The sequence below is a fragment of the Prosopis cineraria genome, unplaced genomic scaffold (genome assembly GCF_029017545.1).
Source record: "Prosopis cineraria cultivar Desert tree isolate PC_DT_omini unplaced genomic scaffold, ASM2901754v1 PC5, whole genome shotgun sequence".
Classification (NCBI taxonomy): domain Eukaryota; kingdom Viridiplantae; phylum Streptophyta; class Magnoliopsida; order Fabales; family Fabaceae; genus Prosopis; species Prosopis cineraria.
Genome location: NW_026555336.1, coordinates 21514893 through 21586981, shown reverse-complemented (window position 1 = coordinate 21586981; position 72089 = coordinate 21514893). Strand labels below are relative to the sequence as shown.

At 31.8% G+C, this 72089-nt stretch overlaps 3 protein-coding genes across 4 annotated transcripts; 2 read left to right on the top strand and 1 right to left on the bottom strand.

Moving 5' to 3' along the window:
* Positions 1-48206: 48206 nt before the first annotated feature.
* LOC129310776 (protein ALP1-like) lies at positions 48207-49287 on the top strand. The gene is made up of 2 exons (XM_054952693.1): positions 48207-48855; positions 48935-49287. The coding sequence occupies exons 1-2, from the start codon at positions 48267-48269 to the stop codon at positions 49285-49287; spliced, it is 942 nt and encodes a 313-aa protein (XP_054808668.1). The 5' UTR covers positions 48207-48266.
* Positions 49288-49588: 301 nt separating this feature from the next.
* On the top strand, positions 49589-50430 carry LOC129310577 (uncharacterized). The gene is made up of 2 exons (XM_054952464.1): positions 49589-49921; positions 50018-50430. The coding sequence occupies exons 1-2, from the start codon at positions 49598-49600 to the stop codon at positions 50132-50134; spliced, it is 441 nt and encodes a 146-aa protein (XP_054808439.1). The 5' UTR covers positions 49589-49597; the 3' UTR covers positions 50135-50430.
* Positions 50431-56152: 5722 nt separating this feature from the next.
* LOC129312023 (myb-related protein 330-like) lies at positions 56153-58648 on the bottom strand. 2 transcript variants are annotated; one of them, XM_054954567.1, is made up of 3 exons: positions 58390-58648; positions 58133-58262; positions 56153-57366 (listed from the first exon to the last, which is right to left on the bottom strand). In XM_054954567.1, exons 1-3 carry the CDS (start codon positions 58520-58522, stop codon positions 56589-56591), a joined length of 1041 nt encoding a protein of 346 aa, XP_054810542.1. In that variant the 5' UTR covers positions 58523-58648; the 3' UTR covers positions 56153-56588. The 2 variants fall into 2 exon arrangements, with proteins under 2 accessions (XP_054810542.1, XP_054810543.1); XM_054954568.1 differs by having other exon boundaries at positions 58411-58648.
* Between the last annotated feature and the right edge of the window lie 13441 nt (positions 58649-72089).

Genomic DNA, 72089 nt, shown 5'->3' with positions numbered 1-72089 from the left:
ACAATAATTAAGGTTTCAAGCTTCCTTCACATCATAGGACTTGTTTGGCTGATCAATAGAAGATGTAAATGAATTTTTTCTCTTTCTTTTTTAAGAATGGAAATAAAAGAATTGTCCAAGTCATTCCTTTTTCTCTTTATGACCAATATTTAAAAGGGATCTTGCATGTTTTTTAGCTAGAGTTTGATTCCATTTAGACTATTTTCTAATTGAAAAGAGCTTTTGCCAAAATGAATATTAACCAATTGAGAACTATGCCTCAATATGTGTATTAGGTAAGAATATGACCCTAATATAACATCCTAAGCTGCAATCTAAGAAACTAGTTGCTAATTAAGGATGAATTAGTAATTAGTAGATTAAATATAGTTTTGGATAGTAGGTTAATGTCTGGTATTGGTTAGTTGGTGTGGTTACATGATTGGATGGTGTAACATCTGAAAACTTTAAATCTAGAAAAATTAATTAATTAAGGGATAAATTAGTTAAAATATAATTAATTTATTTAATTATATTTTTAGGTTATTAATTAGATTTTTGGGTCATATTTGGCTCTAAATTGAGTTAGTATGAAAGTTGAATCAAGAAGGGAGGCATTAGGGAGAGCAAAATTAACTTGTTGCTTGCTGCGTCATGAGCCGCAGCTTGTGTGGCATGTACTATGGTGCATAGCATAGCAGGCAACTTAAAATTTCAAAAATGATCAGAAAAAGTTAGTTTTTGCGGTGGGAAACCTAGAGCATGAAAGGGGTAATTTTGGGCATTGCTAGGGCATCATTTTGGGAGGATTTTGAAGATAAATTGAACCTTCAAACTCTTAAGTAAGTTTCTTACCTTTCTCCTCTACCTTTTCATCTCATTTTCTATGGGATTTGGAAGAGTGAGAATTTGATTTGATTGGATTAAGCCATGAGTCTATATTTTGAAGGTTTCTATTGACTCTTAAGGTTTGATTTAGGTTTATTAATCTTGAATATGTGATAATATAAAGCTACTTTATTGTTTGGTGAAAGTTAGATCAAGCCCCAACTTGATCATGGAGTTTTGAAGTGTGATAAGTTGAGATATTAAGTGTTATATTGTGAGAGAGTTAGAGAGAGGCTTAAAGGGATTGTGCAAATAAATTATAATCTTAACAAGCCTCTTTGTTGAGAATATGAGTGAGAAGTGGGAGAATTGGGAGGTTATTGATAGCTAATAGTGCTTGTGTTAATTGAAAATTAACATATAATACTTGTTGATGTAGATTGTGGTGTAGGAAGACTTACCTTGACACAAGAAGAGATTTAGTACCACGGGTAACCCTTTTAATAACAAAAGGGTTGAGGTAACTAGATAATTTACATTATTTATTACCTTACATAAGTTATTCTCAATTTTATTTTACATGATTTGTTGTGTATATATGTATAAATTTCATAAAGGTTAACTATTTTAGAAAATGAGTAGTGTATTAGTTTGTGAAATTTCATATTTTTGAAGTAAATGGTAAGATTTGTTATATTTATTTAGAAAAGTGGTTTATGCATGGTCAAATGGAGATATGTAGTGAAATATGGCATATTAAAGGGTGGGAGGTCACCTTAGTAGAGTTAGTGAAGATTAAATCTATATGGCACTACTGGCACCTCAGGATGCCAGGTGCAGTATTTACTCTCCTTAGTACCCGAAATAGGTGTGGTGTTGGAGACTTACTCTCCTTAGTACCCAAAAGGGTGTGGAGTTGGAGAATATGCTTCTTAGCATCCGTAGGATGTGGTATTAGAGTAATGACACCCCAATTACTTGTAATAGGGGGAACTAGTAGTCCAGAAGTAGTTTAGGACACCTTGGCTGGGTAGTCCTATGATGGATGGTGAGCTTAAGGACTATACATGTGGTTTGGTCCTGTGAAATAGCCTACCAGTTCAGTCAGGAGTATTGGAGGACCGAATGGTTAGGGATCATGCATGTAACTTATGGTGATCTTATATGGTGTGTTTATTTTACTTGATTTGAGGCTTGATTATAACTTGGCATGTTAATCAATAATATAGATTATCTCAGTTACTAAGATTTGTATCCCACCTCGTGGTTATCATTTTACAGGTTCCACTATTGAGACTAAGCTAAGGAAGGAATCACGCAAGAGCTAGCATACTAGATACAATCTCATTGTAAAGCTTGATTTTATTTTGAGTCATGTACATAAACTTATATGGATGATATTATATGTTGCCAACTAAGAATGCATATCATATTAATTGGTTGCACTTGTTTTATACTATGTGTTTTGTATTTTAGCCCAATATTGTATATGATGTGAAAGTGTGGCAATTTTTATGGCAATGGGCTAAAATACTATTACAAGTGCAAGGAATATTTTATCTATGTGGTGACAATATATATAGTGAATTATGTGGCAATAGAGGCCAAATAGTGCATGTAATGTTGATTATGTATTTTGGCCATATTAGGTAAAAGGGCTATTGAGTGGCCAAATTTTGTGTTTGATATGTTTTTATGTGTTTGAATGCTCAATCAAGTGTATTTTGGTCCATTGGACTTGGTTCGAGACTCACAATGGGTTAATGATATAAGCTATGAGTTTTGGGTACTTGGATGCTTGAAAATTGCTTTAAAAACTGACTTTTGCATTTGAGCATCTAAAATCCTCATACAGTGTCAGATCGTAATGAAACTTATACCATTAGTTAGTTTATTGAATAAGCTTCATGTGGGTGCTTGAATCACTCCAATCGGACATCGGATGTAAAAATGGTGCGCATTCAAAGTTTGTCTAGAAAAGCTGTCAGGACAGCATTACTGTCGTGGACACGTGCGTCGAGTTATAAATCATTAAGTTTAAGCTCAAACTGTAAATTTGAAGGGTTTTTATGACATCCCAAATATTCCACAATTATTTTTAAAAGATTATTAGTTTTAACCCTTGTGTAGATAATGTGAGCTTAGGAGTAATCTTTGCTCCTAATTATGATTGTTTGTTGTGATTGTGTGGTGAATTTTGGTAATGTCAAGGTGGACATTATAGATGGTAGAACTTTGATCCAAGAAAAAATATGTGAGTATCAATGGGGAATGTCTTACTATTCCATGTGCTACGGCATGTGTTACATGCGCTGTGGCACATAACACATAATTTGGATAAGTCAAATCATGATTCAGCTTGTGGCTTAGATGAAAGAAAAGGGGAAAACATATAAGGGAGGGTATAAGGAGGTTTGCTCTACTAGGGCATTAATTTTCTCAAGTTTGGGAGTTTGCTTCGACTAATGACTTACCGAACAAGTTTCGTACTGCCTTATACTAAGTTTCTACCTAATTTCTCTAAGTTTGATTGATAGAGCAATTGAATTAGGGAGTTTTAAAGGTGTTAAAATTAAAAGGAAAGGTTGTAAGGGGACTCTTAGTTACAAAACTAAAGTTTTGCAATTGGTCTAAGGTTTAATGGTTAAACCTTAAGGATATAGGCTCGAATTGGCTCAAATGATTAGGTTAAAAAGGGTAAAATGGTTGATTAAATGAGAAAGAGGAATGTTTTGGTCATTTGGATGACCTAAGGGGCAAACGACTATAGAAAATAGATTATGTTTACTTAAAAGATGTTATTGAAAATGCTTCATGTGTTAAGGAATTTGGCTCAGCTAAATTAATGCCCTATGTTGAGTATTAGAAAATAATTAAGGGATGTTTCATTGTATATATTGAGCATTTGAGGATTGCTCATGAAAATTGACACAAATTGAGAAGTTCAATGTGTAACATCCTGAATTTCTTAATCCTAAGTTAGAGGTTAATCAAGGGTGAAGTAAAAATTAAAGAGGGATTAGAGATTTGGATGATTAATTGGCATTTTAACTTGTTTGTGTGTTGTATAAATAGATATGGGTGATAGGAGTGTGTTTCAAGTCGAAGTAAGTATGTGTGGTGGGAAGAAGTCTCACTGTGCCATGCACCACGACTCGTGCTTCGTGCGCCACTGCGCATAGACTAAAATTCACTCCATAAGTTGTGAATTTTAGAAAATTTTAGAGGAGAGAAATTGAGAAAAAATGAAAGCAGAGAGAGAGAGAAGGGCTGAGAAGATAGGTTAAGTCATTTTGGAGCGATAGAAGGTAATTCAGTTTGGTAACTTGCCAGGTAAGCTATGTATAACTCTGACCTTCCATTCTACACAAATTTCTCTAAAAATGAGTTATAGGAAAATTGAATCGATAGAATTTGAGGGGTTTGATTCTTGTCTAATAGTAATGGAAAGGTTCTTGGAAGTCATATTAGAGCTTTGTGACTGATTTAGAGCTGAACGGTAGAGCTTTGAACCCGAAGGCTCAATTTTAGCCTTTAGAGAGAGAAAGTTAGGGCAAAATCTGATTTGAGTAAAATAAGACCAATTGAGGTGATGTAAAGTAGTAATTGGGTAGTTATGGACTTAGAATGGATAAATGGAAAAGAGTTTACAGATGAATATAGTCCTAAATAGTAAAAATGAGTTTTTGTTCAAAATGGGCCAAATGACTAAAATGTGCCAAATGTGTTCAGATTGGCATATTGCATGCGTGAGTAGAGAAAGGAATCTTGAGATAAGCTTGTGTGATAGTGAAATCCATGGGTAACCTTTCTAGTGATAGAAGGGTTGAGGTAACCGAATAACTTTCTTTGTTTGATTGTTTATTGTAACTGTATGTTAGTATGCTATGTAATGCATGAACTAGTTTTGAATTGAGCATGTTTTGTGGCATTAAGTGATTGTGTGTGTAAAATGACTGTTGATCGAAATGAGCATTGAAATTATGTTTTGTAATGTAAAGTGATATATACATATATGTTATGTACAAGAAAAAGTAAATTGTGAAAAGGGAATCTTAAATGGTTTGAAAAAGCATGATCTGAGTAGTGGGAGTTCACCAAAGTATAGGGGATAATAAAGACCATATGGCAAGGTTTTCTTAGTACCCTGTTAGGGTGCAGTGTTGGAAACAATTCTCCTTAGTGCCTTGAAAGGTGCTATGTTAGAGAAAATCTCCTAAGTACCTATTAAGGTACTGTATTGGAGATGAAGGATTCCTTAGTATCTTTGTGATACGGGAGGGAGTCAACAACACCCTATTATGTATATTGTGGGAAAACCATAGTCTGTATTGTGCGTTAGAACATATTTGGCCAGGTGATTCTAGCATTACAGGTGAGCTCAAAACTAATGAGAGTAGACATTGGTTTGAGATAAGCTTATGGTTTCATGTCGGGGTGATTTGGAGGTTTGGTTGGTAGAGATCATGCTAGTATTCTATAATATGATGAAATATCTTGAGATAGCATGGAATCCTTTGGGATTGATGAAAAGTGAAATATGAAATGTGATATGATGTAAATACTACTTTATGAGGTTTTAATGGTATATTATGTTTACTTTTATATTGTTGCATGTGATAGTCAATAGGAGTAAGTTATTTTGTTATTGAGATTTTTATCTCACCCCTGTGGTTACATGTTTATAGGATCGGGAAGTGATCAGGCTAAGGAAAGAAAGTCTGGACTGGCTTGAGTTAAGAAGCCGTGTACTTTGAGGTTGTATAATGAACTAAAGTGAAATATTATATATATAAGTGTATATGAGTTGCCATAGGTTACATGCATGTATTGAATTGAGTTTTCGTGAAATCAAGCTCGAATTATATGTATGTGTGTGGTTTGAGAAAAAAGGGGCTTTGATTTGAGTATATTTAGGATGCAATGGTTATGTGTTGGTGAATCTTAAGCCAAAGGACAAATTATGAGGAAATGAGTAATTTAGGGACTAAGATTGTATTTTGATTTTGATAGGTGAATCTTAAGCCAAAAGCCAAAATTATGATGAAATGAGTAATTTAGGGGCTAAGATTGTATTATGAATAGGATTGCATATGTATGAGTTGAGAAGTAGCCACGTAGGCTATGTTATACCAAGAAATGGCATAGTTTGTGAAATTAATAAATTATGGAAATTGGCCGTAGAAGGGGCAAATTTTGATATATGAGTGTGATTGTGATTAATTGAGGTCAATCAGGTGTATTAGATCCTTTTAGACTTGATTCAAGGCCTAGTGTGGTCTAATGAGAGAAAGGGATTGAATTAAGAGCTTGGGTGCGTAAAATTTTTAAAGAAAGTTACTTTTTGCACCTGAGTATCCAAATTTTGATCAGACCGTTAGATCATGTCTAAACCTATCTCATTAGTTAGTATACGAGTTAAGCTTCATGTGGACACTTGAATCACTCCAATTGGATGTCGTATACGAAAATGGTGCGTCCTAAAAGTTTGTCATTTTGCTGTCAAAATGACAGCAGAAAAACGGCCAAGCGTGCCGCGGTGTATGGATGCACATACCATGGCGCACAACACAAATAGACCGTCGAGGCACACGGACTAAAACTTTAGTTTTATTTTGTGTGCTGAAATGCATGCATTTGAGTTAGGAATGCTGGTGGGTTATGTCCACTATGTATTTGGAAAGTGTATGATTTATTTCCACTATGTTTTCTCTAATTGAATTGAGATTTAATTGATTTTATAAAGTAAGTCTTCGGCCGAAGCATTTAAAATGGAATTTGATTATTGTGATATGAGTTGAGGTAGCAGTAACACCATAATCTTCTCTTATATTAAGTAGATATGTGAGAGGAGGTTACACAATGAGAACGATAACCCTGGTAATAAGGGTAAAAGGTAACTGGAGTAACCTTTTGTTTATTAGTTTGTAAAATTATTTATAGGTATTTTATATAAGTTATGTGCATTGTGTTTTATGAAATGATAGAATAGTAGTATTACGAAAGAGTTATGCATGCATGTGTGTGGGTAATACTTGCAATGTATGTGAAGGGGCATGTGTATTTGCAACTGTGAATGTACCCTAGACTAAGGTAGGAGGTCATGACCCTACTCTATGTAAGGCTAAGAAGTCCTGAAAGGTCCTAAGCATTGATGATGATTTGCTAAGGAGGACCTAAGAGTATATGCATCCGCGAGTGTTTCCTAGACTAAGGTAGCAGTAGTGGCCTTCCTTTGTGTAAGGCTAGGAAGTCCTGATGGTAGGGACTTAGGAGACCACCCATATTTGTGATACTTAGACTAAGGCAGTGGCTTGGTGAGCCTTGTTTCATGTAAGGCTAGAAGTCTTGGTTTGAGCATTAAACTTGCTCCATTAGTGGAAACTAGGAGCGCATGAGCATAGTGGATTAATGAGTATGTCATTGTGTGTATATCTATTTATATTGCTTTTATTGAAATTGATACTACTTTATCTCTTGTATTTGATCTTGTTTACTAATCAATAATTGGGATTTATCTAAGTTACTGGGATGTATGTCTCACTCTATTACTGTTTGTATACATGTGAAGAGAGTATAAGAAGGTTTAGAAAAGAAGCGAGGAAAGAATAGTTTCACTTGGTAGTGGTATAATTACCTCCGTATGTAATGAATGTATATTTGTATTTGAGAAATTTTGGTTACCAATTAGGATGCATATGTGTATTTATATGTGTATATATGGTTATATGGTTTGAAAGCTTGCTTGCATAGATTGTATTACATCTCATTGAGTGTATCACAGTGGTGGATACGTGGGTAAGCCTAGATGCTATTCAAGAAAGTATATGCTTTGGTGAATGACTTGTTCCACTGATAATATATGTGATTTTGTTGTATGATATTGTGTGATTATGTGAAACTTGAATAAATGGTGAGGCTTGGTCCCACCTGTGTAAGTCAAATGGATTTGTAATTCCTGACTATATGGTGAGACTTAGCCCTATATGTGGAAGTCAGATGATTGAAAGTGAAACTAGTGTATTTGCATTTATATGGTTATGTATTATGCCTTATATAAGACCATAAGTGTGTAAGGTGACATTGAGAGGTCAAATTGCGATTGTGATGTGATATATGTATTATGATGTGTCAACCAGGTGTATTTGATTTTTGTAAACATAGTTTAAGGCCTAAAGTGGTCTAATGAGGCAAGATGTGAGAATTGAACACTTATGGTGCTCAATTTTGAAAGGAAAGTATCTTTTTCACTCGGTGTCCAATTTATGATCAGATCATTAGATCGTATCCAAAATTATCTCATTAGATAAATTGTTATAAGCTTCATGTAGGTGCTTGAATTACTCCAATCAAATATCATATGTGAAAATGGTGCTTAGCGAAAATTCATATCAGAAATCTATCATGACAATAGAATCTAATATAAGCGCCATAGCACATGGTGTTAATGTTGTGGCTCATGATACAAAACCAGAGCACATTACTCTATACCATATACTGGGGTGCATGTGGTACATACTATGGCATGTTTTTGAGAGAAATAATTGTCTAATTTTTCTTGTTAAGTGAGTGTGTGTCTGTACTTCCGTGAGTCCTTTTTATTGAACATATTTTCTACGAAATTAGGATTTTGCATTTTAAAAACAAATTAAGGCTATACTTTATTATTGTATTATTATTGCAAGTTAAGATGTCGATATGTAAGTAAAGCTTGGGGTGGAAAACAAGATTTTACACCTAGATTTTGGGTAGATTGATGAACATGAGCAATTTCTATACAATTGTAACAAATTCTTCTAACCCCTTCTAAAACAAGTTTAATTTGAATCACACAACCATTAGGCAATTTTTGATAAAAAAAATTGCAATGCACATAAAGAGAACTCTAATTTCTAAACATGCTTTCTTTGTATAAAGGATCTGTCCCCAATACTTAGCTAAGAATGAGGTCATTGTCCATATTGTAGTAATTTAAGGGTAAACCATGAACTTGTATCCAAACTAGAAAGCAAGGAAAACATAAGGAAGATAGAGGCTTGTCTAGCAACTAATGGAAAAATGAGATAAGATATGTTAGCCATGAACCATTATAAATCATAAATATCAAATCCTCTTCTTATTGATAGTAGAGAGAAAGTAATTTCCAAATTGTTGAACCTACAAGATTTATCCCTTTAACTTTCAATGATGATGAGCCAAGTATTCTAGCTTAGGCGCATGCAATTTACGATTATCAATAACTCTTTTAAAAGCAAAATATTGACTATAAAAGACATTCAAATCAAACCCAACACAACTTGATAGGGTACTCGAAAGTAGAATCATACTAGTTTAGGGATAGAGCCCTGAAATACAACAAAAATACAAGAACAAAAAGAAAGGGACAAAATTTATAAAGAAAATAAAGAAAGAAATGAAAAACAAAAGAGATAATGATCAAGAAAAAGATCCTCTAGAGCATCTACCTTTAAGTACCTCAACCTTTGAAGACACCGCAAGAGTTGATTAAGCTCTTGATCACGTTTATTTCTGACACGGGATGCCACCACAAAGTACTAAGGCTTATAAGAGTTATAAACTCTAAAATGAATAATTTCATTTAACTTCTCTTCTTTTTATAAGAGAGAGCACACGTAATATATATAGGCTCATAAAGAAGATTATTTCCTAAAATTAAAACCTTAATTTCCTAACACTAAAAAGGAGAAAAAATAATATAAAATAAAGGAGAAAATATTTAGTCACATAATTTAGGAAATGTGATCCTAAAATTATGGGAGTACAAAACTTAGAAATAATATAATTATTCTTAATCTTTGACTAGACTTAAAATAAGAAATTTTGACTAGTCTTGCTTCTTAAGAAAGAAAGTCAAGTCAAAAGACTAATAAATTAGGAAGTAATTGAGGAGAAAATTAACGATCATAAGGGACTCAAAATCACACCACCCTTAACCTCTTCACCAGGGTTTCATGCTTTTTTGCTTGCAAGAAGCTCCACTTGTAGTCTTCCTTATATTGGGCTAGGGTTTGCATCTCTTGGGCTTGATTCTTCATGGATTTAGATCTTAAACACATTATATACACCTAAATGCTTTCCTTTAGGCTTGAGAGGCATGCCTTAATGCTCTCAAAGCTCATGGACTTCTTACATAAGACTAAAAAAAGGCTTGCTTCATGGATTTAGTTTGGGCTCTTATCATTTGGCATCCAATATGTTGTAAAGGGTCATTAAGCATGTTGGATTGGAAGTATTAGGCTCCTTACCCCTTGTCGTAGGCTTGTTTCATGCCACCATGCTCATGCTTGCCATCCTTAAGCTCTCCATGATTGCTTGCCATGTCATTAATGCCACAAGGTCCATCATAACTAGATTGTATAGATGTGTATTTGGCTATGGAAACTAGAAAAAAAAAATCACAAAAAGGGAAAAAGAATACACATTAAGAGAGGCAATTACAATGATCAAGTGCAGTGATCATGAGGGATGAATAGAATTAGGTGAGGCATTATTTATTGGACAACAAAGGCACAAGTGAGGAAGGAGATGATGATAATAGCATGCATTCATAAAGGCAAGTAAGGAGGGAGATGATGACGATCATGTGTAACAACAATGACAATCTAAACTAAGAGAAACTAGCAACAAGAGAAAGAAGAAGAACAACAGAGGGGGCAGTTACAGGATATTGGGGATAAAAGAGAAGGGATATGGCTAAAATTGTGTGAGGCAACAATAATAGCAATAATAGCTATAAAGGATGGCAACGACAATAGTAGAGGGCAATGACTAAAGGACAGGCAGCAATGGTAATCTTAGGGTTAGGGTTTTAAGAAGCAAAAGAGCAAGAGAGAGAGCCTCTTTGTTTGGTCTCAAATATCTATCTAATACTTTTAGTTGTTCCTATAATGGCATAATAAGATATTAATACACAAGACTTATAAATTAATGTCCTAACATATCCTATGCACAAAAATATTTTAATTGATGTAACTACAAGTTTATCTTGTGATTCCACTTTAATAGCCTAGCTATTAGCACTAACATGTGTAATTTCCCGTAAGCGAATATAGCCAACTTCTTCTCCTGTCTTCTCCTTCTATAGTTGAATAAATAACAACATATTAAATGAATTAAATTTTAACAAAATATATGACTAAACTTTTTATCTCTTCTTTAGCATATCGTTGGGCATTCTTTGATCTATTTTGTTCTTTTATTTGTTGGCTACTCAATTAATTTTATTTTTCTCATTTATGTGCCAAAAATGAAACACGAGACAAACATTTAGTTGTCTCCCATTACAAGATTAAAATAAACCAATACTAATAGCCTTTACCTTCCAAGTAAGAGAATTCCACAAGCTTACAAGATATATCAAATCTTCCTTAGTAACATTAAGTGGTATTCTAATAAGAGCTTCCTCAAGGTTTTTAAAATAGTCATAACACTTCTTTTTTAAAGCATGATAATGGTTCTCGTATAATCTATTCATTTGTGCCCACACAAGTTGTTGATAATCTTTATCTTTGAAATGAACATTGATATTCATAAATCACTAGATTAAGTCAAAATAAGGTATAAATATTTTAAAAATAATTTGAAAATTTTACAGTGTTAAAGTAACAAACAAAACTTGATCAAACATTTTGTTCTTCTTCTCCATAAGAATTGCATCACATTCACTAACATCTAATGATGCATTTTCCACATCCCTAACCAATGACATAAATGGTGATTTAAATAACCTTGCATTTGCATTAATAGGACAATTGTTTTCCATTTCATGTCAAGTCTTTGACAATAGGGTAATCTAAGGAGTTCGAGATTATGTGTGGATCCACAATCTTTTCTTTTATATATACTTACATTAACCACATTTTTTCCACATATTTAACCATTAATTAAGCACTGCCATGATAGTTAAAACCAAACTAATTATGTAAAGAAAATATACCATGGTAGAAAGGGTTAGCCATAGTTAAAGAAGTCAAAGGAGGTGGCTAAGTATAAAATATTCATAAAACTAGGATCCTAAACCATTTAAATTCAAAATGAAGTTTAGAAGGTCAATTAATCCTTTTAAGTTAGAGTATAAAACATTTGAGAAGCATTAAAATCAAATGGGCATGAAAATAAGTCAAAGACACATTAAATATATCTCAACTCAAAGCCAATAATAATATGAAGGATAAATTAAAATATATCAAAATAAAAAAAATCAAAATTCTTGTTTTTTTGAAAATAATTCTACATAATTTATTTTAATAATTTAAATTATGTCCGAATTCAGACAATTAATTTTGTCTGAATTCAAACAACATACAGCAACAAGCTCCATTGAGCCTATCACAAAAAGTATGCCTGAACTCAGACAAACTTAATTTATCTAAATTCGAACAACCTACGGCGACAGGCCTAAGGGCACTGTCGCTGTAGATATGTTTGTGACAGAATAATTAATTTTAAAAAAATATTTGTTAATTAGATATTAAAAATGTTTAATAATTATATTAGAATCAAGACATATTAAATATGTCTCGACTCAGACCCAATAATAATATGAAGGATAAATAAAAATATATAAAAATAATTTTTTTTTGAAATTCTTGAATTTTTTTAAAAAATTATAAATAATTTATTTTAATGATTTAAATTATGTTTGAATTCAAAAAAAATTAATTTTTTTTCTGAATTTAAACAAAAGTAATTTGTCTAAATTCAGACACTTGGCACCTATCGCTATATGTGTGTCTGAATTCAGGCAACATATGGTGACAGGTGCCCTTAGGCCTATCACCGTATGTTTATTTACAGCAATAGATTTCAATAAGTTTGCCACCATTAACACCCTTAAATTACCATTAGCTCTCTCCTTCATTACATATTACTTTTTCACCACTGCCCTTAGCTTTCCTCTATTTCATTTTTCCTTAGCTCACACATCTTACTGCACTTGGCTCGCCATTAGCTTGGTCACCTTGTCACTCGTAGCTCATTCTCCCCTAGCTCATTTTTGCTCACCCTTAGCTCATTCTTAGCTCGCAACTTGTTCTATTCGTGCCCCAAGCTCTCCAACACCTGTAGCCCCATCTAGTGTCGCCTCCCAATCTCGCCATCCTCATCTAGTTTTTTTTTTTTTTTTTGCAATTTTTTGGCTACCTTTTTCTTTTGCTTTCTTTTGTTTTTTTTTTTGTAAAATATGCATTTATTTTTTTAATTAGCTTTTTAGCTTCCAAATTTTTTTTGCTTCAAAAAATTGGCTTTTATTTTCTTAATTAGCCTTTTGGCTTTTATTTTATTTTTTGCTAATTTATGTTCTTTTCTTACTATTTTATGTTGCTTCTTTATTTTGTTTGTTGAGATGATTTTTGAACCTTTATTATCACAAATTATATTATTGTTTGATGGTTATATGTATTAGCCTAAGATGATAGTTTGAATTGATTGGTAATTAGAGTTGATAATTATTGACAATTCAATTAAAATATGCTTAAATTGATCAAATTGAGGGTTTAGTGCTCGAGAATTCTTAATTTATAAGTTGTTATGCTGCTAATTTTTTAAAATTTTCATGATATTGACTTCTTTAAAATTATTATAATTTATTTGTTGGAGTTGAATAATTGAGATTTGTTGGAATTTGTTGAAATTGGTGTTTTAGTGATTAAGATTAAATAGAACAATATATCTTAATTAATTTTCTTTGCAATTTTTTGGCTTCCTTTTTTCTTTTTCTTTTTTGTTTTTTTTTTGTAAAATTGGCTTGTGTTTTCTTAATTAGCCTTTTAGCTTCCAATTTTTTTTTTTGCTCCAAAAAATTGGCTTTTATTTTCTTAATTAGCCTTTTGGATTTTATTTTATTTTTGCTAATTTATGTCCTTTTCTTACTATTTTTTGTTGCTAATTTATTTTGTTTGTTGAGATGATTTTTGAACACTTATTATCATAAATTATATTATTCTTTGATGGTTACATGTATTAGCCTAAGATTATAGTTGAATCATCGAGATTTGTTGGAATTTGTTGAAATTGGTGTTTTATTGATTAAGATTAAATAGAACAATATATCTTAATTATCCTTGTAGCTCCACAAAATCAATTTTTGTACTAATTTTTTTTACTAAATCATTGAGAATTAGCTGTTGATTAGGATTGATAATTACTGACAATTGAATTGAGATGTACTTAAATTGATAAAATTAAGGGATTTAGGGCCAAAATTTCAAATCATAAATTTTTATTAATATTGAAATAGGTAATGATGAATTGTAGTTAAATAGATGCTTTGCGAATAAGTGATAAATATAAGAGGGGCATAGATCAATTTTTGAAATTTGCAAAGAACAATGTTCCTAATAATAAAGGGTTATTCTATTATCTTTATGTTAAGTACTTGAATTGGGCTGCGATGAAGTCCTGTGGACATTAAGGATCACTTAATTTGTTTTGGGTTCTATATAGCATACAAACAATGGATGTTGCATGGTGAATCTAGAAAACTAAGTGTGCCACAAGATGAGGAAGATGATATGGATTTCAGTGATTATATAGAGGATATGTTATGTAATATTGGCATTGAAGCCGTTGAGAAGGTGCACAAGTATGATAGCTTGTGCAATGATTTAGAAACACCTTTGTATCTAGGATATACAAAATATATGACTAACAACAATGTTAAAGTTGTTCAACTTGAAAGCGAGATATAGGTGGAGTAATAAGAGTTTCACAAAGTTGCTCAGACTATTGAAAGAAATGCTTTTGAAGGGAAATACACTTTCAAGTAGTTATGATGAGGCGAAAGAAATAATGTCTAATGGGTTTAGGATACCAAAAGATACATGCTTGCCCCAATGACTGTATATTATATAGAAATGATTATGAAGTGTTGGATACATGTCTGGTCTATAAGGCATCACATTACAAAGTAAAAGAGGTAGATGGTGGTGATGATTCCATTCTTGAGAGGCCTTCTGTAACACTTGCCTCGAGTGTTATCCAAAAATCATACAATTCAAACAAACTAAGTGTGGTTAAGAAGTTGATCATAAAACCAACTTAGGAAACAAATTATTTAAAACACCAAACAATCTACACAATAGTAAAACACACATTTGAATTATTTTTTTAAGAAAAGTCTAAAGAAATATAGTATAGCGCGTGGAAGCAAACTAGGAAAACATAGGCATTTAATTGCTATCATGACAGTATTAATCTGCTGTCATCACAACCCTCCCTGGTAGGGTTCTGGGAAGCACCAATTCACCGTTTGGCCTTCAATTAAAGTGATTTTAAAGCTCAAAAATTACTTCTACTATGTATTAATAGTTTTCTAAATTTTAAAAATATCCAATGGTCAGATTAAAATTTAGACACATTACAAATTTGGACATTTTTACTGTCAGGACAGCTTTATTGCTGTCATGACAGCACCTCTGGACCAACTTTTGAAGTGCACCATTTCATCATTTGACCTCTGATCAAAGTGATTCTAGAGCCCACTTGTCACTTTCAAAGATTACTAGTGGTGTACTAAATTTTGAAAAGATCTAATGGACGGATTAAAATTTATGTGTGTCCTAACATCAACACTGTTGCTGTTAATGCTGTCATGACAGAACCTTCGAACTAAATTCTGGAGTGCACCATTTCTCCATCTGATATCTTATTGATGTGATTCTAAAGCCTACTTGAAGTTTATAAAATTTTTACTTGTGACCCAAATTTTAGAGAAATCCAACGGTTGGATTGAAATTTGGATACCTGAATGCAAAAGTACAATTTTTTGGCAAAACCCATTTTCAAAATTATCCAAATCTCATCTTAAGGGTCATAATCTTGTGGGAACACTTTGGAAACACCAAATAAGACTAAGAGTACCTAATAGAACATTCAAATGATAGAAAATCCCCATACATTAAAATTTAACCACTCGAGTGTCATTTCCCAAAATAGACCCTAAACTCACAAAATGCACAAATCATACAAGAGTGGTTAAAAATCAATCCAAATATCATGTATTTATATAAATGCACGTGCTAAACATTTTCATTTGGCTCAGAGCTCCCCATGAGGTCCACGCACCCACTCTCTTTATCCAAGGTGTATGTTTACCTATAGCACACCATTTGCAATGCAACTACTTTGCATTTGCTTATAGAACCACATATATACCAAAATAAATATTTGCTTACAGTGCAAACTTGGTCTACTAAATAAATCCATCAAAACCACACACCATAACCAAGTTTCCTAGCCATAAGTCTACATGAAAACAAAATTGATACACAAGCCATACAATCCACACATACTGACACACATATATACATAATCATATCCTATTGGCACCCTAATCCTAAATACATTACAATAGATTTGCTCAAAAGAAAGGGGTTTCAATTCATTACAATCCACAAATAACCCCTAGCTTTGCTCTTTTTCTTGTCCACCACTGGTTCCTTCGCCTGGACCTGAAAATATTGAAAAGAAAGGGGTGAGACAATCACAGTCTTAGTAACAGAGAAATCTACATTAATTATTATCAAGTAAGCCATAATCGAATAAAAAAATAGATTCAACAAAGTATATAATTTAACCATTTCAGATGCATGAATGCATGATATAGGCTAGTATGGCCTTTCTTGACCAACAGGATGCCCCCTGGCACTCTTTAGCTCATAGGTAAACCTTATACCTACTTATACCTCCATAGGCACAAAACATATACACTAAGGCATGAATTGATCCACCAAACCGCTTGTGCCTCTATGACATGAACCCTAAGCAGTTAAAGCTAACCCATTCCCAGAGCTAGCCCAACTTGTTCTCCATGTAAGGGCTACCTTGGCCTAGGCACTCAATCTCACACTTCATATGCCGGATTCTCTCTCCCATTGAGAGGTGTCGAACACTCAATCCATTAACCACTTTAGTGTACTGAGCCCACAATAACTGAGTATTGATAGTGAACCACAGAATATCACAAGACCACATCTCCCCATGGGTGAACTCCCATTAAAATCATGCCTCTTACCTTTTTTCTACCTTTCTCGAGTATTGAACATTTCAACATTCAATGTAGTATAACACTCATAATTCATCCCTTAAGCAGTTTCTTAGCCTATCTAAGGTACCAAACCTAGTTGCACTTCCCTAAGTGCAACTCCTCCTTTTTTATGATCATAATGCATGCTAATAATCTTATTTCTATAAGTAACATCATTATTAAATAGATAGTAAACATAGATGCATTATTATTAAAGCAATACCCTGTAAACCTTTCTAAAACACATTTTATTTGATTTTAATTGTTTAAAATATGTAATGCATGCTAGATAATATTATCTACTCAAAATAGCTAAAAAAAGAAATAAGAAATATAAATTTTCCTATTAACTCAATCCTTTACACTAAAGGATTTTCCCTTATATAGAATGAAACTTAACTTGTTCTTTATCCTCCGATTAAGTTCCACTAATAGTTACCTACAACATATAAGTGATCCATATCACTTTTCATGACAAATAGCATTAATGAAGACTATAACTCATACCACACAACTTGGGTCAATGAGCCATAATCCATCCTAATGGTTCATATATTAAACCAACTATTCATATAGTGTCACTTAACCACCAAAACTATTTATTAGCCACCACTAGGCTAATTTCTAGTTCATATAATTTTTAATCAGTTAAAAACCTTCACTTAGTGTTACCAACTTTCATCATTAGCTCTTATAATGAAAACCAAACTTTAATTTAAATCTTATTGGATTCAAATAGCATAATTATAACTAAATCAATAGGCTTAAGCTATTGAGGAGGAAAACCCAACCTCTTAGGGTTTGACTTTTGCCTTAAAACTCTATTTTTCATCCAATTGCCGCTCAAAATATTAGGGCATCATATAGAAACTCAAATTAACCTCCTAAGGACCCAAGGAAATTAAAGCTTACAAGAATAAAGCCTTTGGATCAAAATTTAGAAATTCCCTCTTCTAAAAATTGAAAAAAATCAAGAGGGAAGGAAGAGGATTGAAGTAGGGAGTATACCTACCGCATAGCCGAGCTCACAACAGCTATAAAGCCTTCCAAATCCGAGCCTATGTCCTTCTCTTCCTCCTCTCCTCTTCCCCTCACTCTCTCATCCATGCATTTCTTTTCCTTTTGTTTTCTTGTTTCATTTGTTTCTGCATGCTGTTTTCCCACTTAAAAATTGATTTAAACAATTTAGGAAAAATTACAAGAAAGGGCTCAAATCTTTTTGTTATAATACAAAAGCTCGGGGCAATTTTGGTAATTTTCCCATAGTTAAAAATAAAATAAAACTAAACTTTTGCTGAGTAAAATTTAAACTCTAGACCTCTATCAAATTATTCTTAATTTTAATTTAATTATAGATATTTTATTTTTATAAAATAAATCTAAATCTTAAAATTTTTAGGATGTGACATTCTCCCTTCCTTTAAAAAGGATTTTGTCCCTAAAATCCAAGCTAATTCATGAATCAAAGAGAGAAACATGCCTAGGGAAATAACTGTGGATACTCCTTCCTCATTTGATCCTTAGTCTCCCAAGTTACATCTCTCAGAGCCATCCCTTTCCGAATCACTTTTACCAACTGGATTGCCTTATTTCTAAGCTACTTATCCTTAACATCCACAATACGATTTGGTTCAATTCGATAGGTTAAATTCTCTTAAATTTCAACCTCCTTAGGTTTTATCACATGCGATGGCTCTGGCTGGTACTTCTTCAGCTGTGACATATGAAACACATTGTGTAGACTCACTAACTGAGGTAGCAATGCCAATTGATAAGCCACCAGCCTAACTTTCTTCAAAACCTCAAAAGGACCTATAAATCATGGAGACAACTTCTTAGCCCAAATTGAGCGTCTAACACCCGTCAATAGGGAAACCTTGAGAAATACACAATCCCCAACCTCAAAAGATAGGTCCTTATGGCGATTATCTGTATAACTTTCTTGTCTACTCTACGCCATAAGAAGCTTTTATTAGGTCAATTTGATTTTCTCTGTGGTCTTATCTACCACATTCAGTCCCATTAGTGTCCTCTCACTCAACTCAACAGAGAGGTGATCTGCACCGTCTTCCATACAATACTTCATAAGGAGCTATCTGAATACTGGCATGATAATTATTATTATAAACAAACTCTTCTAGAGGTAAATGCTTATCCCAGCTTCCTTGAAGCTTTAAGGCACATGACCTCAACATATCCTCTAATGTCTGGATCATTCACTTAGTCTGTCCATCCATCTGTGGATGATAGGATGTACTGAACTTCAGATCATGCCTATAGCTCTTTACATAGCCTACCACAAATTTGATGTAAACTGAGGATCACCATCTGAAACAATATCCTTCAGTACCCCGTGTAATCGCACAATCTCCTTAATGTAGATCTCGGCATACTTGTTAACCATATAGGTGGTCTTGACTAGTAAGAAGTGTGTTGACTTAGTCAAATGATCTACAATTACCCCGATAAAGTCAAAACTAGCTTGGGTTCTTGGCAGACTAGATACAAAATCTATTGAAATACTGTCCCATTTCCATTTAAGAATCTCCAGAGGCTGTAACAACCCTAATGGCTTCTGGTGGTCTATCTTGACCTTCTACTAGGTTAAACACTTATTAACACACTCTATGACATCTTTTTTTAGGCCTAGCCACCACCAATGATGCTGCATGTCATGGTACATCTTAGTAGCACCGGGATGAAAGGTGTAACTACGACAACGTGCCTCATCCAATAGTCGCTTCCAAATAGACTTATTATTAGGAACACACACCCTATCCTTGAAAACCACATACCCATTATCACTAAACCAATAGTCCATTGTCTCACCATTCTCGATATCTTAACTTATTTTTAACAAAATCGGATCTTGAAGTTGAGCATCCCATATCTCTTTTCAAAATTCATTAGAAATAATCGTAGTCTTAAGACCATTCAAGGAGAACTGAATCATACCCAAAGAAGTCTCAACCAAAGACTCCATCAATCTATGCTCTCGAACCATTAAATAGGCCACATATAAGGTCTTGCAATTAAGAGCATCTGTTGCCACATTTACTTTCCCCGGATGATGCTTAAATTTAAAATTATAATCTTTAAGAAACTCCATCCAACGTCTCTTTCTCATGTTCAGCTCTTTTGGATCCACCAGGTACTTGAGACTTTTATGGTTGCTCATGACCTTGAACTTTGTTCCACAAAGAAAATGACGCCAGATCTTCAATGCAAAGACCACCTCAGCTAACTCAAGATCGTGTGTCAGATAATTCTCCTCATGTAGCCTAAGTTATCAAGATGCATATGCCACTGCCCTCTCATCTTGCATTAGAACACAACCAAGACCCTTATGAGAGGCATCAATATACATATCATAAGGCTTTTGAGGATCTAGAATTACCAACACCGGAGCTATTGTTAACCTTTCTTTCAACTCAAGGAAAGCTGTCTCGCACCTATCATCCCAGATAAATGGCCTATCTTTCCTTGTGAGCCTAGTCAAAGGCATAGAAATATGAGAGAAACATTTGATAAAACATCAATAGTAACTTGCTAACCCCAAGAAACTATGGATCTCTGTAGTTGATTTTGGTCTCTTCCATTGCAAGACCACTTCAACCTTATGCAGATCAACCACAATACCATTTATCAACATGATATGTCTCAAGAATCTAACCTTTCTCATCCAAAACTCACACTTACTGAGCTTAGCATATAGCTTATGATCTCACAGAAACCTTAGGATAGTCCTCAAGTGTCTGGCATATTGCTCCTCATCTTTGGAGTAGATTAGTATATCACCAATAAAAACCACCACAAACTAATCTAAGAAAGGCTGAAAGATTCAGTTTATATAGTCCATGAAAATCGCAAGAATATTAGTCAGCCCAAATAGCATAACCAAAAACTCATAATGGCCATATCAAGCCCTGAAAGCCATCTTTGCCACATCCTTCTCACTAACCCTCAGCTAATGGTACCCTGAATGTAAATCAATCTTATAAAAAACTGTGGCACCAACCAACTAATCTAAGAGATCGTCGATGTGAAGCAGTAGATACTTGTTCTTCACCATAACCTTATTCAACTGCATGTAATCGATACACAATCTCAAACTACCATCCTTCTTCTTCACAAATAAGATGGGGGACCCTAAGGAGAAATACTAGGTCTAATAAATCCCTTGTCTAATAACTCCTCATGCTGCTTCTTTAACTCAACTAACTCTAAAGGAGCCATTCTATAGGGAGCGTTTGAAACTGGCTGTATCCCTGGTACCAAGTCAATCAGGAATTCAACCTCATGCTTTGGAAGTAATCTTGACACATCCTCTGAAAACACCTCCGGGAACTCCCTAACAACCTCAATTTCATCCACTTTACCTGCCTCAAACCCTTAGGTAGCGAGCACTACCACGTAACCCTCACAACCTGCTCAATCAATCTTTCAGCTTGCAAAGAAGAAAGAAAACAAGAATGACCAGGGTATTCCTCAATCACCTCTAGTACTTCTACTAAAGTCAAGGTCTTAGCCATACAATTTAAGATAGTACCATAAGCTGTCAGCCAATCCATACTGATGATTAAATTAATCCCTTGTATAGGCAATTTGATCACATTCACCCAAGTTAATTGCCCATCAAAAGTCATCTTAGTCTTACACACGCGCTGGATCGATCGAGCAAACCAAAAGTAGAGGAAACTTCTATATCATAGGGTAACTATCAACAGGCATACCCATTCTATCTAAGCACTCGACAAAAATAAAAGAATGCGTCGCACCACAATCAAATAAAGCTTTTAAATCAAGGCCACACATAGAAACCATATTAGTGATCAAATTCGATAACTTCTTGGCCTCCTCCTGAGATACTGTATACACTCTACCAAGAATCATGTTCCTTAGGTCCAGCTCTCATGTACATCAAGGCACTCATGGATCAAATGGCCTAACTTTCCACACTTGTAGCAAGCAAAGTAGTGACTAAAATGAACCCTACCATATCTATCGCAAGGTGACCTTGCTGTGCTCATAATTGGGGCCTGACTGGCTTGTGAAGAACGTGCTAGAGCATTCCTAGAGAAATAAGAACCCCCAAATCTCATATAACTACCCTAATTACCTTGAAATTTTAACCCCTATTTAAATTTTGATTACCAGAAGCAGGAGAAGACTCGGCTCTAAAGGAGATACTAGAAGAAGAACTAGAGCTAAAACCCATTATCTTGGATACACCACTAGTAGGAGCCAACCCAGAAGAAAATTGACCTCATGTATCCCTACTCCATCTACTCTTTGTGTCTCATCCTCGATGAGCGACAATCCTTAAATGATTCCATATCTCATCATATATCGCCTTGCCTAACAAAGATAGCTACTAGCAGCACTCTAGCCTCATCTTTTCCAATAACCTCTTTGCTTTCTACTTGCTATCATTAGAAGCCTTCAGATATGTTAAGAACTTAGACAGATGATTGAATTTTCTCATAAAAGTCTCCTCATCTAAGTCCCCCTGTTGAAACGCATGAAACTTTGCCTTTTTCTCATCTCTAAAAGCCGGTGGAAAGTGAAAATCATAAAATCTTTCCTTAAATTTAGCCTAAGTTATAAATCTTCCATTCGTGGGCTTAACAGAATCCCACCAATGCTTGGCTTCACCAACAAGCTACATCGTAGCCAAGATAACCCTTTACTTATATGTACACCTCACTATAGTAAATAACTGCTCCATCTGATCCACCTACTCCTTAGCTTTCCTATCAATCATACTACCATCATATGTGGTCAAATTAGAGTGAGAGAATTCCTTTTAAGGTTTGGATATGTTATCCTCTTGGTTATTAGCAACTGATCCATGAGCTCCCATAATACTAGAAGCTCCCTGCCCAATACTTAGGTCAACATGCTGATCTAGAACAGCATGACCTTTATGATTTTACTTTATATCCACCATCACTTCAAGTAGTCTAGCCATGACTACATCCGTCTCCTATGGTGGTGGTGGTGGAGGCGGAGGCGAAGGTGGTAATCGTTCCCCATTCCTTGATCTACCTCTTCCCCTTCGAGCCATATTACAATTAAAGGGTACAGCCACAAACGTACAGGCCTTTCTCCTCTTCTAAAGGAACAAGCCAGAGAAAGAAAAATAATATTAGTTTAGGTTAGTGGTAAAAGGAAAAAAGCATAAGAGTAAGTATTTAAGGTGCCAACTAGAAAAGAGGAAGCATAAACCTAAAACTGATATCAAATGTAACACTTGCCTTGAGTGTTATTCAAAAATCATATAATTCAAACAAACTAAGTGTGGTTCCTAAAACCAACTTAGGAAACACACTATTTCAAATACCAAACAATCTACACAATAGCAAAACACACATTTGAATTAATTTTTTTTAAGAAAAGTCTAAAGAATTACAGTATAGTGCACAGAAGCAAACTAGGCAAATAGAGGCATTTAATTACTGTCATGACAGCACTAATCTACTGTCATGATAGCACTAATCTGCTGTCATGACAGCCCTCCTGAGCAAAGTTTTAGGAAGCACTAATTCACTGTCTAGCCTCTAATTAAAGTGACTTTAAAGCTCACACATCACTTCTAATATGTATTAATAGTGTTCTAAATTTTAAAAATATCCAACGGTTGAATTAAAATTTAGACACGTTACAAATTTGAACATTTTTGCTGTCAGCTGTCATGATAGCACCTCCGGACTAACTTTTAGAGTGTTACTATTTCATCATCCAACCTCTGATTAGAGTGATTCTAGAGCCCACTTGTCACTTTCAAAGAGCACTAATAGTATACCAAATTTTGAAAAGATCTAACAGACAGATTTAAAATTTATGCATGTCCCAACATCAATACTGTTGCTGTCATAACAGCAATTTAATGTTGTCATGACAGCACCTCTAGACTAAATTCCAGAGTATGCCATTTCTCCGTCTGATGTCCAATTGATGAGATTCCAAAGCCCATAGAAGCTTATAAAAATTTTTAATTGTGACCTAAATTTTAAAGAAATCTAATAGTCGCATTGAAATTTGAACACCCGGATACAAAAGTACAATTTCTTGGTAAAACTTATTTTCAAAATTATCCAAATCTCATCTTAAGGGTCATAAACTTGTGGGAACATTTTAGAAACACTAAATAGGACTAAGAGTACCTAATAGAACATTCAAATGATAGAAAACCCCTATACATTAAAATTTGACCACTCGGGTGCCATTTCCTAAAATAGACCCTAAACCTCCAAAATGCACAAATCATACAAGAGTGGTCAAAAATCAATCCAAATACCATGTATTTATATAAATGTACATGCTAAACATTTTCACTTGGCTCAGAGCTCCCCATAAGGTCCACGCACCCACTCTCTCTATCTAAGGTGTATGTTTGCCTATAGTACACCATTTGTAATGCAACTACTTTGCATTTGCTTATAGAACCACATGTATACCAAAATAAATATTTTCTTGTAGTGAAAACTTGATCTACAAAATAAATCCATCAAAACCACACACTATAAGCAAGTTTCCTTGCCACAAGTCTACAAGCAAATAAAAATTCATACAGAAGCCATACAATCCATACATACTCACACACATATATACATAATTACATCCTACTGGCACCCTAATCCTAAATACATTATAATAGATTTGCTTAAAAAAGGGGTTGCAATTCTTTATAATCCACAAACAATCCCTAGCTCTACTCTTTTCCTCATTGACCATTGGTTCCTTTGCCTGGACCTGAAAATATTGAAAAGAAAGGGGGTGAGACAACCACAATCTCAGTAACAGATAATAGATTCAAGATAGTATATAATTTACCATTTCAGATGCATAAATACATAACCTAGGCTAGTATGGCCTTTCCTGACTAACAGAATACCCCTGGCACTCTTTAACTCGTAGGTAAACCTTATACCTACTTGTATCTCCATAGGCACAAAACATATATACCAAGGCATGATCTGATCCACCAAACCACCTATGCCCCTTTGACGTGAATCTGAGCAGTCAAAGCTAACCTACTCCCAAGCTAGCCCGACGTGCTCTCCATATGAGGGCTACCTTGGCCTAGGCCCTCAACCTTACACTTTATATGCTGGATTCTCTCTCCTACTAAGAGGTGTCCAAACACTCAATCCACTAACCACTTTGTGTACTAAGCCCACAATACAAAAGGCAACACTGAGTACTGATAGTGAGCCACAAAATATCACAAGACCACATCTCCCTATTGGTGAACTCCCACCAAAATCATGCCTCCTACCTATTTTCTACCTTTCCTAAGTATTGACCATTTCAACACTCAATGTAGTATAACACTCATAATTCATCCCTTAAGCAGTTCCTTAGCCTATCTAAGGTACCAAATCTAGTTGCACTTCCCTAAGTGCAACTCCTCATTTTTTATGATCATAATACATGCTAATAATCTTATTTCTATAAGTAACATCATTATTAAATAGATAGTAAACATAGATGCATTATTATTAAAGCAATACCCTATAAACCTTTCTAAAACACATTGTATTTGCATTTAATTTTTTAAAACATGTAATGCATGCTAGATAATATTATCTACTCAAAAATAGCTAAACAAGCAATAAAAATATAAATTCCCTGTTACCTCAACCTTTTACACCAAAAGAATTTTCCCTTTTACAGAATGAAACTTAGTATATCATATAAGTGATCTATATCACTTTTCATGACAAATAGCATTAATGAAGACCATAACTCATACCACACAACTTGGGTCAATGAGACATAATCCATTCTAATAGTCCATAATTAAAAACCTTCACTCAGTGTCACAAATTTTCACCATTAGCCCTTATAATGAAAATCAAACCTTAATTTAAATCTTATTGGATTCAAATAGCATAATTATAAATAAATCAATAGGCTTAAATCATTGAGGAGGAAAACCCAACCTCTTGGGGTTTGACTTTTTCCCTAAAACTCTATTTTTCACCCAATTGCCAGCTCAAAACATTAGGGCATCATATAAAAACTCAAAACAACCTCCCAAGGACCCAAGGAAACTAAAGCTTACAAGAATAGAGCCTTTAGGGTCAAAATTTAGAAATTCTCTCTTCTAAAAATTGAAGAAAATCAAGAAGCAAGGAAGAAGATTGAAGTAGGGAGTTTACCTACCATGTAGCCGAGCTCACAATGGCCACAAAGCCTTCTAAATCTGAGCCTAAGTCCCTCTCTTCCTCCTCTCCTCTTCCTCTCACTCTCTCAGCCATGCATTTCTTTTCCTTTTGCTTTCTTGTTTCATTTGTTTTTGCATGTTGTGTTCCCTTTTAAAAAATTACTTAAACAATTTGGGGAAAATTATAAGAAAGGGCCTAAATCTTTTTGTTATAACACGAAAGTCCTGGGTCAACTGGTAATTTTTCCCTAGTTAGAAATAAAATAAAACTAAACTTTGCTGAGTAAAATTCAAACTCTAAACCTCTATCAAATTATTCTTAATTTTAATTTAATTATAGATATTTTATTTTTTTAAAATAAATCTGAATTTTAAAATTTTCAGGGTGTTACACCTCCAGTGAAAGTGTTGTAGTATCTTCCTATAATACTAAGGTTTAAGCATTTGTTCGCTAATCCATATAAGGCCAAAAACTTGAGATGGCATGCTAATGAGAGAAAAAATGATGTCATACTTCAGTATCCAGCTGATTCTCCACAATGGAAAGGAATTGATCAATTGTTTCCTAAATTTGGCAATGAGCCTATAAATCTTAGGCTTAGGCTATGTATAGATGGAATTAATTCTTAGAGCAATCTTAGCAGTTAACATAGCTCATGGCTTGTTCTGTTAGTGCTTTATAATCTTCCTCCATGGTTGTGCAGAAACGCAAATATATCATGATATCTTTAATGATTTTAGGCCCTAAACAACCAATAAATAACATAGATGTTTACTTGGTACCATTGACTGAAGATTTGAAGATGATGTGGGAGGTAGGTATGGATGGTTTTGATTCATATCGGAATGAGTCTTTCAAGTTATGAGCTATGATTTTTTGCACAATAAATGATTTTCCTACATATGAAAACCTTTCTGGATATAGTGTGAAGGGGCATAAAAGCATGCCCTATTTGTGAACAAAACACATCCCATCAACAACTAAAACATGGGAAGAAGAAAGTATATCTTAGTTACCAAAGATTCTTGAGACAAGACCATCCTTATCATAGGTAGAAGAAGTCATTCAATGGCTATAAAGAGTATGATGAAGATCTAAAGCCATTAACTGTAAGCTTGATATATGAATGGGTGAAAGACATTGATGTGGTATTCGGTAAGAGCTAGAAAAAAGAAGCTCAAAAGAATGAATGAAAGAAGAGGTTAATTTTCTTTGATCTCCTCTATTGGAGCACCCTTAAGGTGAGACACAATATTGTGGTGCATGTGGAAAAAAATATGTATGACAGTCTCATTAAAACATTGTTAGATATAAAGGGGAAGACTAAGGATGGGGTTAAAGTAAGATTAGATTTATTTGACATGAGAATACGAACAAACTTGGGTTTAAGAGCAGAAGAAAAGAGGACTTACATGAGCCCAGCACCTCATACTTCATCTAAAAGAGAGAAAAGAAGTTTTTATAAGTATTTACATGGTATTAAGGTGCCACAAGGATATTCTTCAAATGTCAAGAATCTTGTATCAATGAAAGATTTAAAATTAGTTAGTTTAAAGTCTTATGATTGCCATGTACTAATACAACAATTGTTACCAGTAACAATTCAAGACATTTTAGAGGTAAGGGTGAGAAAATCATTGATTAGATTATGTGTCTTCTTCAATGCAATTTGTAGCAAAGTCATTAATCCTAAGAAATTAGATGAGTTGCAAAATGATGTTGTCATTCCCCTGTGTTAGCTTGAAATGCATTTTGTTCCCTCTTTTTTTGACATCATGGTACATTTAATTGTATACTTATTGAGAGAGATAAAATTGTGTGGCCCTGTCTATTTGTGTTAGATGTATCCATTTGAGCGGTAAATAAAAATTCTTAAAGGCTATGTGAAGAATCTCCATCATTCAGAAGCTTCTATTATTGAAAGATATGTTGCTGAAGAGGTTGTCGAGTTTTGTACTGAATACATATCAAAAGTAAAATCTATTGGTGTTCCTGAATCTCGCCACAAGGAATAAGAGTTCAAGGGCTTAGACACAAGGGATGAAAGTAAAGCACATGACTCGTGAAGAAATGCAACAAGCACATCTATACATCTTAAATAACACTAATGATATTCAAGATTATTTGGATGAGCACAAAAAGGAATTAACGGATCAATATCATAAAAAGGCTGATAAATAGTTGTTAAGTAAGCACAACAAACATTTTCCACTCTGGTTTAGGGCAAGTGTGAACACTATATTTTGTCCAAGCATTTTTTAAATTTAATAAAATAATAATAAATAACCAAAAAAATATAAAAATATAAAAATATAATTTAATCCTTTTTAGGATTATATTTTAACAAAATAAGAAAATCTTGTTTAAATATTTTAAAATTCTCTCCAAATTATCCCAATCATTTAAAAAAAATTGGGAGTCAACTTTTGAGAGTTAATTTTCTCTCCTTAAAAAATATACATATATGTGTGTGCGTGTTAACCTAAAAAGAAAAAGAAAAGAAATTAGAAACAAAAAAATGTAAAGCTTGGTGATAGCCAAAACAAAAAACTCACACACCTTCAGCACAGAGAAAAAAGTAGAATAGATAGCAACAGCAACACACACACGAAAGCAGAAGCACACAAATACTAGACACGACAGAAGGAAAAAGAAAGCCACAAAATGTAGAAAAGAGAACTAGAAACACACACAGAGCAGAAGGCAAGACCCTAAAAGCAAGCTGTGATCGCAGAGAAAAACACAGAAACACAGAAAGAGATTAGATGCATGCATGAACAACAAAATAGAGCAAAAGGACAGCAAACAACCAACATTCGTACATACACTTTTGGCTAGCAGAAAAAGAAACAGAACGAGAAAACGTAGCATGCATGCAAGTGGAAGCATAAAAGAGAGCAGAAAACCAAGGAAAAAGAGGAGGAAGACTAGAGGAGGGAGAGACGGAGAACACGCGAAGAACTGGGGAGAGAGACCGAGTGCATAAAACTGGATGAGAAAACAAAGACGAAAGAAAAAGAGAAGAAAAGGATGGAGAATGAGAAGGAGATGGAGAGTGAGAGATGATCGAAAAATGGAGAAAAATAGAGGACAAGGAAATGCTGAAGAGAGAGAAGAGACAGAGATCAGAAGTAAAAAATAGAGATTGAGGGAGTGAGGAGACGGAGATTAATGGGAGAGTTTTTTTTTTGGAGAAACAGAGACAGAGAAAACTGGAAGAGAAGACTGAAACCAAACGAAGAAAAATGGAAGAAAAAACAGAGCATGTACGAGAGAGAAAGAATAATAGAAACCGAGAGTAGAGATCAGAGCAGAAAACATGAAGAGATTAAGAAGAGAAGAAAACAAACAAGGAGATCACAAAATGGCTTCTTCGTCAATGGCATTAACATTGTCTCCTTCGGTAACTCGTGGAGACATGAGTGCTTGAGGTTCTTGCACTTCCTTCACATTCCTTACTGGTTCTTCTAGACACAAGCTTATTGTTAGGGTAGGGAAAGCTGCTCTTTGTATGACCAAGAGGAACAGATCATGAAAATAACTAGCATGGACTCATGGTTTTCACAGATGGATGAGGACCACAAGTGCTTAAGATTATTCTATTTTATTAACTACACTAATGGTTGTCCACATTATTCCTGATCTGTTGAGTATGAAAACTTGTGAGCTGATTCTCAAGAACAAGGTTGAGGAGCTCGATAGGAAGATGGGACTTACCCTTACATAAAAAGAATCTAGAAGGCATGTTAGAATGTTGACCCATGAGATTAGGAGCACTCTTGACCAGTATACCATTTTGAAAACTATACTTGTTGAATTAGGAAGGACTCTGAGCTTGGAACGATATGTGCTGTGGATGCCATCAAAAAGTGGTATTATAAGATATCCAACATGTCTAAGGTACATTTAGTTTTGCATGGTTGATTCTCAAATTACCTTTCAAACTTTTTAATTACTATAATTTAGAATAATGCAATGTGAGGTGACATGGTTGAGGTGACATGCTGTACATTAATCTTCATTCATTTGTGGAAGTTTATTCATGCATACCAATAATCATGGCCAATAACATACATATACATCATGGTGCTTTATATTCCCATATGCTGTCATGATTTTCTTATAAAAAGAAAAAAAAGATAGATATATATATATACGTATATATTTATACTTATGGTTTATTTGTAGTGTGAGATTTCAAGAGTCTCCGCAAGCATTTAAATTTGAAATGATCTCATACCGTGTAAATCAATAAGATTTCGCAGGTATGAGAATCAATCTTATAATAAATATTTAAGTCTCACGTGAGATTTCAAGAATTTTTGTAAAGACTTAAATTAATCACATTATTGTGTAGGATAATAAATCCTCGCAGATATAGTGATTCATAATTTATATGGTAAATAAATAAATGAATTTTGTAAATAAAATAATAAATTTTTTTATGATTTTAATTAATTAAATTAATAAATTTAAATTATAATCATGTTGTCTAATTAGATCTTTTGGTTATAAGAGATTTTTTTTCTGAATATCTGTAGACCTTTAGGATAATCGTACTACCGTGAGAGTCAATAAGGCTTCACAGGTATAATGATTATGATTTCTATATTTAAATATGAATTATACAATTATGTATTAAAATATATTTAAAATATATAATATATAATCCTTTATGGTGTGAGGATTTTGAATCTCCGCAGATATTTAGGATAATCATATTATCGTAAAAGTCAATAAGGCTTTACATGTATGATGATTAGAATTCTCTAAAAAACATATATATGCATGCTTGAATAAATTATTACTAACATATAAATAAATTTCATTCTTTTATAGTGAGAAATTTTGAAATCTTTGTAGATATTTAGAATAATTGCATTATCGTATGAGCCAATAAGGCTTTACTGAAACTGCGATTAAATTTCCAATCATAAAATATAAAAAAAATAATTTTAAAATCCTTTTCTTTTCCAAAAATTCAAAAATTGAGAAAATAATTGAAATTAAATTATTTTTTGAAATTTAAAAACACACATATAAAAAATTTCAAAAATTGTTTTAGTTGCAAAATGGTGAATTATTTCTAATTAATTTCTCTTTAAACAAATATTTTCACCAACAAACTTTTAATCTTGAACTATGTGAACTTTGATCCCTATCATAGGGTACATAGGCCTTAGAGCCAGATTTTGAGTCAAGTCCTCCCATAAATAAATAAATATTTCTTGCTTAATTGTTATCATTTTTATATCAAACACATAAATATAATAGGGATAATTAAAATAATTTTAAAACCATATTAATATCGCACAACAAACTTTAGGTAACCGTTCTCACGAACAGGTGTTGTGGAGTGCCTAACACCTTTTCCACACTCAACTGACTTCCGAACCTTTTTTCTAAATTCACAGACCATCCTTATCCACCTTTAAATGGTTTCCCGTTATTTTCCTCAAAATCTTGGTGGCAACTCCCATTTCTCCGGTCTTCCTTCCGAAGGCCGGAACCTCCACTCTCGCGCTGTCCGCATCGCATTTTTGGGTGCGACAGTTGGCGACTCCGCTGGGGATATTAGAGAGTCAAGCCTATATAAGTTTGTTGTGCTCAAAATATAATATCGTTTTTCTTTTTTATTACTATTATCCTTTTTAATTTGTTTGTGCTTTTCCCCCCTCTTTTCCTCTTTCCTATCTCTTTTTGCTTTTCATAACATGTCTTAGGATAAATAACATGCGGAATAAATCCTAGGATAGAAGACTTTTATCTGTACATATAATTGTCTCTTTGTTTGATCTGATTAATAGTTGAGGGTTGGGTAGCATATAGCAATAAGATAACATGCTTGCATGCTCTTATCACACAATGTACATTTACACAATGTGAATATCATAAGTTACTTGAGGTTATTAATGGTTTCCCTGAAGAGTTTTTGAACTCTCGAAGGTTACTATGAATGTCTCACCTAAGCTGTTACTTACTCAATAAATTTGGTCCCCGAAAAGCTTATGTTCTCGGAGGCTCAAAATTACTAAGTAAGGTCTTCGCCGTGTGGTAAGGGCATCTTGGGAACCTTTTATCTATCAGGACTATAAATCTACCTTGGAGCTACACGTTTTAGATGAAAACTAGTAGCCAACCATTTTAGCTCATACCTGATGATTATAAAGATAAACAAACTTAAGCTTTCATAATAGGACACAAAGTGAGAGCATGTTTTATTACATCATTATCATCATCATGACATATCATTTGTGCATGCTACCTTATGCTAGAGCAGGTATTGAATGTCATTACACTAATTAATGTTAATGTGTCACAAGGATGGTGCTAGCATTAAATAACTAAGCTTTGCCCATGGGTCTTTAACCCCAGTGACTATAAATTCATTTCATAACATTGAAGAGTTGATGCATTTTTCCAGCTAACTTTCATGAAATAACTTTTTTGTTGTAGGGTAAAATAACACATTTCATTTTAAAAGTGAAACATTAGCCATGTATTAGTTTTGACTGTTCATAGGCTAATTATTAATTCTTTCCCTCTATAGTGCAATAAGCACCTGTAGGAGATTGAAAATTTTTCATTTACCCAAATGACAAATTAAGCTTTGTTTAACAAAAATTAGTTGACTCTTATGCATAAATGACTAAAAACCAACTATCCTTAATTTTTTTCTTTCCTTAAAAAAATAACAAGTTATAAGGCTATTACTCTCATGACTTTAATCATGTAGGGATTTTGGTCTCTTGTAGGTTAATAGTTATTTTCATTTTCTTATAATGCAATAAGCATATAGAGGAAAGGAAATTTTATTTGGCATAAACGAGGTAGCCTTGTAATTACTTAAGAGAATGCATAAAATTATGACATTTTCAATACCTAAACCCTTTTATAGGCATTGCCGAATCATCTTGTGCTTTCCTTAGCATCAAGGTTTAAGGCTTAAACAAGCATCCATTGTGACACTTGCTTAAGACAACAAGCAAAAATTATATTAAAAAAATTCTCCCAATTCGATCACAAACCTTACATCTCTGAGTGAGATTCAAAATTATTTCAAATTGGTCCCTTACACCCATAAAAAGTTGTAAATAAATAAATTTTTTTTATATACATCTTCCCATTCCTACCCCCCACTTGATTCCACAATAATCATTCATTTGAGCAAGGCCATATATAAGAAACAAATGCATTTGCATCTATTCATTTTCATATCACATGTCATGATTAAAGACTTTGAAATTTTTAACATATTGGATTTTGTTTTTTGATCCTTTACATAGGAAGGTCAAGGTCCCCCACCTTACTTGCCACAATGCCAGTTATTTTCTTGCCCCTTGCCTACTGTCATTATCTCATCCATTCTAAGCACACCAACATTTCACAATCTACTTTCATACCCTTGCCTTGACCACAAAAAATGATATGGTAGATGTGGATGCTAACATTCACTTAGGGTTTATAGTTTTTCTAATCAAGTTGTGAGGATTACAAAATAAAGAGAGGGAATAGAGGAATCAAGCCCAAATGTCACATTCATCAATAAGACCATTCACTATTGAAGAGAGAATTCAAAGATATTGTTTCTAACATATCTTATCTTCATGACTGTATGGTCAAACTCTATCACTGGTAACGATCTTGTTTAATTTTGTCAATGTTGTAATTATACTTTTTCATTTGACACCCTTGTTTGCTTGTTCTACCCCTTGACCATAAAACTTCTCTTATCCTATGCATTATTCCCTTAATGTTTGGTATTCCTAATGAAAAAAAAAACCACAATGGATAGGGAAAAGATCAACTTGAAGAAAAATGCCCTTAATTCATGAAAATATGAAGCAAAGTGAATGAATTAAAAAAAACAGAGAGAAAAAGAAATAAAGATAAAAAGAGACTAATTAGAGAGATAAGATAACATGCTCATTAGCAAGTTAAGTCAAAGATATGAGGCATTTTTTTCATTTTCCTAAATCTTGAAGAAATTTTCCTTAGTCACCCATATTAAGCTAGGAGTAATGTTTCTTGCATCCACCTGTTTACAAATACCACCGGGGTTAGGTACTCAAACATATGTTTATACTGAATTTTTAAATTTCAAGAGAGGATCAAGACCTTCTTTCATCCAATTAAAACTTTTTCGTTTAACCCTCCAGATTTATCCATTCAAATAATTTCTTTATATTTCCAAGCTCATGAAAGCAAAGCTTAAGAGCTAAGAATAAATAAAAAAAGGAAAAAAAAAAAGGAAAAAAGGCATTCCTATTGCTAGAAAAAAAAGATTATCCCTCCATTAGCATTCACTCATTGAATGGGACATAAAGAGGAAAATTAAAAAGGGAAGGAAGGAAAACAAAAGAAGAAGAAAAAATAAATAGAAAATGAATTTTTCTTCCTTTCCTAATGATAACTCCATAGAAATGCCAAGTCTTGCAAGATCACATGTCGAAAAAAATTCCATTATGATTTTGCACCTATGTTTAGACTAACACATCCTTTTCATCCTCAACCCGCAATTTTATCCTATTCTACTATATCAAAATCCCTAAATATCCTCTCTTGTTAGGTGAATTTTAGCATAATTTTATGTTAGAGTAGAAGAAGAAAAGGTTGAAGGAAGAATTTACATAAGGGCACAAAATTTTTGAGCCAAATATCCTTTTATTTTATAAGCCTATTTACCCAAGCCACATTACAAACCCCATAAGTCCTCATTGAGATTTAACTTGTTTGAATATAATCAGGGTAGTTTTCTTATTGGAGATCATTTTAAGATGCAGATTATTGAAATTAGGGCAAGCTTATAGCTCAACATAAGATCTTTTACTCAAAAATTGTGTCATTTTCAAAGGGACATACAAAACAAAGAGGGGACCCCTCTTTTAATTTCCATACTCATTCCCTTCCATCTCTATACTATCCAAAGATATATCATATAAAATTTAGGAAGTTCTTAATATTACCATTCCATCATTTGCCACTTCACACTTTGGCTTATCCACGTGATACCTATTCTTCATACGTTTCCTGCACCTAAATGGGGACACCTTTAAAAATTCACAACATTCCATTGATTGGCCACTCCATTTCATTTTCAGACACAACCATTTGTTTACAATAATTGTTTACATTGACATTGTTAAATAAAAATTAGTGCTAATTTCACTTATTGGCTATACAAGCATTGATGATAAAGATAGACAAGATGAAACATCCATGACTAACAAGAATTTTATATGGGCAAACAAATTGTCTTGAAAATTCTTAATCTAAGAGGAATAAACAGTTTTAAATATTTGAAAGTGTGACCCCTTCGTGTCCAATTCTTGTGGCAAAAGTTGTTAAGTCATTGACTTGCAATTTCATTGGGGAGAAACAACTTTCTTGTTGTAAATGACTAAGAGAACCCTAGCATTTTGTTAATTTCAAGTTTTGTTTCCCTCTCGCATCAAAATCTTACAAATAAAAAGAAATACATTTTACAATTTTAAATGCATTAAGCATTCCATATCTTCACATTGAATTGAAAACAAAAAATTACATCTTTCACATAAAAATTGCCACAATTTGAATTGGGGGCAAAAAAAAAAAAGAATTGAACTTTTGATATAAAAAAAAATCATGCGTTGTGCATTATCCATCCATTATATGCTCAACACAAAAATTTGTCTCCATTTAGATTGGGGCAAATAAAAAAAATTATTATGCATTATGCATTATCCACCCATTGCATACTTCACATAAAAATTGTCACAATTTAGATTGGGGCAAATCAAAAGTAAATCATTCACTCTTCCATATCACTTATGGCATGCATTGCATCAAATTTGCCACAATTTAAATTGAGAGCAGAAAAAAAATTGAACTTTTGATAAAAAAAAATCATGCATTATGCATTATTCATCCATTACATGCTCAACACAAAAATTTGCCTCTCTTTATGTTGGGGAAAATAAAAAAACAAAAAAAACAAAAAAAAAACTCACGCATTGCACATTACCCTATTACATACGTTGCCATAGAAAGTGTGCCCTTTGGATTGGGGCAAAACAAAAATTTCCAGAACCCAAGTAAGAAAAGACATAATAAGCTTCACTTGTGAGTTTCTCATATTTTCCATGTGAGATGAAACCTATTCTCATGCCCTTAGAGCCTAGCACCGACTGGCACAATTCTTCAAAGCCTTGTAAAGACAGGCACTCACCAAAAGCCCTATATGGTTAGGTACTTCCTTACCATTCAAAGCCCTATAAAGATAGGCACTCACCAAAAGCCCTACATGGCTAGACACTTCCTTACCATTCAAAGCCCTATAAAGACAGGCACGCACCAAAAGCCCTACATAGGTAGGCACTTTCTTACCGATCAAAGCCCTGTAAAGACAGGCACTCACTAAAAGCCCTACATGATTAGGCACCTCCTTACCATTCAAAGCCCTATAAAGACAGGCACGCACTAAAAGCTCTACATGGGTAGGTATTTTCTTACCGCTCAAAGCCCTGTAAAGACAGGCACTCACCAAAAGCCCTATATGGTTAAGTACTTCCTTACCATTCAAAGCCCTATAAAGATAGGAACCCACCAAAAGCCTTACATGGCTAGGCACTTCCTTAGTGTTCAAAGCCCTGTAAAGACAGGTACTCACAAAAATCCCTACACGGCTAGGCACTTCTTTATCGTTCAAAGCCCTGTAAAGATAGGCACTCACCAAAAGTCCTACATGGCTAGGCACTTCCTTACTGTTTAAAGCCTTGTAAAGATAGGCATGCACCAAAAGCCTTGCATGAGTAGGCACTTCCTTATCGCTCAAAGCTCTGTAAAGACAGGCACCCACCAAAAGCCCTACATAGCTAGGCACTTCCTTACTGTTCAAAGCCCTGTAAAGACAGGTACTCACCAAAATCCCTACACGGCTAGGCACTTTCTTATCGTTCAAAGCCCTGTAAAGACAGGCACTCACCAAAAGCCCTACATGGCTAGGTACTTCCTTACCGTTCAAAGCCCTGTAAAGACAGGTACTCACCAAAAGCTCTATATGGGTAGGCACTTCCTATCTACTTGCAGCCTTGCAAAGAGAGGTGCCTATCAATCAAATGATCTAGGTTTTCGTAAAAGTCTTGCCCCTCCCAACAAAATACATGTTTCTCTCTTCATTCATTTCTAAGAGAAGAATATCATCTCATGAAATTCTCACTTAGAAATCAAATGAAGAGGGGGTATCTAGTCAACATATATTTTGTTTGGATTATTGTCATCTATTCATTTTCATTCGCATCACATTGCTAAAAAAAATCAAAAAAATCATTTTATTGTGTTTGTTATCTAATAGTCTTGCATTGTGTTTGGATCATTGTCAATTGTTTGCAGCATCTTTCTATGTTTTACTTGATCATTTTTATTTGCATCACATCACCTCATCACATTGCTAAAAAAAAATCAAATCATGTCATTATGTTTTTTATGCAATAGTCTTGCATTTAATCATATCTTGTAAGGGGCAACTAGGTCTTTTCATAGGTATTGCATGGCCAATCAAAATACATGTTCCATATTTACTTGTCACTTATGTAAGAATTCAAAAACACATTTTTTCATATACTTACATAAGAAACAAGTAAAGAGGGGTAACTCTGAACACTGTATTTTGCCCGGGCATTTTTTAAATTTAATAAAAATAATAATAAATAACCAAAAAAATATAAAAATATAAAAATAAAATTTTATCCTTTTTAGGATTATATTTTAACAAAATAAAAAAATCTTGTTTAAATCTTTTAAAATTTCTATCTAAATTATCCCAATCATTCAAAAAAATTGGGAGTCAACTTTTGAGAGTTAAATTTCTCTCCTTAAAAAATATACATATATTTGTGTGCGTGTTAATCTAAAAAGAAAAAGAAAAGAAATTAAAAAAAAAAAATGTAAAGCTTGGTGACAGCCAAAACAAAAAACTCACACACCTTCGGCACAGAGAAAAAAGTAGAACAGATAGCAATAGCAACACACATACAAAAGTAAAACCACACGAATACTAGACACGACAGAAGGAAAAAGAAAGCCAAAAAACACAAAAAAGAGAACCAGAAACACACGCACAGCAGAAGGCAAGACCCTGAAAGCAAGCTATGATCACAGAGAAAAACACAGAAATGCAAAAAGAGATTAGACGCATGCATGCACAGCAAACAGAGCTGAAGGAGCAGCAAGCAACCAGCATTTATACATACACTTTCGGCAAGCAAAAAAAGAAACAGAATGAGAAAACGCAGCATGCACGTAAGTGGAAGCATAAAAAGAGAGCAAAAAACCAACGAAAAGAGGAGGGAGACTAGAGGAGGGAGAGACGGAGAACACACGAAGAACTGGGGAGAGAGACTGAGTGCATAAAAACTAGATGAGAAAACAGAGACGAAAGAAAAAGAGAAGAAAAGGGTGGAGAATGAGAAGGAGAGGGAGAGTGAGAGATGAGTGAAAAACAAAGAAAAAACAGGGACGAAGGAAATGCTGAAGAGAGAGAAGAGATGGAGATCAGAAGTAAAAAATAGAGATTGAGGGAGAAAGGAGACGGAGATTAGAGGGAGAGTTTTTTTCTGGAGAAACAGAGACAGAGAAAACTGGAAGAGAAGACTGAAACTAAACGAAGAAAAAATGGAAGAAAAAACAGAGCATGAACGAGAGAGAAAGAATAACAGAAACTGAGAGTAGAGATCAGAGCAGAAAACACGAAGAGATCGAGAAGAGAAGAAAACAAACAAGGAGATCACAAATGGCTTCTTCGTCAATGGCATTAACATTGTCTCCTTCGGTAACCCGTGGAGACATGAGTACTTGAGGTTCTTGAACTTCCTTCACATTCCTTACTGGTTCTTCCAAACACAGGCTTGTTGTTAGGGTAAGCAAAGCTGCTCTTTATATGACCAAGAGGAATAGATCATGAAAATCACTAGCACAGACTCATGGTTTTCATAGACGGATGAGGACTACAAGTGCTTAAGTTTATTCTATTTTATTAGCTGCACTAATGGTTGTCCATATTATTCCTGATCTGTTGAGTGCGAAAACTCGTGAGCTGATTCTCAAGAACATGGTTGAGGAGCTTAACAGGGAGATGGGACTTACCCTTACATAAAAAGAATCTAGAATGCATGTTAGAATGTTGACCCATGAGATTAGTAGCACTCTTGACCAATATACCATTTTGAAAACTACACTTATTGAATTAGGAAGGACTCTGAGCTTGGAAGGATGTGTGCTATGGATGCCATCAAAAAGTAGTATTATAAGATATCCAATATGTCTAAGGTACATTTAGTTTTACATGGTTAATTCTCAAATTACCTTTCAAACTTTTCAATTGCCATGATTTAGAATAATGCAACATGAGGTGACATGGTTGAAGTGAAATGCTTTACATTAATCTTTCTTCATTTGTAGTAGTTTATTCATGCATACCAATAATCATGGCTAATAACATACATATACATCATGGTGCTTTATATTCCCATATGCTGTCATGATTTTCTTATAAAAAGGAAAAAAGATAGATATATATATGTGTGTGTGTATATATATATACTTATGGTTTATTTGTAGTGTGAGATTTCAAGAGTCTCTGCAAGCATTTAAATTTGAAATGATCTCATACCGTGTAAATCAATAATATTTTACAGGTATGAGAATCAATCTTATAATAAATATTTAAGTCTCATATGAGATTTCAAGAATCCTTATAGAAACTTAAATTAATCACATTATTGTGTAGGATAATAAATCCTCGCAAATATTGTGATTCATAATTTATATGGTAAATAAATAAATGAATTTTGTAAATAAAATAATAAATGTTTTTATGATTTTAATTAATTAAATTAATAAATTTAAATTATAATCATCTTGTCTAATTAGATCTTTTGGTCATATGAGATTTTTTTTTTAATATCTGTAGACCTTTAGGATAATCGTACTACCGCGAGAGTCAATAAGACTTCGCAGGTATAACGATTATGATTTCTATATTTAAATATGAATTATACAATTACGTATTAAAATATATTTAAAATATATAATATTTAATCCTTTATGGTGTGAGGATTTTGAATCTCCTCAAATATTTAGGATAATCATATTACCGTAAAAGTCAATAAGGCTTTACAGGTATGATGATTAAAATTCTCTAAAAACATATATATGCATGCTTAAATAAATTATTACTAACATATAAATAAATTTAATTCTTTTATTGTGAGAGATTTTGAAATCTTCGTAACTATTTAGAATGATTGCATTATCATATGAGCCAATAAGACTCTACTAGAATTGCGATTAAATTTCCAATCATAAAATATAAAAAAATAATTTTAAATCCTTTTCTTTTCCAAAAATTCAAAAATTAAAAAAATAATTGAAATTAAATTACTTTTTGCAATTTAAAACACACATATCAAAAATTTAAAAATTGTTTTATTTGCAAAATGGTGAATTATTTATAACTAATTTCTCTTCAAAAAAAATATTTTCACAAACAAACTTTTAATCTTGAACTATGTGGACTTTGATTCCTATCACATGGTACATAGGCCTTAGAGCCAGATTCTGAGTCAAGTGCTCCCTGTAAATAAATAAATATTTCTCGCTTAATTGTTATCATTTTTGTATCAAACACATGAATATAATAGGGATAATTAAAATAATTTTAAAACCATATTAATATTACACAACAAACTTTAGGTAACCGTTCTCACGAATGGATGTTGTGGGGTGCCTAACACCTTTCTCACACTCAACTGACTCCCAAACCTTTTTTTGAATTCACAAACCATCCTTATCCACCTTTAAACGGTTTCTCGAGATTTTCCTCAAAATCTTGGTGGCGACTCCCATTTCTCCGGTCTTCCTTCCGAAGGCCATAACCTCCGCTCTTGTGTCGTCTGCATCGCATTTCTGAGTGCGACAGCAAGGATAAAGGAAGATCATAGAAAGTCTATTGTTTTGAATATAATAAGATAGCTAGCTAGTGGGCCTAACTTTGATGTTACAACTTAAAGTGCATATGACATTAATGGATATTCATTCTATACAAAAATACAAGATAATAATAGCACAATGCAAAATGATAGGATAATGGTAATGGCTAAGGCAACTTATTTTTCTAGTGCAAAAGATAAAAATCTAACATTGGCATTCTCATCATATTTTAAGGTCATTAAAGAGATATGGGAAGTTGATTGCTTCAAATTTAAGGTGCCCATTTTTAAGTGTAGGGGGGTTGATATTAAGAACGGTGTTCAACATGACAAGTTGGGTTTTACTTTAGTGGACCTTAATTAGACAAAACATAAGGACAAGCCTTTTATAATGACAACTCATGCAAAACAAGTTTTTTATGTTACTTATCCAGCTAATAAGAGGTTGTCTGTGGTTCTATTGGGAAAAAGTCTCCTTACTCATAGTGAGAATGATGAAACAAGTTTTGATATTGAAAAGATTCCTCCTTTTGTGCCAACCCCTCCCCTATTAGATGTAGAAGATGATACAAACATATAACGTTAGAACTGACCATGATGAAGGTTTATGGGAAAACTAAAACATTTTTACAATAGTAACACAATATTATAGGATCTTTTTTATTCATTTAGTTTTGTTTTTAATTCTTTCATTTTTACATTAGTTTAAATTTATTATATTTTTTGCTACTAACTTTATGTATCTTACTTGTTTTTGAAAAAACATGGATAATCTTGTTGCTGATAAAACAAGTTCTAAAAGAGGTAAAAGAGGGCCACACAACTTACTAAATTAGCCCAAAATAAATGAAAAAATTTATCTTGATTTTGATGACAAAGGCCAACCAATTGATAAGAAAGGAAATATTTTTAAGAGTTTTGTGAGTTTGGTGGCACATCAAAAATTTAGCATCTTGGAGGAAGAGTAGGATGATGTAAATGAAAGTGACAGAAATGATGTTTGGGAATCTATACTGGTATTTTAATTGTCATATGTCACATTTACTTTTTATTTTGACATATATATTGTTACTAAATTCTTTGTTGACATGTGTTACTTTACAGATTACTTATGATATCAAGAAAACTCTATTTTTAAAGGACAAGTGGTTAAAATATGTTGGAGATCGATGGAAGGACTTTAAGTTCAAACTTACCAAAAAAATATGTGTTTCCTAAGAATGGCAATAAATGATGATAGTGATAATGATGTCGACATGAAAAAATCTTAGAAGAAATATCCATTCATTGATTATGACATGTGGATGAAATTTGTTCACAGTAGACATGATCCTAAATTTTTGGTAAGTGAAACAAGAATATGATAATTTGTTTAGTATTGGTAAAGATTCATTTTTAACAAATGTTTTTCATTATTTGTTAACAGGAAAAAAGTTAAAAAGGGCAAGAGCATCAAAAGAAAAATCTATACAACCATACTATGTCTCAAGGAAAGTATGTATATATTTATAATATAATGACTCAAGAGAAGTGAGAAGCTGAAAGACAAGCAATGGGGGTTGATAATATTGAAGAAATTTCTCCTCCATCTCCTGTTAATCGTGCTCAAGCATAGAAGAGAGGATAGTTGAATAAAAAGGGAGAATTTATTTCTTTGGAGGCTAGAAAAGTGGTTGAGAAAATTGTAAGTATTTTTATAGTCAATATCTTAATCATATGATTGAAATTTTTTAACTACATTGGTTTCTATTTACTTGTATGCTTTAGGATGCTCTTACAGAAGCATCCTCTGAGGAGATCTTTATGTCTATTGGTAAGAAGAATATATTGACCATGGCCTTAGGGAGTGAAGAGCACCCCAGCCATGTTAGGGGGTTCTAAAAGGCGTGGGTATAAGAAAATATTTTGGACCTCCACCATCTAATCTTATACCAATACAACAAGTGCAAGTGATGATAGCAAAATGCAAGTTAAGCATGATAATGGAAATACAATCAACGATTAGTAATTTACAGATGCAACCATAATAAGCACCGAAATATGGTGTTATAGATCCAGTGTGTGATCCTAGCCTATCAGATCAAGGAGTACCATGCATACTTTATGTGAAGGATCATGGCGAACGAGTAGTTGCATATGAAAAAGTATAAAACCATGCAATTATAGTCCACCAATAGCAGATACAACATAACCAAGTAAAGGTGATGGTTGAAGAGGTTGTGGATGCTAATGCTTATGTCCTATTCCCTATTGAGGAGGTGTAAACAATAGGAAAAGCTTAGTATAATTTAATTATTGGTTGAAAAAGCAAGTCCAACAGGTTACTGAAGAGGTATGAAAATATTATAATTTTTTATTTTTTAATTACTATCATAGGTATTTCTAATTTTCATTATATATTAATTATAGGAACTTTTACAATCAAAAGAATCTCTGGGCTCCAAGCCCCAACCGGTGTAAGATGATTTGAAACAGTTGGCTTTGGTGGTAGTTGACATGAATGAATTTTTTGATGAAATAACCATAATTGACAAGATCATTGGGAAGCATATTATGTTCAGAGTCAGCAGAAAAGACATTAATGATCTTATTATTTTTTAGTGGTAAGACTTGAGAATAATTCAAATTGTTATTGTAAGTATTCATTTTTATTTCTAAATTAATATTTAATATTTTTTATTTCCAACGTATTTCTTATTATCAAATGTACCTCCACAAAATATGTACTGAACTCTATGTCGATAATAATTATAGGTTCTTGTCTCCACTTTTAACTACATGTGGTAAAGTAAACCAAAGAGCTTATTATATTAGAAAGATGATATACGATCAAAAGAAGAGCTGCTGGTTTTTACCAATTATTGAGAGGTATTAAATTTTAATTTCATCCCTTAAAAAAATTTCCTTAATGATGTGATATTAATATAAATTAATATATTGTAGTAATCATTAGATGGTTCCTGTCATTTGCCCATGTGAAAATACCATATACTAGTTTTGTTCACTACAAAGGAAAATAAGCAACAATATGAAGACTTTGATTGAATTATAAGTTTTTGAATAATTCTATTTTGTATTATTAATAACATGTATTTAATATTTTCTAACTATGTATATTTGGTAAATAAATTTCTAGTGACATATTGGAAATTAGCAAAAATGGTTGACAAGAAAAAAAAATGAAATCAAGTAGGTACTAATGCAAGTAAGTATTTCAAATTTATTCCCTAATTAGAATGAAGATTATATTATTGATATAATAAATTTAATTATTTTTATTTTCTTTATAGTGTCCTCAACAACCAAGAAGTATAGAACGCGGTTATTATGTGATGATTTTCATATATGAAATCATCACTCAAGGTATCACTCACTCATTTGATCAAGTAATAATTTGTTAATTATGATTTATAATCATGATGTTTGCCATATACTTGAGTTATTATTCATACATATATTGTTATTTAATCTGTAGCACTTCTAACGTTTAGAGCCATATTCTAAGCAAGAGTTGAGACATATTTGCAACATGTGGTCTATGTTTTTCTTAAAATTAACAGGATTAGAGTAGAAACTTTCTAAATATTTGTATTAAAAATGTTGACTTTTAGTTCATATGTTTGCACTAAATATATTTGTACTAGTGTCTGGAGCTACTGTTTATGTATTAATGTAGGTTTTGTATGTAAAAGATGTATATCGTAATTGGTGATTCTATTAAAGAAATATAATATTTACGGCTACAGTTATAACAATAACTATGGTAAAAGATGCATGCATGGCAACAGTTGTAGCCATAATTGTTGCTATATATGCACCTACAAACGCATCTTTCGCCATAGGTGAGATCAGACCTATAGCGAAAGATACTATTTTTTGCCACAGGTGAGTTGGAACCTATGGCAAAAGATATGCATTGGACGACATATTTTTCACAATAGGTAAGCAAGTACTTGTAGCAAAAAATATCATTTTTTGCCACAGTTGAGTTGAGACTTGTGGCAAAATATGACATTTTTTACCACTATATTTTTCACCATAGGTGAGCTGGGACTTCTGGCAAAAAATGGCATCTTTCACCACAATTCTGCATAACCTATGGCAAAAAATGTCCATTACTATCACATGATCTTCTACTACACAGCTTCTTCTATCGCAAAAAATGCATTTTAACTGTAGTAAAAAATGCATTTTTCGTACTAGTGTTTCTTATTCAAATCTATTTACATTCAAGTGATTGACTCTAACAAGTTATTGAAGTTACAAAGTCAAATTGTATCAGCCTTGTGTGAGCTTGAGATGCATTTCCGACTTGCTTTCTTTAACATCATGGTTCACCTAGCAATTCCCTTAGTCAAGAAGGTGCAAATGTGTGGTCCAGCTTATTTAACATGGATTGACCTAGTTGAGCTTATGAATATATTAAAAAGGTATGTGAAAAAATGTATTGTTTGGTTAGGGAAAAGAGGAGGAAAAGCCATGGATCTCAACTATGGGTCTCAAAGCTGTCCATCGAATGGGGGGAAGAGGAGATGAAGAGAAGAGAGGGTTGTCTGTCAAATGTTCATTGTTGAATGCTAGCCTTGGGTCTCTATTCAGTTGTCAACCATAGATCTCAATGCTGTGGGTCTTGATGCAGTAGGAAGGAGAAAAGAGAGTTGTTGTGTGGAGGAAATGAGAGATCTGCAATGGGGAGGAGAAGAGAGATATGTTGCTATCGAAGGGAAAGAGGAAGAGGTGTTAGTTTTCAAAATACAAAATGATGGAGCAAGGGAAGAGCTCGATATGATTTAAAAAAAGTTGATTGAAATTCACGTCGCTTATTTAAAAAATGATGTGAAAAATATTCAAAAATTAATAATTTAAAATAATTTATTTTTTTAAATCCACATCATTTTTTTAAAAAAAGCAACGTGGATAACTTACTAAGTCACTTTTTTTAGAAAATATGATGTGAAAAATATTTAAAAATTAATAATTTAAAATAATTTATTTTCTACAATGCGTCTCTTTCAAAAAAGGTGATGTGGATAACTTACCATATTACTTTTTTAAAATAATTTATTTTCTACAATCCACGTCCCTTTTCTTAAAAAAATGATATGAAAAATTTTCAAAATTTAAAAATTTAAAATAATTTATTTTTTACGATTGACGTTGCTTTTTAAAAAAATGACTTAGATAACTTACCACGCCGTTTTTAAAAAAAAGGATGTGAAAATATTCATAAATTAATAATTTAAAATAATTTATTTTTTACAATTCACGTTTCTTTTTTAAAAAAAGCGAACATGGTAAGTTATCACGTCGCTTTTAAAAAAAACATGACGTCAATTGTAAAATATAAATTATTTTAAATTATTAATTTTTGGACATTTTTCACATTGCTTTCTTAAAAAGCAATGTAGATAATTTATCCATATCGCTTTTTTAAAAAAGAAACATTGATAGTCTTATATATTTAACATTTATTTATAAAATTGTCATTGTCTCTATTTTTTATATCACTTTTATAAAAAATAATATAAATTGAGAGACATACAATATATATTTTATAATAGTAAGCGTTATTGAAAATAACAAACAAAATCGGGTGCTTTGGGACCCGATATTTTGCACTCGTGGAGGGACAAGCCCAGCCTCTCCATTCAAACCGTGGTTCCACTATATATTATGATTACATGTTATTTAAGGGCTTGTTTGGTTGGAGGTAAATGGAGGGGAGGGGAGGGGAGGGGTTCCATATCTTTCATTTGATTCAAAATTTTGGCTCCCCTCCCCTCCCCTCATTTTAGCTCCCTCCAAATTGGGGTTTTTTGGAGGGAGAGTTAAATTTGTTGACTAATTTGCCCTCATTATTTTTATAAAATTATGATATTGCCCTTGAAACCTAATGAAAACGTTTGACTCGCAGAAGCTCGCTGGCTTTCTTTTTCTTCCACAAGCTCGGTTTGTCTCGTCCTCCAGGTCTTCTTCTCGGTCTGTCGGAGCTCTCTCCATTCTTCTGGTCTGCCGTGCTCGAAGCCCCGCCGTGCATCGTCCCATCAGGTCCTCCTCTTTGAAGCTCTCACCGTGCATTCTCAGGTCAGATTCTTCCTCACATTTGCTCGGTCTATCTTTTCTTTGAATCGATCTGCTTGATTTATGTTTGATTTGAGCTTCATCCTGGTTTTCTTCTTCGTTCTTCATTTTTTTCTTTCCGTTCGGACCCTGTTCTGAGATCTGTGATTGCTCTGTTTTCTTTATCCCGTCAGATGTGTGGCTTTGATCTTTGTTCTAGTTGTTTTGTAAAAGTTGGGTCTGGTATGGGGCAATGATAGATATAGATTTACAGGGAAATTTGTCTCCTTGGCTTCTTCGATCACAGATTGTGATCATCTCTACCTTTTAGTTTCCTTCTACGGTAATTTGGTCCATGCGCATTCATTTTTCCCTGTAAAATTTTGTGCTTTTTTTGTCTATTTAGGGCTATAAAATTGATGTTTTGATCATCGGATGAAAGCAAAGAACTTGCATTCCTGGTTTATGGTGGCATTCACTGTAGCCAATTTCAATTGATGATATCTTTCTTCGAACCCGATGGTCATATTTTTTGTTTTCTTTTCGCCAGAATCGATTTCCCAGACACTGTAAATTATACTGATCTTTGAAACTCGGAAGTTGCAAGCTTTGCATGTTAGAAGGTGTGGTTATTTAACTTTGTTTTAGCATGTATTGGGCTGGGGAGGGGCGGAGGTTCAATTGGGGATGATCCAGTTGAATGCTTTACTTTTATCTGGTCATCGCCCTTCAATTTGGTCTTGAAGAAATCCAATGTCATATTATATTTTGACGTATATATTATTAACTAGATAGAGCGGTGAGACTCTAGTGTCTTTCAAATTAAGAAGGGTCTTTACTATTCGTGTTTCAGATGTGATATTGCATTGAATATTGCTAGTTCTTTTGCTTCTGTCTTGAGATTGCTAAGTTTAGAATCTATAGAGTCACATAAATCTTGTTTTCTGCTCGTACTATATATGATCATTATTTTTTGCTGATGAAACTGAATCTTTTGCTCTTATTTATGATGTTGTGGCTTGTTTATTGATTTCCATTATTCTTCTTGATTGCTTTGTTAGATGAGCAAGGAATCTAAAAATCTTTTACTGGTGCAATATTGGTTTGAATTGCGTCGAAGAGCACCAGCTCTTCTTGCTTGTGTCCTTGTAAAAGTATGTGCAAGTGACATATGTTCGAAAAAAAATAAGTTATAGTTTGAGTGGCAAGAGAGAAATGGTACGTGATGAAATAATGAGCCGAATTAGTGATTGTCCCTCTAGTCGAAATATCATTAGAATGACTCCTAGAACTTTTTTAGAATTATGTGGTATGTTAGAAAGAGAGGCTGGCCTGCAACCCACGCGATGGTCAAGTGTGGAAGAAATGGTTGCAAAAACTCTATATATATTGACGCACAATGCAAAAAATCGTGAAGTGAATTTTTGGTTTAGGCGTTCTGGTGAGACAATTAGTCGTCATTTTCATCAAGTTTTGACAGCTATCATTGACTTAGAAGAAAAATTTCTTGTTCAACCTAATGGCTCAACCATCCTTCCTGAAATTGAAAAAGATAAGAAATTCTTCCCATATTTTAAGGATTGTGTTGGTGCTATTGATGGAACACATATACGAGTCAAGGTGCCTTCTTTAGATGCTCCTAGATACCGTGGTAGGAAGGAATTTCTGACACAGAACGTCTTAGCAACATGTACCTTTGATCTAAAGTTCACTTATGTGCTCCCTGGATGGGAAGGTACTGCATCTGACTCAAGAATCATTAAAAATGCATTAACACGAGAAGATAAGCTTATAATTCCTGAAGGTAAATATTTTACCAATTTTGATAAAGTTTTTATTTGTGAATGTAAAATTATTATAGTAATTATTTTCCTTTATGATAGGTAAATATTACCTTGTCGATGCTGGATTCATGTTAACAAGAGGACTTATAACACCTTACCGAGGAGTCTGTTATCATTTGAAAGAATATTCAAAACGGAATCCCCCCCTAAATTATAGAGAGTTATTTAACCTTCGACATGCAAAATTACGCAATGCCATTGAACGTGCTTTTGGTGTTTTGAAAAAAAGATTTTCCATTCTATCCAATGCAACTGAACCTACATATGGAATCAAAGCACAAAACATGATAATATATGTATGTTGCATTCTTCATAACTTCCTTGTGAGTATGGACCCTATTGAAGATCTTTTAGAGGAAGTTGATGCTGTTCTTGCAAGAGAAAACCATTGAAATGATAATAATCGTGCTCAAAGAGGGGACAATAATGAGGCTGCTCGAAGTGAACTTATTAGAGAAAATATAGCCAATCAGATGTGGGCAGATTATCAGGAACATCTGGCTACTCTTGAGGATGAACTTGATGATTGAATTTTGATTTTCCCAATAAGTTAGACTCTATTGTATCATTATAGACATTTAAATATGTTGTATTATTACATTGACTTATATTGACTTTAATTGAGGTTTAGTTTGCTATTGAAATTTGATTAGCTTTTCATATTGGGATTGGTATTATGTGATTATATTGTTATGTGATAGGATGGCACCAAACAATAATAAGGAGATTGTGAACTGGACAAGATTAATGGATGATGCCCTCATTGATGCTTTCATGAATGAATATAATAAGGGTCACAAAGTTAATGGCACTTTTACAACTACAGCTTATGATAATATATGTAAATATTTGAGTGCTTTATTCGGTAAACAAATTGACAAGGAAAAGGTGAAAAATCAATGGAAGACTTTAAAGAGAAACTTTTCAGATGTTTATGATATTTTCAAAAGTTTGAGTGGGTTCGCTTGGAATCCAATAACTCAAGTATGGGATGCTGAGCCTGAAGTTTGGGATGCATTAATTGAGGTAAATTTCTTACATATGCATTGATTATATTATTATTTGAAAATGAAAAAGTGTGCATTTGCAATTGAATTGCTTTTGTAATTTCACTTGTTTCAGGCTAAACCTAAAGCAGCATTGTGGAGAACTACTCCTTTTCCAAACTATGAAAAAATGATGATATTATATGGAGTAGATAGAGCTAATGGAGATGAGAGTGAGACAGCCCGTGAGTAGAGAAAGAGTTGTCATTCTCAGGAAGAAGTCACTGAAACCGTCAATGACATTAATAATATTGTCTCACAAAATAGAGCCACAATTAATGTTGAGCTTGATGGACAAGAAATCTCACCAGGACAAGAAAACTCACCTGACCAAGAGCACTCACCCACTATGAATAGTGCATGTAGTAAGAAGACAAAGAGGGTGTCTAAGGAGAAGGAGCCTAGTCTAAATGAGTTGACAGGAGCGGTGTTAGCTGTGGCTGAGGCAATTCAACAAGGAAATGTGATAATAGGACAAAGTTTCAAGAAGGTGCCACAATTGTCAGGTGAAGAACTTTGAAAAATGCTTGAAGAGTGTGGGATTGATGCTGCAAGATTACCTGACATGTATTGGTTTCTTATGGCTGATAATGATAGGCTTAGAGCAGCAACTCAATGTCCAGCACCAGTACGGAAGGATGTGATAATGAGGATGTTTTATAGTTCTAATTAGATGATGACTTTTATTGATAATTTTTGTATATTTTGTTAGCTAGATGTCAAAATGTGGTTCTTAAGCATGATCAATATATTAGATGCTATTGCCCAATATATTTTGTTATTAATGATGACGATTGTTGCTCAATTATTATTAAGGACTAGCATTGTCTTGTGCAATTATTGAGGGTATAAAATCATTAGTTTCATTGATTTTTTCGCAAAATATTGTTTAATATTAGATTAATTTACTAATAAGATTATTTAATAGTATTATTTAATTTACTTATTTGGGGTGATGAAGTAAAAAAAAATTAACAAGATTAGGGTAATTTAAAAAAAATTATACAATTTGAGTTTATATGTAAAATAGATTTGTGTGATAAAATGTTAAAAAAAATATATTATTGTACAAGGATATAATGGTAATTTAATTATTACCTCCCCTCCCCTCCCCTCTCCTTCCCTCCATTGGAAATTTAAGTTTCATTGGAAATGCGTTTTGGAAATCTATTTGGAGGATCATTTTAAAAAGGATCCCTTCTATGTATGAACTTTTATTTCTTATCAAGAATAATTTATGCTTTGCCCTTTCAAATTAAGGTGTTACAAGAGGCATCAAAAACCTTTCAAATTATAATAGGCCAAAACAATTCTGCCTTAAACAAATCCAACTACCAGCATCTACTAACCATGATTGGCGTTGGCTTTTGATAACGTCGTTTTTTTTAAGCCAGCATTGATTGAACTGAGAAAGCAACTCTTTCCTTATCTCTTCAACAATGGGATGGATGAAAATGATGAGGGAAATGGTTGTAAACATAATACTTCAAAATTTTTACTCAAATTTGCTCAATTGCCCCTTGAAACCTAAATAAACACCACATGTGTGTGCGTGTTTTTTTTTTTGGCAAAAATTAGCTTAAATATTTCTGATTCTAATCCCCCCTTTCCTTGAACATGGCTCATCACAGACATTTACATGTTCCCACCAATTCTATTTATATAACTCACCACTTTCAACATGTTTTGTTAGAAGCAAAGAAAACTTTATGACTCATTAATTCTGTATGAAAATTTAATTAATTTTTGACTTTACCTTATTTTAATAATATAGTTTCTTTTTCTAATATATAATGAGAATAAAAAGAAAAACTTGTGGAGGTTTAGTGTTAAGAAATTTCACCACCAATTAATCATCACTAATTCTGATGTTAAAAAAAAAAAACAAATGGAAAATCATTGTTTATGAATCAGGAAGAGAATAATGTCTTAGTGTTGGTTTGGTTTTCAATGAACTGTTTGCAACTTTGAAGATAAAATTACTCTCATATTACTTTGGTTAAAACCACATTTTGATCAAGAGTCGAGATCAAATATCGGTTTCCAAGAACATGATGCCATGCTTTGAATGCATTTGAGGTGAAGCAAAATATTTGTGGGATAATGTTGAAAGATCATTAATTCAAAAAGTCAGTCAAATGGTCCCAGACAGCAATTAATTAATTAGTTTGGTATTACGTACGGGTTAAACTGGTTGATCACTTAGTTAAATTCATCTAATATGGGGCTTAAATCTAGAATCGCTTGAAGCCGAAGCAAAGCACGAGATCATGACTCTGACTATAAAAAGTTGATTTCAAGCACGCACCATCACTTTCTTTTTCTTCCATAGAGAAATAAGAAATAAAGGAAAGTAGAACTAGACATGCTGATTTAATTGGCAAACACAATTGGCATTTGATTGCTCACAAATACCTCCCTATTGGAGGCCATAATGTTCAGCGCACAATTGGATACAAAATGTGGACACATCTCCTAATAAAATTTAAATGTTAGTTCACCACATTGTGATTTTTACTGTCCATTGAAAGCATCTTTAAAAATATTTTTTTACAAGACTGTCAGATTGCAGCTTGTTGCAGTAGTATATAATTAAAGTTATTTATAAAATCAAATATTAGAAGATTTGATTTTGGTAAGTAGCCAAAATTTACTACTTAATGAATGTCTCAATTACAGCCATTAAATTTTATTAATATTTAAAAATTATCAAGATATATTTTGTGCAAAAAATTCAAAACAATTCTCGTGATCAGAACGGTCCTCACATATATTGTCTCTTCAAAAAATTTGAAATTTGGTATTTCGTATTTTCTGAGTATTATATATCAAAATCTCTAACAACCATTCGATTAAATCAAATGATTATTATTTTAACACCTGAAACATTCATGGAGTGAGTGGATTTAGACTACTCACTAAATCCAAATTCAAGTTAATTCTAATTATTATAATTAAGTTGTTGAAACTGTATGTAATTAGACTGCCTTCTCACACTCTTTTATTTTGGTTTTTTTTAAAAGAAAAAGTGAGACATACACAAATGCATGCATGTGGTATGAATTTGTGACATTAAAGACAATGGATAATTGAGTTCTAGAGAAAATCAAAATAGGTTGATGATAAAAGTGAAACAAACACCTAAAATATATTTTCTCCTTCCAAAGCGAATGAAAAGTAGAGAGTGATTAGACCAAGCTTAACTACCATTTAATTAATTGAGTTTGATAATTAAATAAAAATGATCAATGATTAAATTTCCATTCTTCTAAAAAATTCAGGGGAAAAAAATATTCTGTAAAATATAACTATATATCTCCTTTTTTATATTACCATTAGTTCATTTCCATTTCCTTATTTATTTTTTTATTGTGAACAGGCATGCTTTATTTATCTCATTTGTCGTATACATCACTTCTTTCTAATTTTTCAAAGTTGTCAGTTGTTATAATCAATTATTATTTTAATTGCATTTTTATTAAGTATTTGAAAATTAATTTTATATATATCATTAACTTTTATGTTTATGTATTTATTTATTCGAGCTCAAGTTAATTATAATATGAGGCCTCTAGTTTTTCCCCCCTGCCATCTAGAGATAAAAAGGTATGGGTAAAATTTCAACAAAGTGATATTTGAGGCCTCTATTCATATCCCAATAAAATGTGGAGGATGCATGAAACGCACACGTATACCAGCAAAAACAAAACTTAAAAGGACTAAGAAATAGAGCAATCTCAAAATATAATTTTTTAATCAAATTAAAATAAAGTTGATATAAATTAAAGTCACGGTTTATCATGAGTTATAAGATAATTATGCCTCATGACTTGAGCTCGTAGTATATACAAATATACGTTATTATTTGCACCAACCTAAATCATTGACATTCTTGTAACCTTAATAACCAGCCAGGCATATGATGTAAATTCTTGAGTTCTATTGATGCATATATAAAGTATGCATATATGATTCATAAATAGTAAGTCATATAATTAACATATTCCAGAAATGGCGTGCATGTAATATTTCATAAATAGTCATACCATGGGATGCGTAGGGGGTTACCCATGCACAACGCTTTATGATGGAAATTATAATTATAAGCGAAAATAACAGTTAGGTCTCAAAGGAATCAATTAATGATAGTTAGGCCCTAACAAAATTTCGTATGAAATAAATTATAAATATCTATTCAAACAATTACAAATAAAAATTTCTGTTAATAAGTATGGGCAATAGGATGTGGCCAAATTAACCAGTTTTTATTCTTTGGGTAATAAATTAACTGGTCATTTTCTCAAAGGAACCGTGCATTTTGGTTTTGGTTTTGACTATTGTGCAAATTAAATTATTTATTTTAAAATAATAAAAAATTAATTACATATAAAATCTACAATATTTGTTATTAGGATTATTGGATATTTTTACCTTTCAACTATTTCTTTAAGAGTGTTTGGTATCCTAAAATTATATGTGGTACAATTTTTTTCTTCAGTATTTGAAAATAATGTGCAAAGCATCATGCCATTAAAAAAATTAACTTTAATCGTTAGTTGACTGAAAAATTATATATAAAAAAAGACTTAAAATATTACAGAAAAAGACAATTTAAACTGCAAATAAGTACCATATGATAAGAAAATCAATATCAATTAATTTCCAAAATAATGGCTGGTGAAAATCGTGTCTGGTCTTTTATGTGGACAAAAAATAATATTTGTATTATGTTATTTATATGTATTTTAGGGGATTTAATTACTTAAGTGAAATTTTATGGGTCCCTTTATGTCATTTTTAGATCTTTTTTCAAATTTTAAACCAGCTAATGGTTAAAGTAAATTTTTTTAATGACAGGATGCCCAATGCACTATTTGTAACTATTCAAAGAAAAATTACATCACATTTAAATTTAAGATATCAAATATTTTTGAGTGAATAGTGAATAGGTAAAAATGTTCTTTAACCCTTGTTAATGCAACTATATAAAACACTAGAATTTTCAACTTTATTTAAAAAAAAATTGAGTCTTCTTGCTCAATAAATAAGATTTATCTTTCTTCTTTATATTTTTATAAGTTTATAATATTGAAGCTATCCATGAGTACTGGATAAGCGTTGCATTTTATATATTAATAACTATGTTTAAGCCTTTCATTGTACTAAAATAATAAATATAGCTATGTGCTACGTGGGACTCATTTCTTCTAATTGGTACGTATATCCTTAATTAATTTATATTCCAGCTGTTAAATATATACAGGACTTGCATGCACCCTAATATTTCCACCACTACTTTTTTAACAGTTTTTACTTTTTTAATCTTTATTTAGATTTTTACCCCTTGAAGTTTTAGTAGCATTAAGTCCATTAACACTTTGTTTGCATTTCTTCATTTTCTTTTTACAATCTTCACGTTCACCCTTCTTTCTGCTTTTTCCCCCTTTTTTACAATGTTCATTACTCCGTCTCTTCATTTTTTTCACCTTTTTTCAATATTTATTTTTTTAACTTGCTTTTTAAAGCTCTCTGGTTTTTTTTTTTGATCTAAAAGATCTCTCAAATTTTATGGTTTCGATATCATGTTAGATTTTAGAGTTAAGGTGCTAAAATATCTAAAACATTTTTTTACAAAAGCTTCTAATATCATTTAAGTTAACAATGTATGAGTATCCATTAACTTTAAAAAAGATGTCAACATTTTTCAATCCGTTAAGTTCTATATACTTAAAACTTAATGGTCAAAGTTAGGTTATTTTAATATATTAGGAAAAGGTTAGCTAGCCTCTTTTATAAAGTTGATGGGTACTCATGTATCATTATTATTAACTTAAAGATACCAGTAATTTTTGGAAAAGAAAAATTTCTGGATATTTTTACAGCTTAATCCTAAATTTTATGTTTTAACTGTACTTGAGATTCATCCTTTATATATTAAAATAGCTTTTTTTTTTTACCGCAATATATTAAAATAGCTTGAATAATCGTTTAGTAGGACTCACGTCTGGCTTATTATATATATATATATATATATATATCACAATTAGATATAGAAGTTATATACACATCAAATAATTAACAACAACAATATATCATGGTGAAATATTCATAATAACCCGAATTCAAATTTATTTTAAGTAACAACAAATTAGATAGATGAACTGTATTTAAAAAATACAGGAGATCATCGATCTAATTCTAACTACTCGGAAAGAATCCTCTCTCTTTCTATCTTTTTCCATGACATTTGCATGCTGGCCATGTAATTTAAAAGCAAAAATCAACTCAATTACCATAACCAAGAACCAATAAAGACATGTGTATACAGTGATAGTCAAATACCCAATTGAAAATGTTCTACTGCACGCAAGGTTATTTAATTACCTTCACTCACTTTTTACAATCTTTCTTATCAGAAACCAGGAGGGAAAAAAAAAACAAAAGCTTTAAAAAGGAGAAAAGCAACCTCAAAATATCTGCAATAAGTTTCAGAAAAGCCTGCGCTGGACCACCATCCATGTCGTTTCAAAAGTCAGTAACAGTAAGTTATCTCATAAGTAACAAGCTTGAGAGAGAAAGAGGGGAAAATTTATCAGAGTGTGTGTGGGGACACACTTGTCTTCCAAATTTCCCAATCATTGTTTTTCTCAGGACGATGGAAAAGAAGAAAGCGGATTTGATGATGATGAACCTGGCGCCATAATTTCATCCCCACCAAGATTGTCCCAAAACAAGAAGTTAGGACATTGTTGTTGGCCTGTCGTCTCCACCCAATCAATGTTATTCAACTGATCATCTTGCCTCCTCAAACACTCCATAGCTGCTATATCTCCTTCTTCCTCTATACAACATGATTCTATTTGCACATGATTATCATTGGCCATGTTCTTTATCAAAGGTGGAAAACTATAATTGGTATTTGTCGTAGCAGCACTGTCCACGCCTGTAAAAGTTGTCGTCGCAGAAGAATGACGAAGAACAAGATGATGTTGACTCAAATTCCAACTCCCAGAGCTCATCAAACTTACAGTACCATCTTGGAACACTTCTGCTGCTGCTGCTACTGTACCATTGTTGTTGTTGACTATGTCTGAGGTTGTTGTTGTAATCCCATGATGCAGTGAAGTACTGGTGTCGAACATGAACAAGGGACAGGTGGGAGAAAATAAGGCATCTTGAATTGGCCGTTTTGAGGTGAGTAGGTCATGATCTTGGGTGGTGTAGTTAAAGTGAAGTTGATCATTGGGATTATTATTATTACTATTATGACTGAATTGGGGATTATGATGATGATCATTCACAATTTGCGTAGTAGTAGTGGTTGAAGACGAAGGCTTTCTTATTTTCTTTTTGATCCACGAATTCCAATAATTCTTTATTTCATTGTCAGTTCTGCCGGGCAAGTGGCTAGCTATGTGAGCCCATCTGCATCACCCACATGCAAAAAAAAAAAAAAAAAAACACACACACACACACACACACAGCACAATTAATTAGTAATTTAATCCTTTGTTCTCTTTAAGTTAAAGAGAAAGTTGACTATATCATTGATCTTTAATTTGTCGACAATCCAATGCAAATCAGAGACCTAAAAGTAATAAATCGTAATTGGGAATTGCTTGTGCGTGTGAGTGAAAAATGTGGCATGAAATGATGAATGTAATAATACTCGATAACAATATTCAAGAAATAAATATTAAGATGAATTTTAGAGGATGAGATTATAAAGTAGAAAAGTAATTTTCTCACTGAGATCATTGCTTGCATAACTTCACAGAAACTGTATCTTATTACATAGCTGATCATCAGCTAAGTTTGTCGTCAGTAACAATATCAGTCCCCTCTATAATCAAATTTCTCTCACATAACAATCTGAAATATCAGTTAATATAAGGAATAATTCGTCTAAAATCAGTACCATTTATAATTAAATTGCTTTAATATAGCAATCTGAAATGAGTTTAATATATGATATAATCATAATTATTGGGAAAATTAGTTGGGCTCTGCCGAAGTTGGCAGCTCAAAATTAAACCTGAAGGGAAAGAGTCTGGAAATTGAAGAGGAGATTATGAATTGAAGTAATTAATTTATACTTTCAATGAGTAATCAATGATACAGAATTAATGAGATCGAGAGAGTGATGATGATTAATTGAGATCACACACACACACACAGATGAATTAATTACCTGTTGCCTACGACCCCATGCAGGCTTATAATAAGCTTTTCTTCATCAGGACTAAATCTGCCTCTTCTAATATCAGGCCTCAAGTAATTAATCCATCTCAATCGACAACTCTTGCCACACCTTTGAAGCCCTGCAAAAAGACACAAACATATGACTTATTGTTTTCTCCTAGGTTTAATCGAATCAAAATCAACGAATGAAGAACTCGATGGAACAAGCTATAATATATATATATATATATATATAGAAAGAGAGACCAGCTTTCTCTGGAACCTCACTCCAGCAGCCATAGCCATGAGTGGAAATGTATCGAATGAGTTTTTCGTCTTCATCGGGAGACCAAAGCCCTCTTTTAACTTTCTGTTGATTGCAGCAAGTATGGTGACCCATAGTATCACAAACTACTAATTAAACTCTTCTATGCGCGTCGCCTTCTTCTTCGTTTTATTCTCAAGCGTTACGTTGTTGATCTCTCAGTGGATCAATGAGAGAATGTAACTTTAACTGCAATAGCTATCCCTTTCCCTCCCCCCCCCCCTCTCTCTCTCTCACCACCTTCTTTAAAAAGGGATGCAACAAAGCACAAAGCACACAGAGCTAGCTCGCATTTTCAACCCTGTGGGGTCCATGCATGGGACCCTCATCATCTTCATCTAACCCTAAAATGACCTTCCATCAACTTCCCCTTACAATGTTCTACGTACCTCTCGTGTATTACTGTTGCTATTACGTAACCAAACTTCTCCAGTTCCCTTATAGCCACTCATAATTTCAATGCCTTAAGTTTTGGATTAAGATCACTTATATATATATATATATATATATTCTCTTGGAACTGTTGGGCGGCCCAACATATATTACATCCAGAAAGAAAAATGATTGTAATGGTGAGAGGATGTGGACCTTAAATAGTCAAATTCTTTCGTGCGTAGATGTCTTGCTGTCCAACATGTTACAATTAACAAGCAAACAGATCATAACAAAAATAAAGTATAAATACATAGCTTTGTTAAACACGATTTTTGAGGGTCATCTCTATAATTCAATGTTTCACCTTTTGGTTTGGTTTGTTATAACATGATTATGTATTAGTGGATGAACATTTCTACCTTTATTTTATTTGTGTTAATATTATATGTGTTGAATCAATTGTGTGCTTTGCTTATTTGTCCTTAAAAATAAGAAATTTGATCGAGGGTTGTTTTGGTGTTCTAGAGGAATGCCTAGAAATAGGGAATTTAGACTAGACTTTCAATTGGATCATGTAATAAGATTGAGTATATTCAGTTTTGAGATAACTTGATTTGCATGTATGAAAGGCGTATATCTACCGGCCTTACGTACACATATAGTCACATTATGGTTTGTGCTTAGTCAAGTTCAATTAAGTAATAGCCCAAAGGACTTAGGTGTTCACATGATTGGAATATTTTAGTCGTCGGGTCAAAGGATACTAATGGGTAATTAAGAGATTTAGACTAGCAAATATAATTTTAATTTCAATAAAGAAGGGAAATTATATGCTAAGAAGTAATTAATGTATAGTTTAAATTTTCTTCCTTCCGTGGTTTGCTCAATTTCAGCGGGGTTAAAGGGCAAAAATATGCATAAACTTTTCTTACAAGAGCACTCACTATTTTTAAGTGAAGGAGGCTGTAAAAGTTATCCTATCGTTGTTTAAAGAGTGTAACCTTGCCAAAATTATTGAAGAGGCAAAATGTCCGTTAAATGCATCCACAATCATTGCCATGTGTCTCCAAATCAGCCATTGACTTTTCTTCCCCTTCCACATGTCTTCCAGATAATATTGCCTTCTCTCCCCTCTCATTCACACCTCGAGCACCCTCTTCAATGCTCTTGATGCAGTTGCATTCATTAAATCATTGTTATGGTACATTTTCACCCTCTTTCATTTAAAGATATTGAGTGCGCACCCATTGAGGAAAAGTTCATGAATATTTTTGCCCTTTAACGCATTTAAGCAAAACAGTAATGTTAATGCTCAATTAGGTCGTGATATTCTCATAAGAATGATATTTTAATCTACTTGTCACTTTATTACTTATTAATACAGCTCGTGCAGTTGCGAAATCGTGTATAGATTTAATCGTATGTTAGCCTATCACATGAATCGGAAGTTGTGATGCCAAAACCTTCAGCTAATTTTTTTTTTTTTATTGAGTTATATACACATTTTAGCTTTTGTAACTAAAACCGATATATATGTCAAAGAGTGACTGACATTTATCCTGTGGTCAAACAGTTTACTTAGCAACAAGTAAAAAAGAGTTGCCTATAATAAGAATGGGCAACAGTGCAACTAATTGAAAATTTTCTTGAGTAATTAATTTTATAGGTTTAGAAAATTATCATAATATAATTTATTTGATAAACAAATACAATATTATATATATATATATATATTAATTTTGATTAATTCAAAATTTCTTAAATTATAAATTATTAAATGATTATTGTAGAGAGATGGCGTTTGTAGTCAGTATAAACGCCACCTCTCTTATTTCCTCAACAACAAATTTAAATATTATTATATATGTTATTTGATAAAGTTTATTAAATTATTATTGTATAAAGGTGGCGTTTGTATCAATTATAAATGCCACCTCTCAAATTTTTAGTATAAGATATTTAATCACTATTACATATGTTATTAGATAAATAAAACTTTCATTATAATTTTATTGATTAATTAATTTTATAGGTTTAGAAAATTACCATAATATAATGTATTTAATAAACAAATACAAAATTATATTTATATAAATATTAATTTTGATTAATTCAAAATTCTCTAAATTATAAATTATTAAATAATTAATGTAGAGAGGTGGCATTTGTAGTCTGTATAAATGCCACCCTCTTATTTTCTGGCCAACAAATTTAAACAATATAATATAAGTTATTAGATAAATAATTATAATATAATTATTGTAGAGAGGTGGCATTTGTACTCATTATAAATTCCACCTCTCTTATTTTTAGTATAAGATATTTAATCATTATTTTATATGTTATTGGATAAATAAAACTTTCTCTATGGCTTAATTAAAAATTTTATTGATTAATTCACTTTATAGGATTGGAAAACTACCATAATATAATATATTTATAAACAATTAAAAATATGTATATATATAATTATATTTCTTTTTATTAATTCAAAATTCTTCAAAATTATTAATTATGAAATAATTACTGTAAAGAGGCGGTGTTTGTAGTCAATATAAACGCTACCTCTCTTATTTTCTGAACAACAAATTTAAATATTATTATATTTGTTACTAGATAAATAATTATAATATAATTATTGTAGAGAGGTGGCATTTGTATTCATTATAAACACCACCTCTCTTATTTTTAGGATTTTAATTATTATTATATTATTATTGGATAAATAAAACTTTCTCTATAACTTAACTAAAAATTTTATTGATTATTTAAGTTTATAGGTTTAGAAATTATCATAATATAATTTATTTAATAAAAAAATATAAAATTATATATTCTCTATATATCTTACTTTTGTAATTCTAAATTCTCTAAATTATAACTTATTAATAATTGTTGTAGGGTGATGGCATTATAGTTAGTATAAATGTTACCTCTCTTCTTAACATTCTTATATTGTTGTTAGATAAAATATTATTGAACAGAGGTGGCATTTGTATTATCATAAACGCCACCTCTCTTACTTTTAACCGAAGAGATTTAATAATTATTAGGGATATATTTGATAATAACCCTTCATTAGAACTTAATTAAAATTTTTTGAATAATTAATTTTATCGGTTAGAAAAATTACCAGAATAAATTTATTTTAATCACATTTACAAATGTTATCTAATATTATATGTATTTTGATAATCAAAATTTTTCAAAAATTATAAATATGAAATAATTCTTATAGAGAGGTGACGTTAAATCAGTATAAACATCACCTCTTTTATTTCTGGACAACAAATTGAAATATTCTTATTTTTTTATTAGATAAATAATTATGAAATAATTATTGTAGAGAGGTGGAATTTGTACTCATGAAACGCCACCTCTCTTATTTTTAGAATCTAATTGTATCATATATTGTCTTAAAAAATAAAACTTTCATTATAACTTCGTTTAAAAATTTATTGATTATTTAATTTTATAGGTTTATCAAATTACCATATATATAATTATTTAATAAACAATAACAAATTGTGTATAGATATATCTATATTTCTAATCTTGATGACTTCAAAATTCTCTAAATTATAAATTATTACAATAAGTAGGTAGAGAGGTGGCGTTTTTAGTCCGTCAAAACACCACCTCGCTTATTTTCTGAACAGAAAGGAAAATAGATTATTATGGGTTATATTCGATAAAGAATGATTGTAGAGAAGTGGCGTTTGTATTCCATTATAACATCACCTCTCTTATTTTTATGATTTAACATTATTATATAAATTAGGAGAAAAAAAAAACTTCATATACTTAATTAAAAATTTTCTGGATTATTTAATTTATAGGCTAGCATATTATCATAATATAATTTATTTAGTAAACCAATTACAAATTTGTATAGATATATATGTACTAATTTTGATTAATTCAAAATTTTTTAAATTATAAATTATAAATAATTATTATAGAGAGGTGGCGTTTGTAGTCAGTATAAACGCCACTTCTCTTTTTTCCTGGACAACATATTTAAACATTATTATTTTTTATTAGATGAATAATTATTAAATAATTATTGTAGAGAGGTGGCATTTGTATTCATTATAAACGCCACCTCTCTTATTTTCAGGATAAGATATTTAATCATTATTATATATATTATTAGATAAATAAAAATTTCTTTATAATTATTTAAAAACTTTCATTATAATTAAAAAATTCACTATAACTTAATTAAAAATGTTAGTGATCATTATGTTATCAACCTTAATATAATTTATTTTATCAACCTTAATATAGTTATAATTGTCATAATATAATTTATTTTATCAACCTTAATATAATTATAATACTTCATCATTATGTTAGTATATAACAACATTTTGACTATAATTAAATTATTGAAGTTGACTTATTAATTAGTTTTTTATATCAGTAGATAATTAAATTATTTGGATATAGAGATGATCCTTTTATTTTAGCTTCACAAGCTCAACAAGTATTTTTTATTTCTAATCCTGCAAATAGGAATTGGTCTATTGTACTTTTGTCAAACAAAAAAACATGAAGATAGTGATGGAGCTCAAGGAAATGAAGATATATGAATATTGAAGATAAATCATTTTATGGGACAATGCAATCTTTTATAATGATTTAACAAAAGAGGAACACTTCTAAATGAGAGAAGATCATAGAGATGGGATATGGGTCGATTTATCAAGTTTAAATCAAACAAAGAAAAAGTGAAAAAGTAATTTGATATCTCTTTTTAACTTTTTCAAATTAATTATTATTTTCATTTCACTTGACGTGTCAATTTCAACTTGCAAGAAAATGAGTTCCCACAGTGACGATGAGTCTCACACAAGTTTAAATGATGATGATCATGGAGCTGCAAAGGAGAAAATGTTTCAGAAAGTTGATCAGAAATAGAAGCATGGGAATAAAGCTACAAGTTGGCTAAAATATCAAGGATCAACCAATAAAACCAAATGGTAACAAATTAGTCAGTTATATTAGGGCTGTGGCTCGAGATCATGTGCCTATTACATTTATTGGTTGGAGAAAAGTTTCAAATGAATATAAGAGATTCATATGGGAACAAGTTGAGGTAAAAGAGTCATTAATATTTTATCTTTTTGATAATTTTTTCTTGCATATATAATTATCCATATTTTTATCTTTGTTGCAGTCTTGTTTTGATCTTGATGAGACTCATAGAGTATATGTCCTTAAAAAAGCCAAAGTTCTTCTCAGAAAATTTCATGTAGATATTTGCAAGTGGTATTTAATAGATAATAATTAAAATATTATTGAACACCCACCGGAACTTCACAATGGGATCATATCTCAAGAAGATTGGGATAAATTTGTCCTAGTGCACACGAAAGAAGAATTCAAGGTAATTAATGCTATATTATAGTATTTAATATAAAGTCCTACTCATATGAAATTATTATGAATTTTATTTGCATTTGAATAGATTAAAAGTGAGCGATATTGTCAATTAGCGAAAAGCCAAAAATATCGCTTCAGAAGGGGACAGAAAGGATACACATTCATTGAACAAGATAAAGTATGTACTTTTTATTCAATAATTCAATAATTGTTACACTTGCATATATTATATATGCTTGTTTGATTTATGAATTTATTTAATTGGTTTAATATGTAGATAAAAAAACAATTTGAATTGTGATCAACTTAAATGGCATGAAGTGTGGGTTGAAGGATGACTAAATTCAAAAGGTGAAATTGAAGATGAAAATGCACGGCAAGTTTGGCAAACTTGTGTAAGTATTAGTATTTAATTAATGTTTGAAATTTTATTTAAATGATTTCATTACATAAATAATCTATTATGATCCTTATATGATAGCAATGTTGTCACAAGAAAGGCCAGAAGAAACACAACAATTTAGTCATGAAGACATCTTCAACAGAGCATTAAATGTTTCAAAAGTTCTTGGTTGGGTTAGAGGAGTTGATTTTGGTGTTACCCAAACCATGTATTTTGGGGGTCAAGATGCTCAAATAAGAGTGTCATTGTTGAATTGAAAGAGAAAATGAATGCAATTTGGCAACAAATGCTAGAACAGAATTTGCACGAGCAGCATTACGAAGAACAATATTGTCAATTACAAGAACAAAATAAGAAATTATTTGAGCAAATAAATACTATGATGCAGCAAGGCCTAACAAGAGTTCTAACTATTGAAAGCCCTAATTTGAAAGATAGTTACACTTCCATGTCAAATCACCCCGCTCTCCCTTTGGTAATACTTTTTCTAGAAAAATTTTAAGGATATTATCATTTTTATAATATAAATTGCTAATATAAATATTATTTTTTCCTAGGGGAATCAAAATGCAAATTATACATAGAAATTCCCTTCAAAAGATGCAGTTGCCGTAGGTATTGTTTATAGTTTTGTTGTAGATACTTTACACACCATTCCATTACACCCCAGCACATTGTGTGTCTCTGTGGATATTTGCACTAATAATGATGCCAAATTACCAATACCTCCTAATGAGGATATTGTATTGGTTAAAGATGTAGAGGGGACTTTTGTTTCATGGCCTCTATATTTCATTAAGTCTTTTGATAAGGTAATTATATAATTCATACTTCTTTATAATTTGTTATATGTAATTATAATTTTATAATTTCATTTTTTATTTTTATAGACTCAATCAAAATCAAAGAATAAGAAAATAATTGAAGTGCATGGTAATATCTTCAAGGAATCTAATACCATTCATAAGAAAAAAAGTGTATCTCATTGAGCTTCACAAATGAAAAAGGCTAATAGTTGTCGCAAAGTTCTTCGATCTCTTTTGCCAAAGCTTACTACTAATGGCTAGACAATTGAAATCAAATTTGAAGAAGAAATATATTGTAAAGATAATTAGGAATATCTTGATAGAAACACAATTATAGAAATACTTAATAAAGAATGGGCAAATGCTTCTACTGTCAACACTTGAATAAGGTACTTGTTTCATAGCATTATTTGATATTGATTATTTTTATCACTTATTACAATTGATTTTAATACAGTTTTCTATTATTTATTAAGGTATTTGTACATTTTCTTTTTGAAAGAGACAAAGAAAATGAATAAATTCACATTTATTAGTCCTCATGACATTAGTCATGGGTCGACGTTAAGTTCATCTGAACAAGTCAATCTTGTGAAAGAAATGTTCACAGAAAAGGTGAAAGTTGGAAAAAATATATTATTCTTAATACCTTACAATGCTAGGTAAGTGTTTCATTAATTATTTTTTTATGTGATAGTTACCTCAACTTTATTAAGACATAATTAAATTTTTATTTTTTTTTGGAAACATTGAATTTTGATTGTTATCAATCCTATTGTTGTTCCTTTGCCCTTAATTTATTATCTGGATCCTTTATTTGGAGGTATGCCAACAGATTAGCTGAATATGTTGAGACTATTCAATTAGTAAGTATTTATATTTATTAGAATAATTATTTTACATAATCATATATATATATATATATGCATTAATTATTATTGATTAATTTTTTTTTGTTCTGGTAGGGAATTAAATAGTTTTCAGGGTCACAAAGATCTCTCCTTTTCTAAAAATAAAGAATTCTCTAAAAATTATTAATAGACAAAGTCATGGCATATTTTTACTTAAAAGAATTTATTGAATTAATGAAAATAAATTTATTTCATCCATAAACTTACATTACCTTTTGGTGATTTGTTAGTGCCCTTTCCAACCAAATAACAATGATTGCGGGTACTATATTATGAAATTCATGAAAGATGTGATAATTCATGGTCAAACTTTTGTTCCATATGAGGTATAAAAATTTAATTTCATTTAATTACATTTGGATTTGATTATTTTTAGTTATTTTATGATATCTTATTTAATATATCTTATAGTACTATAGGGATACAAGGTGCTTGAAATTTAGTGATGAGCAAATTTATGATCTAATTGAAGAATGGTCTGCATCTATTTTGAATTTAGGATGCTAGAACTTTGTTAATTGTTAGAGAGTTTTGTAAGATTAGAAACTATTAAAAGTCTTCATTAGGTGTTTTTACTTTCTCATAGAACTTAGATGTTAATGTAATTGTATAGACTTGTTTATTGTATTGTTGTAAGATATGTTGTGTAGCACATATAGCTGATTATTATTTGTAAATTGTTGAATTGGTGTAATTATATTGCTGAATTTTTTTTAAGGTGAAAAACGTGGGTATAAAAAATTTTGAACTTTTTAAAAAATTATTAACATTAGGTGGCATTTATTCCATGAAAAATGCCACCTAATATTAATTTTAATTAAAAAAATATCTAAAGAGGTGGCATTTCTATTCAGAAGAAATGCCATCTCTATAAAAATTACATAGGTGGCATTTTTAATGTGTAGGAACACCACCTATATATTATAATTTAAAAAAATTAATCAAAACAAAGGTGGCGTCTATGACTTATAAAATCACCACCTCTATGTATTAGATTGTGCAAGAGAGGTGGCGTTTTAGTAAGTAAGAAATGCCACCTCTCTGAATTTTAAATTTGAAATACACTGATAGAGGTGACATTTTTAACTCATGTAAATGCCATCTATTTGAAAAATTATGTGAGAGAAGTGGCATTTTAGTTAGTAAGAATTGTCACCTCTCTGACTTTTTAATTTAAAATATATTAAGAGAGGTGGCATTTCAGTTAGTAAGAATCATCACCTCTTTGACTTTCTAATTTAAAATACACTGAGAGAGGTGGCGTGTGTCAAAATAAATGCCCTCGCTCTTACATCAATCTTGTGGCGTTTTGTTAATTCATGAAACGCCACCTAAGACTTATTATAGCATTGAATCTTATAGCATTTAATAATTGCTATGAAATTAAAAATTTAAATGCCAAGAAATCCAAATTCTGTAGTAGTGTTATACATTGCATCCTAAATGTGATAAAAAGTTTAACAATGACTAGATGTGGACCATTTGCAATCACACTATTTTGTATGACTCTTTCCGCAAATACGTGAACTAATAATATTGCAGTGATGCAGTTTGGAAAAACAGTTTGTCGCTAGTTTGTTTTGTTTTGTTTTTTTTTTTTTCACACACATCATCAGCTTCTATCCCTGTCTACATCCTTGTGTGCGCGTCGATGCATCAGAATCAATTTGATTTACTTTAATTGCTGAAAGGGAACGATGGAGAGATTGATTTTGGAAGCGTTGCAATATATATATATATATATATATATATGTGAGGTAGTTTCTTTCACTTTGGAACATGTATATATCCGAATTATAGTCTATACAGCTTGATCTATGGAAACAATAAATTAGTCTTCTGTCATACAAAATTTTTCTTTTAGGACATAAACATAATGTATATTTTTGATGAATGTCGCTTTTGTTTTGTTTGTTTTGTTTTTCTTTTTCTCTATATATCAGTAATTTCAAAGGGTTGAGCTTACTTGGGGTCAGCGCTAAATTCAAGCTAAAGGTTTGTTCAAATAGGCTTTAAAATAATTGATTTATAAAAAAAACTCATATAGCTAAGTCTGAACTAACATCTCAATTTTTCTAGATGAATCAAATTCTCAAGTTGTTAGTTTTATTTTTTAATTAATTTCTATTTTTATCTTAAAAAATTAAAGTTTTTTATTTTTTTATCTAATTTTAGTTTTAGTTTATTAATAATTAAAAAAGAATTCAAGTATTTGGGTTAAGTTCATTCGGATTTGAGTTTTACTTAAATTTCTTTAGGCTTATTCAAGCCCCCAAGTAAGCACAAAATAAAAAAAAAAAATTAAACTTTCAAACCTAGCTCTAAGATTTTCAAGCTCACCCGTTGAGCTTGATTCAAATTACTAGTACTATATATATATATATATATATATGAAGTAGAAAAACAGGAAGGAAAGTTGAATGAACTAATCTACTATTGATGATATGATTAGCATATGTTTCTACTAGACTACTACAATAAATTTCTTGCAGTACTTTATTCTACTTATGAGACATATTACAATAAGGGGGGTGTGTGTGTGTGACTGCTTTAATAATTGATGTGCTATCATGCATATTCTTAATGATTGATTTTTATTACTAATCTCACATAATCACTATAATCTTTTGACAAAACACGGAACAATAAAACATAATATAATAATTGATCATTCATAATGTTCGCCAAAAGGTAATATCCTTATCAGGTTTTGATTTTTCTCTTCCAAAGAAACTACATATATTGTAGTATATTAATGAAATAAAATCATACTTTAACTGGGGTATTTATTTCACATGAGAAACGAATTGAAAGTCCTTCATCCAAAGTAGTGCTCATCCTAGAATTGAGATTTGAGTCAAGCAAAATTATTTAAAATCATTTTTGTGAGATTTGAGTGCAATTGATTAATGATTCAGATTTAAAATTTTAACAACCATGTAATTTTTATATGAAAAATATTTTCTGACAGAGTAACAATTTAAAATTATTTTCATTTTAAAATATGTAGTTATAAAAATTATAATTTACTAAAATATAAAAAATAAAATTATATTAAATTTGGACAGTTCAGATATGGTGCACATTACTTGAAACTGGTTCTCAAAGAATATGCATGATGCTTACTTGGTATTCAAGCTGGGAATATAAGTGGTTTAAGCACTGCAGTTAAAGAGCTTTGTTTTGCTGTCAGTTCTCAAAATGCAAATTGAAACGTTCTTTGATACTAATTTAACTGTAATCAACATATATATATATATATACACATATATATCAAATCTATTAACAAACCAGTGTGACTCATTTCTTGGATTTTCTTTAATGTATATAGAACGATTGTCCAATTTAAAATAATTACATGAATTACTATGTTAAACCATACTTTTATTTGCACATTCAAAATCCTAGTTAAATCAAAGGTTTTAACTGCAGATTGGAGCAACAGTAATCAAATCAATAAAGTTTCCGGATGTCTTCTTAAGTAGTGGTTCAAAGTCGTTTAATGGAGAGATAAATGTAAAGGAAAATAACAAAATAAAGGTTTCTCACTTGAGATAGAAGATTAAATTTTTTTTATTAGAATTAATAGACACATGTAATATTTTGGACCAAAAAAGAAAAAAAGAAAAGAAAAGCTAACATTGGAATTATGCTGTCTGAAACCTAAAAGTTGTTGGTCAACTTTAAAATTGAGAGGATTAAAATTTCACAACTATTAATTAAAAAAAAGTACCTTTCTTGACATTTTAGCCCACATATAAAAAGCAATACGCTTTTTTTTAAAAAAAAAAACAGAAATTCTGTTGAAGAAAAGCAATTGGCTTGATTGTACTTCATTTCATAGTTTTGGAAGATTTTTTTTTTTAAGCAATATACTCTTAGAAATGGACTTGTATTTTCTACTGGGTGAGAAATTTATTAGTTTTTCTCTTTTTTCCTTTTACTTAATTCTTTTTAATTATAAATGTTGATATCAAATTTGGATCATTCAAGTTTGTTATTTAAAAATGTTATAGTTATAGTAAATGAGAAAAAAAATCAACCAATGAAATTTAATACAAACCGTTCAATACAGATGTTGTGCAAATATGTATGTGGACAAGGCAGGTGATTTGTTTGTTATATAAGTAAAACATATTTGACCGTCGATGAAATTTAATAGCCCTTACATAACAACAATAAAATCTGTGTTTCCTTTTATTTGTAGAAATTAATTTCAAAATTCAAGTTATGATTGATTACTCTGTATAACCCCTAAAAAACTAATTAATTGTTGCTGATATTATAACATCGCAGCAATTTCAACTGGAATAATTAAGACATCCACTAACGTTGTCACAACCACTAGCAAAATAATCCTGATAAATTCCTTACCAAAAATAACTGAGATCTAATAACTCTTCACAAATCCAACAGCTTTTACTAGTCTCATTGGTATTGGATCGAACCTTCTAATAGTCTTCCTTATCTTGGGTCTTCCTGTAGAAGAATCTTTCCTTTACATAATCTCTATGAATGTGTTTTCATAGCCCGGCACTTGGAGCTTGCAGTAGTAGATTTTAATGATCTAGAGAGGAAATTGAGTTTCTTAGCTTTTATAAAAGAGAAAGAATAAATCCTGACACAGCCAGCAAAGTATCAAGGACCTGAAGGTTACTTGAGTTCTTTTCAGACCACGAAATGGAAGAAACGTAAGGCACATACTCATGGAATTAAATATACTAGCCCACATATGTTTTGCTTACATATTATTTTAATAGGGCGGGATTATCCTTCAAAATATGGAACTAAAGAGCCCTAGTATGATGTGACATTTATGGAATTAATCAAGTTATTGGAAAATATGAGTAGAAATTAAACTGTGATTCATAATATTACACACACACACATGTAAAGTATAGGAGAGGCATACGACTTGTTAATTTATGAAGATCATTGTTTACGAATCATGAATGACTCACTCTTCACACACATACATACATGGCTTAGATTTCGTTTTGTTAGATGTACGTGTTGTTTGTTTGTTGCCGTTTCAACAATTCGTCACTCAAGTGAAAGGTAATGAATAGTTTTCTTACAGATTTAAAAGAATAATAATATATAAGTAAGGAATATAAAAGAAACAGCATGACTTGTTAATCCATGAGATCAGAAATGCAGTGAATCAAGGAAAGATATAATGTCGGCTCGATCGGTAGTGAAGTGGCCTATTCTGTATGGTAACAACCCATTAGTTATAGAGGCAAGATCATGTTGCTATTAGTCTATTACACTATGACATTGCCTCTTAAACCAACCATACAGTGAATTTCATTACTAACAGTTTTTATTATTTTCTTTTGTGTGACAAAAAATCATTTGATGTATAGAACTATCAACTCCAGATTGGAGTAGATTCAGATTGTAGTTTGGCACCCAATTGGACACTTTTTTATTTTTTTTTCTCATTCTCTAGACCTCGCTTAAGGAATGCAAATCCGTTACTATTGAACCAAACTATTAATTGATTCTTTATTTTGTAACAAAAAAAATTAATTTTGAAAAAAATATTTTAAATTTAATATTCAATTTGGAAGCTAATTGATTTTAACAATATCTTCAATCATATATAATATAGTAGACTCGAATAGATGATCTGTTTCGTCTTGAAATTGATTGATGGTACGTGTGGTATGGCCGTATTTTTTTTAAAAAAAAAATCATAGCAGAAGGAGAGATGTTTAAAAGTTTATGGATGAAGTTAGATTTTCAGATGACGT

Coding starts and splice junctions, on each gene's coding strand:
- LOC129310776 (XM_054952693.1), top strand. CDS start 48,267: ATGGTACGTGATGAAATAATGAGCCGAATTAGTGATTGTCCCTCTAGT. Junction 48,856..48,934: donor TAAGCTTATAATTCCTGAAG/GTAAATATTTTA, acceptor CCTTTATGATAG/GTAAATATTACCTTGTCGAT.
- LOC129310577 (XM_054952464.1), top strand. CDS start 49,598: ATGGCACCAAACAATAATAAGGAGATTGTGAACTGGACAAGATTAATG. Junction 49,922..50,017: donor TTTGGGATGCATTAATTGAG/GTAAATTTCTTA, acceptor CACTTGTTTCAG/GCTAAACCTAAAGCAGCATT.
- LOC129312023 (XM_054954567.1), bottom strand. CDS start 58,522: ATGGGTCACCATACTTGCTGCAATCAACAGAAAGTTAAAAGAGGGCTT. Junction 58,263..58,389: donor TGAGGTTCCAGAGAAAGCTG/GTCTCTCTTTCT, acceptor GTCTTTTTGCAG/GGCTTCAAAGGTGTGGCAAG. Junction 57,367..58,132: donor CATGGGGTCGTAGGCAACAG/GTAATTAATTCA, acceptor TGGGTGATGCAG/ATGGGCTCACATAGCTAGCC.